At 47.4% G+C, this 71,232-nt stretch overlaps 3 protein-coding genes and 1 long non-coding RNA gene across 6 annotated transcripts; 3 read left to right on the top strand and 1 right to left on the bottom strand.

Annotated features, from left to right (window-relative positions):
- Nucleotides 1-14,824: 14,824 nt before the first annotated feature.
- LOC123098647 (2-hydroxy-6-oxononadienedioate/2-hydroxy-6-oxononatrienedioate hydrolase) lies at nt 14,825-19,886 on the top strand. Its single transcript, XM_044520695.1, has 4 exons — nt 14,825-15,870; nt 19,075-19,170; nt 19,273-19,340; nt 19,457-19,886. The coding sequence occupies exons 1-4, from the start codon at nt 15,112-15,114 to the stop codon at nt 19,596-19,598; spliced, it is 1,065 nt and encodes a 354-aa protein (XP_044376630.1). The 5' UTR covers nt 14,825-15,111; the 3' UTR covers nt 19,599-19,886.
- A 9,737-nt stretch (nt 19,887-29,623) lies between these two features.
- On the top strand, nt 29,624-32,926 carry LOC123098644 (2-hydroxymuconate semialdehyde hydrolase). 2 transcript variants are annotated; one of them, XM_044520694.1, is made up of 5 exons: nt 29,635-29,767; nt 29,861-30,905; nt 32,160-32,252; nt 32,366-32,433; nt 32,540-32,926. In XM_044520694.1, the coding sequence occupies exons 2-5, from the start codon at nt 30,234-30,236 to the stop codon at nt 32,691-32,693; spliced, it is 987 nt and encodes a 328-aa protein (XP_044376629.1). In that variant the 5' UTR covers nt 29,635-29,767; nt 29,861-30,233; the 3' UTR covers nt 32,694-32,926. The 2 variants fall into 2 exon arrangements, with proteins under 2 accessions (XP_044376628.1, XP_044376629.1); XM_044520693.1 differs by having other exon boundaries at nt 29,624-30,905.
- Nucleotides 32,927-37,007: 4,081 nt separating this feature from the next.
- LOC123098645 (uncharacterized) lies at nt 37,008-38,315 on the bottom strand. The gene is made up of 2 exons (XR_006447927.1): nt 38,036-38,315; nt 37,008-37,660 (listed from the first exon to the last, which is right to left on the bottom strand). It is a non-coding gene; the product is annotated as an uncharacterized lncRNA (long non-coding RNA).
- Nucleotides 38,316-41,813: 3,498 nt separating this feature from the next.
- LOC123098643 (4,5:9,10-diseco-3-hydroxy-5,9,17-trioxoandrosta-1(10),2-diene-4-oate hydrolase) lies at nt 41,814-43,649 on the top strand. 2 transcript variants are annotated; one of them, XM_044520692.1, is made up of 5 exons: nt 41,814-42,596; nt 42,687-42,779; nt 42,901-42,968; nt 43,156-43,305; nt 43,427-43,494. In XM_044520692.1, exons 1-4 carry the CDS (start codon nt 41,931-41,933, stop codon nt 43,295-43,297), a joined length of 969 nt encoding a protein of 322 aa, XP_044376627.1. In that variant the 5' UTR covers nt 41,814-41,930; the 3' UTR covers nt 43,298-43,305; nt 43,427-43,494. The 2 variants fall into 2 exon arrangements, with proteins under 2 accessions (XP_044376627.1, XP_044376626.1); XM_044520691.1 differs by having other exon boundaries at nt 41,821-42,596; nt 43,156-43,649.
- Nucleotides 43,650-71,232: the final 27,583 nt, after the last annotated feature.

Here is a 71,232-nt window from a genome sequence, read left to right as displayed (position 1 = left end):
ACAATTATAGCATGAACAATAGATAATTATCATGAACAAGGGAATATAATAATAACCATTTTAATATTGCCTCTAGGGCATATTTCCAACAGTCTCCCACTTGCACTAGAGTCAATAATCTAGTTACATTGTGATGAAGCGTACACCCATAGAGTTCTGGTGTTGATCATGTTTCGCCCGTGGAAGAGGTTTAGTCAACGGATCTGCGACATTCAAATCCATATGCACTTACAAATATCTATGTATCCATTTTGAACATTTTCACGAATGGAGTTGAAGCGACGCTTGATGTGCCTGGTCTTCTTGTGAAACCTGGGCTCCTTGGCAAGGGCAATAGCTCCAGTGTTGTCACAGAAGAGAGTCATCGGCCCCGATGCATTGGGAATAACTCCTAGGTCGGCAATGAACTCCTTCATCCAGATTGCTTCATGTGCTGCCTCCGAGGCTGCCATGTACTCCGCTTCACATGTAGATCCTGCCACGACGCTTTGCTTGCAACTGCACCAGCTGACTGCCCCACCATTCAAAATATACACGTATCCGGTTTGTGACTTAGAGTCATCCAGATCTGTGTCGAAGCTAGCATCGACGTAACCCTTTACGACGAGCTCTTCGTCACCTCCATAAACGAGAAACATATCCTTAGTCCTTTTCAGGTACTTCAGGATGGTCTTGACCGCTGTCCAGTGTTCCATGCTAGGATTACTTTGGTACCTTCCTACCAAACTTACGGCAAGGTTTACATCAGGTCTGGTACACAGCATGGCATACATAATAGACCCTATGGCCGAGGCATAGGGGACGACACTCATATTTTCTCTATCTTCTGCCGTGGTCGGGCATTGAGCCGTGCTCAATTTCACACCTTGCAATACAGGCAAGAACCCCTTCTTGGACTGATCCATATTTAACTTCTTCAATATCTTGTCAAGGTATGTGCTTTGTGAAAGACCTATGAGGCGTCTCGATCTATCTCTATAGATCTTGATGCCTAATATGTAAGCAACTTCTCCAAGGTCCTTCATTGAAAAACACTTATTCAAGTAGGCCTTTATGCTTTCCAAGAATTCTATATCATTTCCCATCAATAGTATGTCATCCACATATAATATGAGAAATGCTACAGAGCTCCCACTCACTTTCTTGTAAACACAGGCTTCTCCATAAGTCTGTGTAAACCCAAACACTTTGATCATCTCATCAAAGCGAATGTTCCAACTCCGAGATGCCTGCACCAGCCCATAGATTCAGCACTGGAGCTTGCATACTTTGTCAGCATTCTTAGGATCGACAAAACCTTCCGGCTGCATCATATACAATTCTTCCTTAAGGAAGCCGTTAAGGAATGCTGTTTTGACGTCCATTGCCATATTTCATAATCGTAGAATGCGGCAATTGCTAACATGATTCGGACGGACTTCAGCTTCGCTACGGGTGAGAAGGTCTCATCGTAGTCAACTCCTTGAACTTGTCGATAACCCTTAGGGACAAGTCGAGCTTTATAGATGGTAACATTTCCATCCGCGTCCATCTTCTTCTTAAAGATCCATTTATTTTCTATCGCTCGCCGGTCATCGGGCAAGTCTGTCAAAGTCCATACTTTGTTTTCATACATGGATCCTATCTCGGATTGCATGGCTTCAAGCCATTTGTTGGAATCTGGGCCCACCATTGCTTCTTCATAGTTCGAAGGTTCATCGTTGTCCAACAACATGATTTCCAGGACAGGGTTGCCGTACCACTCTGGTGTGGAACGTGTCCTTGTGGACCTACGAAGTTCAGTGGTAACTTGATCATGATCGTCATCATTAACTTCCTCTCTAGTCGGTGCAGGCACCACAGAAACATTTTCTTGTGCCGCGCTACTTTCTAGTTCGAGAGGGGTCATCTCATCAAGTTCCACTTTCCTCCCACTTACTTCTTTCGAGAGAAACCCTTTCTCCAGAAAGGACCCGTTCTTGGCAACGAAGATCTTGCCTTCGGATCTGAGGTAGAAGGTATACCCAATGGTTTCCTTAGGGTATCCTATGAAGACGCATTTTTCTGACCTGGGTTCGAGCTTTTCAGGTTGAAGTTTCTTGACATAAGCATCGCATCCCCAAACTTTAAGAAAAAACAGCTTAGGTTTCTTTCCAAACCATAATTCATACGGTGTCGTCTCAACGGATTTCGACGGAGCCCTATTTAAAGTGAATGCGGCAGTCTCTAAAGCATAACCCCAGAATGATAGCGGTAGATCGGTAAGAGACATCATAGATCGCACCATATCCAATAGAGTGCGATTACGACGTTCGGACACACCATTACGCTGAGGTGTTCTAGGCGGCGTGAGTTATGAAACAATTCCACATTTCCTTAAGTGTGTGCCAAATTCGTGACTCAAATATTCCCCTTCACGATCTGATCATAAGAACTTTATTTTCCTGTCACGTTGATTCTCAACCTCACTCTGAAATTCCTTGAACTTTTCAAAGGTCTCAGACTTGTGTTTCATTAAGTAGACATACCCATATCTACTCAAGTCATCAGTGAGGGTGAGAACATAACGATAGCCACCGCGAGCCTCAACGCTCATTGGACCGCACACATCAGTATGTATGATTTCCAATAAGTTGGTTGCTCGCTCCATTGTTCCGGAGAACAGAGTCTTGGTCATTTTGCCCATGAGGCATGGTTCGCATGTGTCAAATGATTCATAATCAAGAGACTCCAAAAGTCCATCTGCATGGAGTTTCTTCATTCGTTTGACACCAATGTGACCAAGGCGGCAGTGCCACAAGTATGTGGGACTATCATTATCAACCTTACATTTCTTGGCATTCACACTATGAATATGTGTAACATCACGTTCGAGATTCATTAAGAATAAACCATTGACCAGCGGGGCATGACCATAAATCATATCTCTCATATAAATAGAACAACCATTATTCTCTGATTTAGATGAGTAGCCATCTCGCATCAAACGAGATCCAGATACAATGTTCATGCTCAAAGCTGGCACTAAATAACAATTATTGAGGTTTAAAACTAATCCCGTAGGTAAATGTAGAGGTAGCGTGCCAACGGCAATCACATCGACCTTGGAACCATTCCCGACGCGCATCGTCACCTCGTCCTTCGCCAGTCTCCACTTATTCCGCAGCTCCTGCTTTGAGTTACAAATATGAGCAACCGCACCGGTATCAAATACCCAGGAGCTACTACGAGCGCTGGTTAGGTACACATCAATAACATGTATATCACATATACCTTTGGTATTGCCGGCCTTCTTATCCGCTAAGTACTTGGGGCAGTTCTGCTTCCAGTGACCGTTTCCCTTGCAATGAAAGCACTCAGTCTCAGGCTTGGGTCCATTCATTGTCTTCTTCCCGGCAGCTTGCTTACCGGGCGCGGCAACTCCCTTGCCGTCTTTCTTGAAGTTCTTCTTACCCTTGCCTTTCTTGAACTTAGTGGTTTTATTCACCATCAACACTTGATGTTCCTTTTTGATCTCCACCTCCGCTGATTTCAGCATTGAATATACCTCAGGAATGGTCTTTTCCATCCCCTGCATATTGAAGTTCATCACAAAGCTCTTGTAGCTAGGTGGGAGCGACTGAAGGATTCTGTCAACGACCGCGTCATCCGGGAGGTTAACTCCCAGCTGAGACAAGCGGTTGTGCAACCCAGACATTTTGAGTATGTGTTCGCTGACGGAACTATTCTCCTCCATCTTACAACTGTAGAACTTGTCGGAGACTTCATATCTCTCGACCCGGGCATGAGCTTGGAAAACCATTTTCAGCTCTTGGAACATCTCATATGCTCCGTGCTGCTCGAAACGCTTTTGGAGCCCCGGTTCTAAGCTGTAAAGCATGCCGCACTGAACCAGGGAGTAATCATCAACACGTGTTTGCCAGGCGTTCATAACGTCTTGGTTTGCTGGGACGGGTGCTTCACCTAGCGGTGCTTCAAGGACATATGCTTTCTTGGCAGCTATGAGGATGATCCTCAAGTTCCGGACCCAGTCCGTATAGTTGCTACCATCGTCTTTCAGCTTGGTTTTCTCTAGGAACGCGTTGAAGTTGAGGTTGACATTAGCGTGGGCCATTTGATCTACAAGACATATTGTAAAGATTTTAGACTAAGTTCATGATAATTAAGTTCATCTAATCAAATTATTAATGAACTCCCACTCAGACAGACATCCCTCTAGTCATCTAAGTGATACATGATCCGAGTCAACTAGGCCGTGTCCGATCATCACGTGAGACGGACTAGTCATCATCGGTGAACATCTTCATGTTGATCGTATCTGCTATACGACTCATGTTCGACCTTTCGGTCTCTTGTGTTCCGAGGCCATGTCTGTACATGCTAGGCTCGTCAAGTCAACCTAAGTGTATTGCGTGTGTAAATCTGGCTTACACCCATTGTATGCGAACGTTAGAACCTATCACACCCGATCATCACGTGGTGCTTCGGAACAACGAACCTTCGCAACGGTGCACGGTTAGGGGGAACACTTTCTTGAAATTTTAGCGAGGGATCATCTTATTTATGCTACCGTCGTTCTAAGCAAATAAGATGTAAAACATGATAAACATCACATGCAATCAAATAGTGACATGATATGGCCAATATCATTTTGCTCCTTTTGATCTCCATCTTCGGGGCGCCATGTTCATCATTGTCACCGGCATGACACCATGATCTCCATCATCGTGTCTTCATGAAGTTGTCTCGCCAACTATTACTTCTACTACTATGGCTAATGGTTAGCAATAAAGTAAAGTAATTACATGACGTTTCAGTTGGCACGCAGGTCATAAATAAATTAAGACAACTCCTATGGCTCCTGCCGGTTGTCATACTCATCGACATGCAAGTCGCGATTCCTGTTACAAGAACATGATCAATCTCATACATCACATATATCATTCATCACATTCTTCTGGCCATATCACATCATATGACACATGCTGCAAAAACAAGTTAGACGTCCTCTAATTGTTGTTGCAAATTTTTTACGTGGCTGTTATAGGATTCTAGCAAGAACGTTTCTTACCTACGCCAAAACCACAACGTGATATGCCAATTTCTATTTACCCTTCATAAGGACCCTTTTCATCGAATCCGATCCGACTAAAGTGGGAGAGACAAACACCCGCTAGCCACCTTATGCAACTAGTGCATGTCAGTCGGTGGAACCTGTCTCACGTAAGCGTACGTGTAAGGTCGGTCCGGGCCGCTTCATCCCACGATGCTGCCGAATCAAGATAAGACTAGTAACGGTAAGTAAATTGACAAAATCTACGCCCACAACAACTTGTGTTCTACTCGTGCATAGAAACTACGCATAGACCTAGCTCATGATGCCACTGTTGGGGATCGTAACAGAAATTTAAAATTTTCTACGCATCACCAAGATCAATCTATGGAGTCATCTAGCAACGAGATAGAGAGAGGAGTGCATCTACATACCCTTGTAGATCGCGAGCGGAAGCGTTCAAGAGAACGGGGTTGATGGAGTCGTACTCGTCGTGATCCAAATCACCGATGATCCTAGCGCCGAACGGACGGCACCTCCGCGTTCAACACACGTACGGAGCGGAGACGTCTCCTCCTTCTTGATCCAGCAAGGGGGAAGGAGAAGTTGATGGAGATCCAGCAGCACGACGGCGTGGTGGTGGAAGTAGCGGGATTCCTGCAGGGCTTCGCCCAGCGCTACTGGAGGAGGAAGAGGTGTCACGGGAGGGAGAGGGAGGCGCTAGGGCTTAGGGTGTGGCTGCCCTCCCTCCCCTCCACTATATATAGGGACTAGGGGGGCGCATGCCCCCCTTGGAGATCCCATCTAGAGGGGGCGGCGGCCCCTCGGGGGGCAACGACCCCCTTAGGGTTTCCAACCAGGGGGGCGCATGCCCCCTCGGGGGGTAACGGCCCCCTAGGGTTTCCAACCATAGGCGCCTTGGGCCCTTGGGTGGGGTGCACCAGCCCACCAGGGGCTGGTTCCCATGCCACTTCAGCCCATGGGGCCCTCCGGGATAGGTGGCCCCACCCGGTGGACCCCCGGGACCCTTCCGGTGGTCCCGGTACAATACCGATGACCCCCGAAACTCTCCCGGTGGCCGAAACTGGACTTCCTATATATAAATCTTTACCTCCGGACCATTCCGGAACTCCTCGTGATGTCTAGGATCTCATCCGGGACTCTGAACAACTTTCGATTAACCGCATACTAATGTCTCTACAACTCTAGCGTCACCGAACCTTAAGTGTGTAGACCCTACGGGTTCGGGAGACACGTAGACATGACCGAGACAACTCTCCGGTCAATAACCAACAGCGGGATCTGGATACCCATGTTGGCTCCCACATGCTCCACGATAATCTCATCGGATGAACCACGATGTCGAGGATTCAATCAATCCCGTATACAGTTCCCTTTGTCAATCGGTACGTTACTTGCCCGAGATTCGATCGTCGATATCCCAATACCTCGTTCAATCTTGTTACCGGCAAGTCACTTTACTCGTTCCGTAATGCATGATCCCGTGACTAACTACTTAGTCACATTGAGCTCATTATGATGATGCATTACCAAGTGGGCCCAGAGATACCTCTCTGTCATACGGAGTGACAAATCCCAGTCTCGATCCGTGCCAACCCAACAGACACTTTCGGAGATACCTGTAGTGCACCTTTATAGTCACCCAGTTACATTGTGACGTTTGGTACACCCAAAGCATCCTTACGGTATCCGGGAGTTGCACGATCTCATGGTCTAAGGAAATGATACTTGACATTAGAAAAGCTTTAGCAAACGAACTACACGATCTAGAGCCATGCTTAGGATTGGGTCTTGTCCATCACATCATTCTCCTAATGATGTGATCCCGTTATCAATGACATCCAATGTCCATGGTCAGGAAACCGTAACCATCTATTGATCAACGAGCTAGTCAACTAGAGGCTCACTAGGGACATGTTATGGTCTATGTGTTCACACATGTATTACGATTTCCGGATAACACAATTATAGCATGAACTATAGATAATTATCATGAACAAGGAAATATAATAATAACCATTTTATTATTGCCTCTAGGGCATATTTCCAACAATGAGAATATCTAGGCATGATCATGTATATAGGCATCACGTCCGTGACAAGTAGACCGAAACGATTCTGCATCTACTACTATTACTCCACACATCGACCGCTATCCAGCATGCATCTAGAGTATTAAGTTCATAAGAACGGAGTAACGCATTAGGCAAGATGACATGATGTAGAGGGATAAACTCAAGCAATATGATATAAACCCCATCTTTTTATCCTCGATGGCAACAATACAATGCGTGCCATGCTGCCCCTGCTATCACTGGGAAAGGACACCGCAAGATTGAACCCAAAGCTAAGCACTTCTCCCATTGCAAGAAAGATCAATCTAGTAGGCCAAACCAAACTGATAATTCGAAGAGACTTGCAAAGATAACAAATCATACATAAAAGAATTCAGAGGAGATTCAAATATTGTTCATAGATAATCTTGATCATAAACCCACAATTCATTGGATCTCGACAAACACACCGCAAAAAGAATTACATCGAATAGATCTCCAAGAAGATCTAGGAGAACTTTGTATTGAGATCCAAAGAGAGAGAAGAAGCCATCTAGCTAATAACTATGGACCCGAAGGTCTGTGATAAACTACTCACACATCATCGGAGAGGCTATGGTGTTGATGTAGAAGCCCTCCGTGATCGATTCCCCCTCCGGCGGAGCACCGGAAAAGGCCCCAAGATGGGATCTCACGGGTACAGAAGGTTGCGGCGGTGGAAATAGGGTTTCATGGTGCTCTCGGATGTTTTCGGGGTATATGAGTATATATAGGCGAAAGAAGTCGGTTGGGGGAGCCACGAGGGTGGGGGCGCGCCTCCCTACCTCATGGCCGCCTTGTTGCTTCCTTGACGTCCACTTCAAGTCTCCTGGATTGCATTTGTTCCAAAAATCACTCTCCCGAAGGTTTCATTCTGTTTGGATTCCGTTTGATATTCCTTTTCTAGGAAACACTGAAATAGGCAAAAAAATAGCAATTTGGACTGGGCCTCCGGTTAGTAGGTTAGTCCCAAAAATAATATAAAAGTGTATAATAAAGCCCATTAAACATCCAAAACAGATAATACAAAATCATGGAACAATCAAAAATTGTAGATACGTTGGAGACGTATCAGCATCACGTCGATTTTAGAGTGGACCTCTAGGTCTTTCCAATAGGGTAGGTCTCAGAATATAGATTTCCTCTTTCACATGGGTGCGCGTCCGTTAGTGTCATTCGGAACAGATTGTCCGCCAGGACCCTTTCCAAAGATTACCTTCAAATCCTTGACCATATCATGTACATCATCACCAGTACGGTGGCGAGGCTTCGTCCGGTGATCTGCCTCACCTTTGAGATGCTTGCCTTTCTTTCTTACGGGATGCCTGCTCGGAAGAAATCGACGATGTCCCAGGTACACATTCTTCTTACAATTATTCAAATATATACTGTCGGTATCATCCAAACAGTGCGTGCATGTGCGGTATCCCTTGTTTGTTTGTCCTGAAAGGTTACTGAGAGTAGGCCAATCATTGATGGTCACAAACAGCAACGCATGTAGGTCAAATTCCTCCTGTCTGTGCTCAACCCACGCACGTACACCTTTTCCATTCCACAGCTGTAAGAGTTCTTCAACTAATGGACTTAGGTACATATCAATGTCGTTGTCGGGTTGCTTAGGGCCTTGGATGAGCACTGGCATCATAATGAACTTCTGCTTCATGCACAACCAAGGAGGAAGGTTATACATACATAGAGTCATACGCTAGGTGCTATGATTGCTGCTCTGCTCCCCAAAAGGATTAATGCCATCTGCGCTTAGACCAAACCATACGTTCCTTGCGTCACCTGCAAAGTCCTCCCAGTACTTTCTCTTGATTTTTCTCCACTGCGACCCGTCAGCGGGTACTCTCAACTTCCCGTCTTTCTTACGGTCTTCTCTGTGCCATCGTATCAACTTGGCATGCTCTTTGTTTTGGAACAAACATTTCAACCGTGGTATTATAGGAGCATACCACATCACCTTGGCAAGAATCTTCTTCCTGGGGCGCTCGCCCTCGACATCACCAGGGTCATCGCGGCTAATCTTATAGTGCAATGCATAGCATACCGGGCACACATTTAAATCCTCGTACTCACCGCAGTAGAGGATGCAGTCATTAGGGCATGCATGTATCTTCTGCACCTCTAATCCTAGAGGGCAGACAGCCTTCTTTGCTTCGTACGTACTCTCGGGCAATTCGTTGTCCTTTGGAAGCATCTTCTTTAACATTATCAGCAAGTTTTCAAATCCCTTGTTAGATACACCATTCTTTGCCTTCCATTGCAGCAATTCCAGTGTGGTGCCCAACTTTTTCTTGTCAGCTTCGCAATTTGGGTACAACAATTTCTTGTGATCCTCTAACATGCGCTGCAACTTCAGCCTCTCCTTTTCAATTGCGCACTTTCTCTTTGCATCGGCAATGGCCCGACCTAGATCATCAGTGGGCTCATCTGATGCCTCTTCTTCAGCTTCTTCCCGCATTGCCGGCTCAGCTTCTTCCCCCATTGTTGTACCATCGTATTCAGGGAACCCATGGCCAGGATAGCTGTCGTCATCCTCTTCTTGTTCATTGTCTTCCATCATAACCCCTCTTTCTCCGTGCTTGGTCCGAACATTATAGTGGGGCATGAAACCGGACTCAAACAGGTGGACGTGAATGGTTCTTGACTTAGAGTAATTCCAATCATTCTTACAACCAGCACATGGACAAGACATAAAACCATCCGCCCGCTTGTTTGCCTCAGTCGCAAGCATAAAAGTACGCACGCCATTAACGAACTGGGGAGAGCATCGGTCATCGTACATCCATTGCCGGCTCATCTTCATTACACAGCACCGAAAAGACCAAATTAATACAAGTTCATACATAAAGTTCATACATAAAGTTCATACACACTTATTCTCATAAAACAACATACAAACTCTCTAGCTAAAGCATTTAAATGCAACAACAAATACGATCAAGATCGCAACTAAGGTAACAATTGATCCAACAGCATAATGACACCAAGCCTCACTATCAATGGCATATTTTCTAATCTTTTAATCTTCAAGCACATTTTCTCCATCTTGATCTTGTGATCATCGACGACATCGGCAACATGCAACTCCAATTCCATCTTCTCCTCCTCATTTATTTTCAATTTTTCTTTCAAATACTTGTTTTCATTTTCAACTAAATTTAACCTCTCGACAATAGGGTCGGTTGGAATTTTCAGTTCACATACCTCCTAGATAGAAATATCTGTCAACTTGATGGGCATAATTTTTTATAGACACGAAATGCAACAAATAGTTATAAAAGAGAATATACCACATCCGAATCATAAACCGGACGAGGGCCGATGGGGACGGATATCAAAACCATGGCACTATGTATAACAAACAACGTACGGGTAAGATAATTATACAAGTAACTATATATCTAAATCACACAAACATTATTTTTTTATATAAAAAAGATAAGAACAAGAGGCTCACCACAAGGTGGTGCGGGCGATCGACGATGGTTAGGATGGAGACGGGAAGGCACTAAGTAAACCACACCTACATATGCAAACTAAGAGTTATTTTGAGCTCAAATTGAATATAAATCAAATAAACTACCACATATAATTCCCCCCAAACTAAAATCCACAAATCACTATACTTATAGAGCATTGCAAGAGCTAATCTAGCAATGAGAGATGAAAGGACAAAGTTGCTAACCTTTGTGATCACTTGGATGGATGGGGTGCCTTCAAATCTTGACAAATTTTGTCAAAAATGGAGGATGAGCTCGAGAGGAGAGGAAGAAAACAGAGAGGAGAGGAAAGGGGAAGAACAGAGAGCTCGGGGTCGACGAAGGGTTTATATAGGATGATCTTTAGTCCCGGTTGGTTATATAAACCGGGACTAAAGGTGCATATATAGTCCCGGTTCGTGCCACGAATCGGGACTAAAGGTGTTGGTGGGGCCGCAGCCTGACACCAGCCTGCCACCACCTCTTTAGTCCCGGTTCGTGGCACGAACCGGTACTAAAGGTTTGACACGAACCGGGACTAATGAGCACCGCCCGCCTAGCCGTTGTAACCGGCACTAATGGTCACATTAGTGCCGGTTCATTTACAAACCGGGACTAATGAGCTGAACATTAGGCCCTTTTTCTACTAGTGTTTGATGAGGTGTCATAGAATTAAATGAAAAAAGAGAGGGTTGAGTATTATATGAGGCTAGTCATAGTGGGTAGTAACTTATAGTAGTGTCATGCATATGACATTAGTCTATGTTACTACATTCATAGTGGGGAGTAACATAGAGGTAGTGTCATAGATGATTGTATTTATTAGCTTGTAGACTCACTTTGTCTTGGGAAGTGTTATGTGATGGTAACAAATTATGTTACTCTAAACACCTCTCTCTTCATTAATTACATGCCACATAAGCAAATGTTTCTTGAGGTGTGTTATGTTACTACCTAAGTTACTCCATTATGAGCAGCCTTATGGTATTGTATCATAATAAATGCTATGTTGTTATGTGTCATGCATGGCAATAAATAAAGTATGCATGATACTAATATATGATACTATGTATTAAGGAGGCAGTATCATACACTAGTATCATATGCATGATACTAGTATATGGTACTCCCCATTACAACCAGCCTTACACACACATCAAATTCCATAAGCACTATAGAAAACTACTCCCTCTGTCCATAATTAGTTGGCGGTCACACGAATGTAGTGAGCGTCAACTAATTTTCGACCAAGCAAGTAGATGATACCCAACACATTTTTAGGGGAATGTATTGCAACATATTTTAATATATTTTAATAAGATTTGGTTGTATGAAACATTAATGTTAGAGTATTAATGTGAGAACTAAACTAAAATATATGTGATTTATTACTTTTTATTATTGTATAGTTGCAAAATGTTTAATAATTATAGATAGCATAATGGAGTGGAAACTATCATGCATTTCTGCATGTTGAGTTGGGTTTTTCCTATGCATAGTTTGCATATTGAGGTGAGTATTTTCTCATGTTGGCATGCTAAGATAGCGAGCTTGCATATTGAGAAATTTGTTAGTAGGGGCTAGCTATTAGATATAGAAGAGTAGACGCCGCATTCCGAGAACGAGATATGAAAACCAGGACTCACATGCACATGCCATTGGAGAAAGAAGTTAGAGGCGAATTAAAGGTTGTAGATCAGTGCTTGCTTGCTACCATTTCGAGCGATGTCATTGCCACTTAGCCCTCTGTGACCTACTTGCCCTTGGAGGCTTGAGGCGGCCGCCCTCTAACACCTGCTTGCCCTTGAGTAGTTGTCATCACTAACATTAGCAATATAACCAGCTTCCCAGCAGAGAACTGTAATGAAGAACTAAGCATGATCAATGGGATGTATATGTAGCATGGACTGGTATCGACCATATATCGACATGGAAACAGACAAAAATCTGGCCCTATATCGACATGGCAACTGACCAAAATCTGACCAAAACCTGACCCTATATCGACATGACAACTGACCAAAATCAGACCCCTATATTGACTACATATGTACTCGCTCTCTAAACTAATATAAGACTTTTCAGATCACCATTTAATGATCTAAGAAGTCTTATATTAGTTTACAAAGGTAGTACATGGTAACTAAACAAAATCTAACCATATATAGACACCAATATGTGACCGGAGTTCGACACTGAAATTGAGCCGTATGAATGGCCAAATCAAGCCTTTGGCCGATGGATACCATTATGGACGGCCAAATCAAGCTCGTAATAAACACCCTAAATCGAAGCCTAAATCAAACCCTAAACCAAGCTTAAACCAGGCACCAACTTGAACCCTAAATCTAGCCGTATTAAACCCTTAGTCTGTCCCTAGATCGAGTCGTCGAAGTATATATCCATGCCTGAATCGATGGCTACATCGATCCCTAAATCAGGAAGACAAGGAATTACCATCATTGAAGAAGAGGTGGCGAAGGGGTGATGAAGCGGTGATCAAGTTCGTGGTCACCGTTGGTGCTCACCGTTCGGATCTTGCTGCCATCGATGCTCACCACCAAGAGGGGAGAGTGGGCGGTGAGGCCAACTCCACCGCGCGATCCCAAACAGACGTCCGCTTTGTCCGGATTTTGTTCGTTTGGGATGGCAATGGGTAGCAAAACGGATATGCGTGTCCGGCTTCTGTTGGAGGCGCCCAGCGCAGTCGACTACCCCAAAATGTCCGCCCATGAGTTTGCCCCTGCGGTCTCCCTGCAGCGGCATCAGCTCGCACCCTCCGCCACGCCAGCCACGCTCGCTGTCTAGCCCGTCGCGCCGTGCCACAGCTCGCTAGCTAGCACACCCGCCGCCCCGTGCCGTAGCTAGCTAGCTAGCTCTCCCGCAAAGCCGCTTGCCATAGCTAGCTAGCTAGCTATCCCGCACAGCCGCTCGCGCACACGCCGCCGTCGCCCGCGCGCTCGCGCTGCAGCCGCACGCCGCGCCAGCCGCGCAGCCGCTCGCGTGCTCTCCCGCGTCGCCGCTCGCGCGCATGCCCCGTCGCCCGCGCGCTCGCGCCGCGGCTGCACGCCGCGCCGACCTCGCCACGCCCGCGCGCGCCCGCCTGGCCGCGCTCGCCGCTCGGCAGCCCCGCGCTCGCGCCGCTCGCGCGCGCCGCCTTGCCGCGCTTGCGCCATCCGCCCCCGCGCGCCCGCCTGGCCGCGCTCGCCTCGCTCCGTTGCCGTTCTCCCGCTTGCCCGCCGTCCTCTCGTGCTGGCTGCCGCGCTCGTCGCCTGCCGTGTCACTCGTCCGCAGCCCGCGCGTACTCGCCGCTTAACTGCTCCGCGCGGCGTCCCGCTCCGGCCGTCACCCGTGCCCGCGCCACGCTCCGGCCGCCGGCCGCGCCCCCGCCTGCTGCCTGCCGCCGCGCGCGCCAGCCACGCGCCCGCAGCTGTCGTCGGCGCTCGCCCCGCGTGCCCGCAGCGCCGGCCCGCCCCACTCAGCCACGCGCCAGCCTGCCACGGCCCGCTCGCGCCCTCACCTCGCCCTGCTCGCGCCCCCGCCTCGCCCCGCCCCCGCCGGCCGCCGCGCGCGCTCACCACACTCACCCGCAGCCGCCGGCCCGCCCCGCCTCGATGCCTACCGCCCACCAGCGCCGGCGCGCGCTCGCCGGGTGCGGCCTGCGCCAGCTACTCCTTCCTTGCCGGAGCTCGTCGTGGAGGCAAGCGGCAGCACGAAGCGGGCATCCATGGCCGTGGAAAAGGAGAAAAAGGAGGAGAGAGGGGACGTGTGGGCAGATGGGCCCTTTTTATTTGTATGACAGGCAGGCCACACTGCACATGCAAGCGGACCGAGGCGGACGAGGAGTGGCCAGAGAGTGTCCGTCTGTGTCCGCTTCGGCCTCAAAACGAGACCAACTTTGGTCCAGAGATGGGGTGAAACGGACATGAAACGAACGAAAAAGAAAAATGGGGTCTGTCGCTGGGTCGTCTGGTATGTCCGTTTTACTTCAAACGGACGCACCCGGACAAAATGAGGTCGTGCGGTGGAGTTGGCCTGAGAGAGACATAGTGGAGAGAGAGAGGGGAAAGTGAGCGATGAGGAGATTTATGGCGACTTGAAGGGACAACGCGACGTCTCCCGCTCGTGCCTGCGCGTGCAGACGCATCTGTGTGCCGTCCTTGCGCTCGGTCGGGCCTGTCTCGCTGAAAAGGGTCAATTCGATCGTTCCTTAGGGCTAAGCTCTGGCAGCTTTGAGTTTCTTGCTATACCACGGGTCACGCCGCGCTGCTTGATTTTGAACCCGTATCCGACTCGAGCTCAGCACGAGCAGTAGTAGTACTAGTATACAACCAGAAAGAGCAAGAGCCGCACATATAAACAGTAGACACACAACTACACGCGAGACACGTCGCGACTCCTCCGGATCCGTCGGGGCCGCGCCGAGAAAGAAGCTGTGCGCTACAGCCCGCCCACCCAGCCAGCCCGCTCCCGCGTCGTCATGCAAGCTCGCGCCGGATCGGCGGCGGCGGCGGCGGCCGGCGCCACCGCGCTCGCCGCCACGAAGCAGCACCCGGCGGCCACCTCGTCCCTATTCGCGCTCCTCTCCCTCTCGCTGCTCCTCCTCCGGCTGCTCCTCCGCCTCCGCCTCGCCGCCTTCCGCGACGCCGCGCTCACGCTCCACCTCCTCGCGCGCCTCCGCATCCGCCCGGTCACCCTCCGCCTCCCCGGCCCGCACGCCACCACGCTCCGCGTCTGGTGCCCCGCCTCGCCGTCCGGCAAGCCGCCGCTGCTCCTCCTCCACGGCTTCGGCGGCGACGCCAAGTGGACGTGGGCGCGCAACCTCGCCGCGCTCTCCCGCAGCTTCCACCTCTACGTGCCCGACCTGGTCTTCTTCGGCTCCCACTCCCGCTCGTCCTCGCCGCTCCGCTCCGTGGCCTTCCAGGCCCGCTGCGCCGCGGACGCCATGCGGCTCCTCGGCGTGAGCCGGTACGACGTCGCCGGGATCAGCTACGGGGGCTTCGTGGCGTACCGGATGGCGGCCGTGGAGGCCCGGGACAGCGTGGCCAGGGTCGTCATCATGACCAGCGGCGTCGCGGCCACGGTGCAGGAGATGGGCGAGCTGGCCGCGCGGGAGGAGATGGCCGTCGAGGACGCGCTGCTGCCGGACAGCGCCGCGGGGCTGCGCCGGCTCGTGCACCGGTCCATGCACCGCCCCCCGCCCTGGCTGCCGGACTTCGTGCTCCACGATTTCATCCAGGTCAGTACGCACTCCCTACGTGTTTGTCTAATCTTTTTTACTTTGATATAAAAGTTACTGTATCTCTATATTGTGTTTTCCTCGACGTGTCACAAACCCTTTGTCTCTTTTGAGAGGCGATCGACGTCAGACGTGTCACAGACTTACCACGACGGTTAACTTGTCTCTGACGATGCCAGTAGCTAACTGGAGTATTATAAATCGCGTGGTTTGGTTGCGTGTCGCGCGCGCGCTTGGTTTTGCCAAGGATCGCCACGCCAGCACAGCACTGGGCGTCCGGCCGATCCATGCAAGGCACACGCAGCAGGCAACATCATTTGCAGCTTGCAAGCATGCACTAGCGTACCGAGCGCGTGCGTGCACGTTTTAGCCGTACACGCAAGTGCTAGAGCAAGTAGCAGGTACCACCTCTGTTGCCCCACTTGAGCCGGTCAACGTGTGCCAACTGCCAAGACCAAGACGGAGCTCAAGTCAGGCCTGCGGATTGTAAACAACAGTAATTAGTCGATCACTCAATCAGTACGCTGGGAGCACTCCGGAAGCCAGGGGAAGCGCTCATCAGTAACTATACCGTAGTAGATCTGGACGGACGTGTCGACCTCGTCCGTTTCCTTGTTGGGTCTCACTCTCACCCGGCTGGGCCCGTGCGTGCGCGCGTACGTGGCCCACGTGCCGTACGTCGCCAGTGCCTGCACCGTTGTGTGGCTGATCGATCCGTCCAAATCCAAAACGCTAGGGGACAGCGCTACCGGCCACCGCCGCAGATCAAATCTGTGCTAGGAAAATGCCCCATCGTCCATCAATGTGGGTCGCCGAGCGTGGCTGACAGTCCCGCCAATAATGTACTATTGTCCGACATTTTAGGCCCTTTGATATTTTTTTAACACGGTACAGAACTAACATATCATCTTGAAAATTTTACGAAAGTCGACGGAAACGTCTCCTTTCACTGAAGGTGCGTCGTCAAAACTCCTGAAATAAATCTAGAATAAATACGAGCACCAGCACTTGAACCCTGATGGGTTGGGAATACCGCTGTCCTCCAAACCATCCAACCACAGATTGACGCGTGAATGCCCCCTTTGATCCTGTTGTACGTGGGGGTTAGGTTTGTATCAATCGACCCGGAGCCGGAGTAAAACCAACGCTATGTTCATCACACGCGATGCTCTGTGTTCGGTGGAGAAGACCGGTTAGCGTCTGAGCTGCATGGCAACGAGTAGCCAAGTTGGTACTCACGTCAGTGAATTGCTATCATATAACGAGCCAGGAATCCTTAATTCATGATGTTGAGGAGTGCCCAATATAGAAAATCTAAAGGAATTGTTACTGTTCACACTCCAAATAGTTGATGAGCACTGTAGTTGATGAGCTTCACTATCTAAGTGGCCAGAGTGGGGTATAATAACTATAAGCAACGACAAATTTAAACATTATTTTATTCAAATGCAACTTTTTTAAAGTGAATGTTTTTTAACATGAACATTTTTCAAATTCGTAACAAAAAATTAAAAAACCAACATTTTTGTGAAAACGAGAATATCTTTTGGGAATCTTGAATATTTTTCAAAAACATGAACATTCTTTGAAACTCTGAATAATTTTTTATAAGGAAACAGTTTTTGCATCCGTGAACAATTTTTGTCAACAGGAACATTTTTTGAAACTCCAAACAAAATTTGAAAAAAGGAACACTTTTGTTCACAAATATGAAAAATCATTAAATTCTGAACATTTTTCCAAAACTCGAACATTTTTTGGAAAAACGAGCAATTTCTGAAATTTAGATGAATTTTGAAATTCTGAATATTTTGAATTGACGAAGAAGAACAAAAAGAAACTATTGAAGGGGGGGGGGGAGCCGGGAAAAAGAAAAACCGTACCAAAACCTTCTAGAAGGGTCCCAAAACCGATTAGGAACCTTCTGAAAGCTTCCCAAAACTGGGATCCCTCTTCCACGTATTCTAGTTAATGGCACAATTATCCGAGAAATTGTTGGAGGGGCTCAAGATTTCACTAGTTGTAATTTAATTTTCAAAAGTAGAGATATGAACAAAAGAGGCTCACAATTTAGTTAAGTTTTCTAGTTCTTTAGAGGCGGGTCGCCACTTGTGGCTGCGAGTACCCCATTACCCTATTGTCTGTAAACCTCGTACTTGATTAATAAAGAAGGTTTACCACTAAAAAAAGTGGTTTTAGGAAGGCGGTTTAGCTTTTTACAATCATTTTTTCTAAGTATAATAGTTTATTCATGATTTTTTTAAATAGACGTTAATTTTTTAATTATACGTTAAACTTTTTTAACACATATGGAACAATTTTAAATATATGCTGAACATTTTATTACTCATTAATTTTTAAAAATTCATGAACAATTTTAAATCCGCGAACACCTTTAGAGCTTCATGAACATTTTTTATTTCCTGATTTTTTTACGATTCCTGAAGATTTTTTAAAATCCAAGGACATTTTTGGGAATTAATCTTTTTGAATCATAAATTTTTAAAATTGATTGACATTTTTAAGGAATCGTGATTTTGATATAGACGTTGTACATTGTTAAGGAACCGTGACATTTGCAAAGATTTGTACGGCCTGGACCTTCCATAGCCTGAAGGTTGTTTGGTTGATGCCCTGAATAAGCCTGGCGTGGAGCATTTTATGGTCATTAGCCTGGCTGAAGCACTGGGCATGTTTGTTTGCCTGGCCCAGGCGCTCAAATTCGGTCATCTGGCACTAGCTTGGGATGCTAACATCATTTTCCACTGGCCATTGTCCGATCAAGTCATATGCCAATAATTTTGCATGGGGCTTCCTTCATTTAATTAGCCATAGACTGTAATTTGTGTTTTTGCCTAGATACGTGGCCCTAGCATTATTTCTTTCTAGGGTCATCAAACTCCTCCCTCTCTTCTCTTAATTACCCTGCGACATCAGATTTTCGGCCTATTTGGTTGCCCCTGTATAAGATACGTGCTCGTAAACAAGTCGGCGAGCAGACTTCAGAAATGTTCTGAGTTTAGTTCTCTTAAAGCATGCTCGTAATTTTCAGTACAGACTCCAACCTTGCATGGAAATGTAGAAAAGAGATGACTAATAACAGAGCATCATGTCCCCGCCAAAAAAAAAAGAACACATCATCATGTATATTAAATTGGTGAACTTTACACCATTTCTGAAGTCTATGCCCTGTGTTTGCTGCAGCTGATGTTCGTGGACCAGAGAAAGGAGAGAACAGAGCTGCTGCGAGAACTACTCAGGAGCGGAGCCGGCATCGACCCCCTCCCGGCTCTCACTCAGGTCAGCCAGCTGCACATTCCAAGCAACATTGATCCATCATCACTTTCGTTTGGATATTTTTTTCTGAGAAATAACATGGTTGATTTGATTTGTGCTCTGCAGAAAACGCTAGTCCTGTGGGGAGACAAGGACCAGGTGTTCCCCGTCGATCTTGGCTACAAACTGCACAGGTATAGAAAAAGAACAGGACGGTACTCTAGCTTCCATGAATTCTCTATACTGACGACATTGCTTTTCCATTTGAAGATGTATAACAATCGCCATGTTTTTCTGTTGGTGAGTCCAGGCATCTAGGCAAGAAATCCAGGCTAGAGATCATCAAGGACGCAGGGCACGCGTTGCAGTTGGAGGGGGCTGACAAGGTCAACAGTTTCATCAAGTCGTTCTTCCTAGATGAACGGAATGAGCCAGGATTCGGCACAACCTGAAACTGAAGCCTGCTCATGGCATCGGTACTCGCTGGAAAACATACAGGGAGTTGTCCCAGAGGCCCAAATGGTGTACTACATTATAATCTTTTTAGGTATGTATAATCATGTAATGTTATGTGTAAAAAAGGAAAGAGCTACTATGGTCTAAATGTCTGCTCAAAAGATTAAAACAAAGAAGAGAGATAGGGTGTGATCTGAATGCTTCCGGCCATTCAAAATGGGGTGGAATGGTGGCTCTGAACTTTGTGTTATATTCTTGTTAACAAGTGCGAGTTTACACGTCTACGTCATATGTTTACCGCATTACCGTGTTTCTGCTGCATTGTATGTCGTCCTGTGGGGAGATAATTACACGATAGTACCATATTTGGGGCGGCGGTGGCGTATTGATACCAAGTTTGGTAACTTTTACGTGTCAGTACCAAGTTTGGGGCGAACCGTTGCAAATCGGGCTAAACTTCATATTTCTACGTATTGACGCTGGAACTGACCGCCCGAGCCCGCGCGTCAGCTGCCACGCCGGCGAATCGGCACCCGCCCGCTCGCTCGATAGGTGCGGTCCGGCTCGAAGCGGACCGGCCCGTGCTCTGTCTCCTCTCCTTCTCCTCTCTTCCTCTGTTCGTCGATGAACGACGAACCCTAGCTCCCCCGCACGTCTCTATGGCGATGGCGGCGGCAACCACGGGCGGTGGTGGCGGCAGCGGCGGCGACGGCTATGACGACGGCGCAAACATTCCCCTCTTCGGCAGCGGCGCGACAGGAGAAATCGAGGGCGGCGACGGCTACTCGAGCTCTGAGTATTTGAGCGATGACTACGAGTTCATGGAGCCAGCACTGTCCATGGAGCAGCAGGTATGGCTGGCACAACTTTGGGTGGCGAACCCTAGCAATAGCCACGAGCTGACCCACGGGCTCGGCGGCGTCCTGTAAGTTTCTGTCTTTTTTCTTCTCTTTTATTTTCTAATTAGGGTTATAGTGTACTGATTAGGTAAATTACATGTGAATTGTAGTTTATATGAAGACATATGGAATGGCAGGATCCATTTTGACAATAACGATCTGTTAGAGAGGAAGCTAAGCGGTTCAGATGTGACATATCTGAATATGGTTGCATTGATGGAAACACAAGGCTTTAATATTGATGATTCACTAATGTTTTACATGAAGACCCCAAGAGAGCAGGACTTGGAATTGGTTGATAGTAATGTTAAACTACAGTTGATCAAGAGGCAGAATGAGGAGAGTTTGGTGCTTAATTTTCTATTTAGGGCTTGTCCACCAGCTGTCACTGTAGCACAGAAGGGTTTTGTAGAGAAGCAAAATTTAGATCCAATTATTTATTCTGAGCCTGTTGTTTATGATCTGGCTGATCCTCTTGTTTATGTTGTTGATCAGCAAGGTGTTGCTTATGAAGGTCAGAGTAGCTGCTCTATTGCAGCTGTAGGTCCTGCTGTTTTAACACAAGAGAGCAGGAGTGTTCTAAATCCAAAGTTAAAAGAAGTTGTGGAAGAAGAACAAGATGGCTATGATGGCAGCTATGCATCTTCATCTGAAGGGCAATATGATAGTGTCAATAACCCTTATTATGTGGGGGATTTAAGGCCTAACTACAATGAGGAAATGAGTGATGCTGAAGACATGGAGATGGAAGAGGGAAACAGACAGAGAGAGGAAGAAGTACAATAACTAGATGAGGAAGAATCAGAAGAAGAAACAGAGGAGGAAGAACAAGTGCATTATGAGGGTGACACGGAGGTAGAGGAATTATTTGATTTGGAGGATGATGACCCTGTTGTTCTAGAAGAGGAAGAAAAAAATATTTGTGCCAGCAAAAAAGAAGCAGAAGCTGCAAGTAAGGAGGGGACCAACAACAAGGTCACATTCCAGTGTTTTAGAAGAAGTGCAACCTGATGGGAAACCATCATCAGATGAAGAAGATAATAGTTTACTGTAGGACAGTGAAGATGATGGGTTTCAGCCACTAGCATTTGTGCTACCTCAAAGAAGGAAGAGCAGGGCAAAGAAGAGGCCACCTAGAGTATGTTACAATGAGGATTTGGAGCAACCACACCAACAACTACAACTGCATATGTGTTTCAGAGATGCTTTGTTGAGCTTGCACATCACTCAGTGCAGAGACTTCAAGTATCACATGAACTCAGATCAGAGGATCATTGTGCATTGCAAGAATTCACAATGTAAGTTCTGCATTGTGGCAGCTGTTATAAAGGAGGAAAACACTTTTGCAATTAATAAGATGAGAATACAACACACTTGCCTTAGTTCTACTAAAACAACCAGGGTAAGTGCCAAGTGGCTTGCAAAGCAATATGAGCCACTATTCAGATCTGATGTCACTACTAGCATACATACATTTATTGATGCCTGCATGGAAAACTGGGGCAAGTGTGGAAGTGCTGCTGGTAGAGGTGGTGGAAGTGGTGCTGGTAGAGGTGGTGGAAGAAGGGCTGGTGGTGGAAGAGGAACTGGAAGAGCATCTTCTAGTGCTCAATCTTCTGCTAGGAGAGGTGCTCAATCTTCTGCTGGGAGAGGTGCTCATTCTTCAAGGCCATTCTCTGCCCCAAGGCAGTATGGTGCCTCAACTTCTAGTGCTCCTCCACCAACTGATGGTACACACACTGGATGGATGGCCTGGTTCAATGCTAGTAGAGGTGGCAGAAGGTCATGATGTGCCATGCAAACTTCTTCTGCTGAGGCTTTAGGGTTTATGGTGGCTAGGGGTCGACGGAACCACCTAAACCTAGGCTTTAGGGTTTACGGTGGCTAGGGGTCGACGGAACCACCTAAACCTAACCATTAGGGTTTACGGTGCCTCGGGGTCGACGGAACCACCTAAACATAGGCTTCCAATGCATGATATAACATAACCATCTAATATTCCAGTGCTAACATAACCATCAAATAGTCTTCAAATGCTAACATAATCATCTAATATAAAACCTAGTGCATGAGAAATCATAACTTTAAGTCTACCATTCATGGCACAGAATATTGAGTCACTATATAACATAATAATCTAAGCATCTACTATATCTGATCCATCTTCCAATGCATGATATATCATCATTTTTAGTCTAGCAAACATAACACACAATACTTACTGGAGTTCAACATATTATAGGGTACACACCCATTGTTCACAATACATAGTGGAGTTCAGATGCATAGTTCATCCTTTTCTCACAAAAGGATGAAAAACATATCTACTACATACATACACAGCCATAGTTCACAATTAGTAGAGCCATACACTACACAACCATCATTCCCAAAAGGTCAGCATTGCCCACTAATCTCATTTTCATCTTCTTCATTTCTCTAAGATGGCCTAGATCCCCTTGATCTTCTCCTTCAGCTTCTCCTCTGCCTTCATCAGCTCAGCAATCTGAAGCTCTAGTTGCCCCTTGTCTTTACCATGCTTTTCCTTTCCCTTAAGCAAATCAGCAACCTGAAACTTCAACTCTAGCTTATCTTGGGTGAGCTTCTCCTCAGACTTTGTGAGCTCTGCATTCTTCAACTCCAAGTTCATCTTAGCTTCACTAAGCAATTGCTTGTCTGTCATATTCTTCAACTTCAAGTTCTGGATGACTGTTGCTTGGGCTCTTTTCAGGTTCACCAGCAGTTCATACTTCTGATTAAGCTTCTCAGACTCTGCATCTTTCTTTGCCATCTATGCCTTCATATCAGCCACCAGTTCACTTCTGCATTGCTGCTGATATGTAATGTTGGACTGCAGATATCTGAAATCCACCACCCTCTCCTCCTGGATGCTCATAAGCTCATGCACATCTTGGACTAACTTGTCATAGTTGGCCTCCAGCTTGTTCTTCTCTTCTGTCAGATGGTGAATAGTTAAACACTTTCAAGATTATCATTCACCCTAGCACTCTTGCTATCTTCAACCATTGCCCACAGCTTCAACAATGCATTCTGCATTGTTGGGGGCCACTGGTGATCAACCCATTCAACAAACCCACAATTCTCCCCTTCCTGCAAAAAGAGCAAAAAGAGAAAAAAAACAAGTTAGTTCATACCACAGGTAAATAAAGAAGAAGAGCAATAGCATTGTTTTTCCTTTCTACATTGGTAATAACAAATGCATCACTTATTCCAAATTACAACACCACTCAGCTACACTAGTAATTGTACCTACCCACTAAATAACAGCATGAGCATCCATAAATTACAGCACCACTTAGCTACAGATTTGAACTAGATTTTGGTAATCAGCTACAAAACAAAAGCAAGCTCAAACTGCAAACTTGGTGAACTGCCAAAGCATATGCAATACATACTATCCATTCAACTGAATATTTGTAGCATTTAGATACATAACAGCAGGTGCATCCCAACATAAAAGTAACAGTTCACTCAATATTTAGTACCAAACAGGAGCAAAAGTAACAGCAACATAATTAACAGTAGCACTGTCATTCAACTACATAAAATGCCACAACAGCAACATAAAACCTGTAGAAGTCCCAAACTGAATATTTCACATGATAGCAAGAACAATGCCGCTGCAAAATAACAGTACCACTGTCATTAAACTACACAAGCTACTGCTGTTGCAAAAGTGAATAATCAGCCCTAACAAAATGATAGTAAAGATTCCACTACCAACCTAAATATGCCATAATAATCAGCCCTTGTACTGATGTTCAATATGCCACTTTCAAACCAACAATAATATGACACTATCAACCTAAATATAATATCCCACTATCAGCCTACAATTCATACCGGCTCTGTACATGCTAAGAACCTTCTTCCTGTGTCTATTCCTTCAAATGCGACAAGCCTCTCAAATGCCTTGCCGTGCTTCTCACATGGGGACATCATATCCAGCTCAAGCCCCTGGTAATCTGGATCTTCAATGCTGAAAGGGACCTGCAGAAGCTCGTACAAACAAAATGCCCAAATCAAAACCCAGCGAAATCAACCAAATCAAAAAGCCCCAAATCTGAAACCGTAACCCTAACCCTAGCTCAAGGAAACTCACCTGGTTAAGCCCGTCCGTGGATGAGGTCGAGTGCATGTACGGCAGGCTGGACGTGTCCTCACTGCTTTCGTCTTCGAAAACCATGGCGGGCGGGCAGCGGTCCGGTCCGGCAAAGCTGCGGGCGGCGACGAGGGCGGCGAGAGAGGAGAGAGGAGGGAGGCACGAGCGAGGAGGGAGAGAGTGGAGCACGGGCCGGTCCGGTTCGAGCCGGACCGCACCTATCGAGCGAGTGGGCGGGTGCCGATTCGCTAGCGTGGCAGCTGACGCGCGGGCCTGGGCGGTCAGTTTCGGCGTCAATACGTAGAAATACGAAGTTTAGCCCGATTTGCAACGGTTCGCCCAAACTTGGTACTGACACGTAAAAATTATCAAACTTGGTACCAATTTATCACCATCGCCCCAAATATGGTACTATCGTGTAATTATCTCTCCTGCAGGAGTGTTTACTCGAAGAGGGTGTTCAGTCAAAAATATAATACTCCCTCCAATCCATATTAATTGACGCTGGTTTAGCTTGAAATCAATATTGATGCTCGGCTCGAACTTGGGTGGGTTTGCATGCAACAACAACTTTGCAAGGTTGTTCAGGAGTGCGTCTACCACTACAACACGGTTATTAATCGGAGGCGTTTTTTTAAGGGCGTTTCTATAAATGCCTCCAAACTGTATATAAGAAGGCGTTTTTCCGGTTCGCCTCAAATCACTGTATATAAGAAGGCGTTTTGAGAAAGTGCCTCGGATTGGAAGAGCTTTCAGGGCATTTTTTCAGAGCGCCAAAAAAGGATACAAATCAGAGGCGTTTCTGAGAAAAGCCTAGAATTGCTAGACATTTTGAGGCGTTTTTCCAAATCGCCTCAACGGTGGCCGTGCTTAGAGGGTCGGCGTGGAAGATTGGGCGTGTTTTGTGATCGATCCGAGCTTCTGCAGCGCGTTTGCTCAGATTCTCATAAGCTCGTCGTTTTGGTTTTGCGGTTGGCTGCAGGGCCATTGCAGCGGTGACGACGCACGACAGGACTGAGACGGCGGCGCCGCATGCAGGACGGTCGCTCAGGCAACGAGCAGGTGCAAAGTTATGGCCCGTACTGCGACTGGTGCTGTGACAAGGTTCGCCGGTGACCGAGCTGTTGTGGCCATGCATGAGAGACAGAGAGAGGCAGTGATGCGTGGCTCAAACTAGTAGGCCCTGCAACATAGTCTTCCGGTTGACTCTGTTCCATTCCTGTGCGCATGGGCGCAAGCTCGGAATACAATCACTTTAGTCCCATACCGCTTTCTGAGTAAGAGTTTGATCTACTTAAAAGGGGAAACATCAGCTCTGGTTCAAGGACGATAACCACCTGACAATGGGTAATGGCATTAGAAGTTAATTTGCTGGCTAAGAGCATCTCCAGCCGTTGAGCCCCCTAGGAAGCATTTTTTCGCCTCTTGAGGGGCTGCCGGCGAAACATTTAGCGTGGGGGTGGAAATATATCCAATCGTTGACCCCCTAGGCACGTACCCCCGCCACCACCACAACGCGAACCGCCCAAGTGCGCGTGCCTTGACCATGACCGCGGCAGCGAGCGCGCGAGACATGGCGGGAAGGAAAGGGAAGGGAAGGAGACGGGGCCGTGCCCACGTCGTCCCCTTCTCCGGCACAAGATCGAAGTGCCGGAACTCGAGGCCGCACAAGGCCGCGTGCGCCTCGTACGTTGGGTACCCCGGCCGCGGCAGCAGCACGTTGGCGCCAGGCGAGGCCAGCACGGCCATCATGATCTCGATGGCGTGGTTGCAGCCGGCCGTGAGGACGACGTCGCCTGCGGCAAGCTCGTTCTAAAACTTTGACTGAAACTTTGACTGAAACAGAGAAGGCAGCAGCAGCGCACCTGCGCGCGTCGGCCACGCCGGCGGCAGGGGAGTAGTGGTTGTGCTTGCCTGACACCCCTGGTGAGCAGTTGCTCCTCGCAGCCCTCTCTCCCTGCTCCGTTCCATGCATTGTCGACGCCGTCCCTCGCGGGCAGCAGCTCCGGCCACCATGTTCGCCATGGCCACGAGCAGCAGCTCGACCTACACACATGCGAACAAGGCTGCATCCTGCAGCAGCTCCTTTGTTCAAACCTGCACCCTGCAGCAGCTCCGCGGCCCCTAGCATCGCCTCGTTTGCTCACTGGCAAAGCACCCGAACGCCGAGGGGTCGTCGTGGCCGAACGGCGCGACGGGCCGCGAGTCGCTCGTGTCCACGCAGCCATACACGCGGCGCACGAGGGAGCGGAGAGCCAGACGGTCTGGAGCGCGGGCAAAGGTTGGGGTACTGGTGGCGGACGGGGAAGGACGGCGGGGGCTGGGCGTGGTCGTCGGCCTCGGCCTTCGTTGGCGGCGAGGGAGCGGGCGATGTTGGCGATGGTGGCCTTGCGGGGCGGGCGCATGCAGGGCGGGACGACCTTGCAGATGCAGCGCAGCCATGGCTCCCCATCTGGCACGCGTCCAGTTGCTGCCTGTACGCCCGGCGAGGGCGCCGTGGAGTGCGCGGGCGGAGACAGCCACTGCAAGGACGAAGAAGACGAGCCCCTTCCCGCCCTGGCCAAGCGCGCTCCGCTCCGCGAGCCCCTCCCCGGCCATGCTCCGCTCCGGCCGCGCGAGCGCGAGCCCCGCCCCCGCCATGCTCCGCTCCGGCCGCTCGAGCCTCGCTCCGGCTGTGTGTGGTAGGTGGTGCCGTGGTGGAAGGAAAAGGAGAGGAGAGAGGAGACAGAAAAGAGAGAAAGGAGAGGAGAGATGAGAGAGAGGGTATGGCAAGTGGGCCCATGCATGTGAAAAAGAAATGTCGGCGTCCCCAGCTGCCTCCGAGGGGCTGGGTTTGGGGTGGGCATACCGGCCGTAACTTTTGCCAAATCCGGCGCAAAACAGGTTTCTGGGGCCCTGAGTGGGGCGTTTTTTGCCCTCCAGCGTCCAAAAAGGCGCCTGGGGGCTTCTTGGGGGCCTTAGTGAAGATTCTCTAAGTGTGTGGCCAACGTTGTTGCGCTCAGAACCATCTATAACTGAGAGAATAGTCTCTGATGGACTCAGACGCATATAAAAATTGAGTGTTGCCAAAAAAACGCCTTCGAATACCACCATTTTGAGGCGTTATTGAGAAACGCCTTCGTTAATCTTTGCCTTCGCTGCCATCTCTAGCGTTTTAGGAAAGTGCCGCAAAAGGCATGTAAAGGCATTTTGATGTATTTCGGAGGCGTTTTTTAAGGACGCCGATAACTGCCACACGTGTGGTGTATCGGGTGGTTGTGCCGCACGCCCTGTGTGGCACGGAGACGACCCCGCCCGCACGACCGTGTACGTGCACGCGCAGCCACAGCCGGCACGTCCGGTGCAGCGCGATTGCCCCCGCACGAGCACGTCCGGACGAGCGAGCGCGCGGCCCGCATGACCCGTCTCGGCCGTCGCCCCTCCCCGCCTGCGAGCCACACGCCCCGCGTGTCAGTAACCACGCGTCCTGCCGCGATTGCCATGGTCCCGACCTCTTCGGTTGCCATGTTGCCATGTTGCTGAACTGCAGTTGCCATGTTGCTGAACTACAGTTGCCATGGTTGCTCAACTGCAGTTGCCATCTTAGGTCAAAGTGTCGGATGCCATTTTTGGGCAACTGCAGCTGTTGCCATGTATGGTCTGGTCTACTACAGATACCATGATTTAAAAAACTTTAGGAGTTGCCACCTACTAACACTGGACAGTTGCCATGTAGCACTAAAAAACATGACAAAAAACATGTTTCGGTAAAAAGAGAGTTGCCATCTGCTTACAAGCGCGCTAGGGCAGTTGCCATGTACCCTGCAAAACACATGGCAACTGATAGCTTTTGATGTGTGGGAGAGGAGACGGGCATGTGGGCGATGGTGGTATCTTTAGGAGTTGCCACCTACTAACACTAGACAGTTGCCATGTAGCGCTACAAAACATACGTGGCAACAATAACATGTTCAGGGTAAAAAGAGAGTTGCCATCCGCTCATGCTCACAAATAGGGCAGTTGCCATGTACCCTGCAAAACACATGGCAACTGATAGCTTTTGGTGTGTGGGAGAGGAGACGGGCATGTGGGCGATGGTGGTATCTTTAGGAGTTGCCACCTACTAACACTAGACAGTTGCCATGTAGCGCTAGAAAACATACGTGGCAATAATAACATGTTCGGGGTAAAAAGAGAGTTGCCATCTGCTCATGCTCACAAATAGGGCAGTTGCCATGTACCCTGCAAAACACATGGCAACCGATAGCTTTTGGTGCGTGGGAGAGGAGACGGGCATGTGGGCGATGGTGGTATCTTTAGGAGTTGCCACCTACTAACACTACACAGTTGCCATGTAGCGCTACAAAACAGACGTGGCAACAATAACATGTTCAGGGTAAAAAGAGAGTTGCCATCTATTCATGCTCACAAATAGGGCAGTTGCCATGTACCATTCCAAAACATGGCAAATGACAGTTTGGGTGTGGGAGAGTGGGAGAATGGGTAGTCGTAGGAGATGGTGCGCGGCGTGCGGGCGCGACAGCAGTTTCATCGCACGCCCCGACTGGCGAAACGTTGACCGCGGAGAGAAACCGGCATGCGGGCGAACTCCCTCACACCCACACACACGAGTTGTCCTACGTGACACACAAAATCAGCCTTTTCATGCCGAGATTCGTGCAAAGGGCACTGGACGATGATGAAGGCGTGCGGGTGAGTTGTCTAACACCCAAGTGTTTTCGTTTTTTAATGCCTCGTGACAGACGGCGTGTTGTAGTGTACGCCACGCCATACAAGAGTTCTTCTAGAAAGCAATGTCCTAGCTGGAACAATAGTACTCCGTACTACGTAAAGTTGTTTGTTTCAATGTGGTTGCCTGCCGCCCTGTCTCACAGACTGTTTCTGTTCTTTCCCGTGGCTGCAAGTGCACGTCGCGTCAAGGCTTCGGACTGCATCTTCTTAATCGTTGGGTGGTTCTTGCCTACACCAAATATACTTTGATGCTGATTTTGGGGTTATTTTGTTGCAATCTGCCCACTTGATCCATACATAACCTCACATTTTGTACCGCACGCGAGCAACTCATTCGTCGGTCCTCCCGTTGTTCTTCTTCTTCTTTTGCTGAACGAGCGCAGTAGTCCTTCCTTTTTCCCATTCTAATCTAGTAAAAGAAACTATGCTGGAATCTTGCACTTGACGGCCACACTTCTCGTCTGCATCACTGCCTAATCTAGCTCAACTTGTATCTGTTTAACAGGGACATAGAGCATGGCGACTTGGCGAGCCTAGATGCTGCTGAGTGCTGAGATGTCATCGAGGCCCAATTGAAAGCGCCACCATAGCCGACTTTTCGGATGGTAGTATACTCAAGGTCCACTCAACCACCGGCCTTCTTCCCTTGCAATCCCGGGATGCTGTGAACCCTCCGTTTCTCCCACCAGAACAATCGCCTACCTTTAAGCTAAGGGAAGCTCCACCAGCACATCGCTATACATCAGTGGTGTTCTCACTCTCCTTCCATGCACAGCTGCACACCAAGAACTTGACGCGGCATCAGCGGCCGTGCTGGTTGCTGCTGCTCTGGTTGATCGATCAGGGGGCTGGGCGCCGCCGGCTAGCAGCTTAGAGCCATGGGGGCCAGCCTCAGCCTCGTGCCGCTCATCGACTACTTCGCCCGCCGGGAGTTCCTCGCCGCCGGCCTCCGCCCCCACTCGGTCACGCTCCCCTACCCCGACGGCGGGTCTACGGGCACATGCACCGTGCACTACTGGGCGCCGGCGGGGGAGCCGCGGCTGCCGCCACTGCTGCTCATCCACGGCTTCGGCCCTCGGGCCACCTGGCAGTGGCGCTGCCAGGTGGGGCCGCTGTCCCGCCAGTTCCACGTCATCGTCCCGGACCTGCTCGGCTTCGGCGGCAGCTCCTGGGACTCGCCCTCGGCGCCGCCGCCGTCCGAGGCCACGCAGGCCGCGGCGCTCGCGGCGCTGCTGGACTCGGTGGAGGGGCTCAAGGGCAAGCGGGTGGCCGTGGCGGGCACGAGCTACGGCGGGTTCGTGGCGTACTGGCTGGCGCGCGCGGCGGGGCCCCGGAGGGTCGGCCCCGTGGTGATCGCGAGCTCCGACCTGCTCAAGACGGCGGCCGACGACCGCGCGTTCCTGAAGAGGGCCGGCGAAGGGTGGAGCGGCGCGCACGAGCTGCTCCTGCCGGCCGAACCCGCCGCCATGAGGAGGCTGATGGAGATGGCCGTGCACCGCCCCCCGCCGGCCATGATGACGCCGGACTTCGTCCTCCGGGACTTCATCCAGGTGCGTGCGTGTACTGATGCCACTTGTGCTCTGGTTAGCCGCCATCTTTTATTTGTCAAAACGTGACCAACGGGCAAAATCGACAAATTTGACCTATGGATGAAATCAAATCACAGAATGAACTGTCCATAAAAATTATTTCACGCGGCTGACCTTTTTGTGTGACGTCAAGAAAACAGAATATTCTGTCTCATAGTTCTGAAATAGAGTTCTTTGTTATACATTTTTTATGGTACATCTTATGTTACCTACATACACTAAAGTGGCGCTACACGCCTGGCCAGCGTCGCACCCGTGTGATCCGAAAATTACTAAGTCAGTGTGTAGCGCCTGAGAGTTAGGTGCCACACTATACAGTGTTGCACTAGTGGTTGCTTCATTTTGTAGTGCAACCACTGGTGCAGCGCCTAGAAGCTAGGCGCTACACTGTATAGTGTGGCGCCTAGCTCTTAGGCTCTGCACAATGACTTAGCAATTTTTAGGCAGTCTGGGGTGCAACGCTGGCCAGGCGTGTAGCGCCTATCTGTGAGGCGTTGCACAGTGTAGTGTGGCGCCTTCGTGTCGGGCGTCACATAAAAAGGTCAACCGCGTGAAATAGTTTCACGAGCAGTTCATTCTGTGATTTGATTTCGTCCACAGCTCAAATTTGTCAAATTTGCCTGACCAACGGCTAGCGTGCAAGTTTGTCTTCCTCCCTGCCTGATATTCTTTGCATTCTGCATTTGGAAGACTTTTTTTAGGAGAGTGATAATTCAACATTTCAACTTTTTCCCCTATGAGGACAACTCAAGTTATTACCGAAGATGAGCATGTTGATCTAAAAATCTTCCAAAACGAAAAAGAATAGTTTCGAGCCCATTTTTTTTGCGAATAAATAGTTCGAGCCTTGGACTGACAGCAGAACTTCCAAGCGCAACGCTGAAGCTGACACCTCCCGCCCAACAATCAAATCTAGTAGTGTACGTAACATTTACATCCTCCATGCCAGATTTCGAAAGCATTTATAGTTCCCATCTACTCCTACAGCACTGAATCAGTAGCGCCGATGCAACCGTGCTCGTGCTCTTATTTTTCTCCCCCCTGAAAAATATGGGATCCTCCAAGCTCCAGCACAGCAACTTCACCTATATTTCAGCTGTGTAACTGTGTTTTTGGTCTTAAAGATGGCAGTAGAGCCGGTAGATGTAAACAACAGTAGGGCTGTCCCTTCGGAAGAACAGCACTGAATCGGATGATCTTGTTGCCTCCTGTCAGAAACTGTTCATGGACAACAGGGAGCAGCTCACCCATCTTTTCAAGGGGATCACGGTGGGCACCGACAAGTTCCAAGTCACACCATTGTCCCAGGTATGTCTCGACGTCTCTGCGTATGTTCACCTAATGCCTGGACCAACGCATCTACTGAAACTCTCGATCTCAGCTAACCTTTTTTTTACCACGTTGCATGCATTTGTATGCAGGAAGTGTTGATTGTCTGGGGAGAGCACGACCAGTTGTTCCCAGTAGACAAGGCCTACTCAATTCAGAGGTACTCGTATAAATGTGTAAATCATTTACTACACGGACCATTTTTTTACCGTGTGTGGTATGCTAAGTTTGTATTGGTCACGCACTGATCTGCACTTTGGTTTCAGGTCATTGGATGGGAACGCTAGAGTGGAGATCATCAAGAAGACGGGCCATGCTCCACAGCTCGAGGACCCGGCCCGGTTCAACAACATCATGCTGGACTTCTTGACACCAATGGCAGCTCGCTATGAGATGCATAGCCACTACCTACACCATTGATTGCAATAAGATTGCTTAGCCATTTGGGCCCATGCATTCAGAGCTATCATGTACTACTGATGTGTACATCAATCAGGGTCTATTTGATTTGCATGATTCTGGGATGCAGGATTAGAGTGTCACATCATCTTCGATATTTGATTTTATGTACAAAGCAAAGCATCGGTTTTGTTTCTTTCTTCCAAAGAATTACGACGGATGAAAAGGTTTCTATGAAATCCAGTGTAACTAAATACCAAAGGAAAAATGGCATGGTCTTTCTTTTTTAGAAAGGAAGGTTATACCTCCCGACCTCTGCATCATAGGATGCACAAAACCATCATTTTACTGAATATGGGTAAGGCAACAAGGCCAAAACACCTTAGGGCATGTCCAATGCTTGGCGCTAGGCTAAAAATCCTACCCGATTAGCAGTAAGGCTTATGCCATTAGTTCGAAATATAAATAGTTCAAATGGCTTTATTACAGAGGGTCCTTTTTGGAAAATATTGTGATTACATAATTCTTGATGTCCTATATGGATATCTTGGGCAGAGTTGGCTTGAGGTTTCACCGTCGTGGCCCCTTTGGGTTTTATGCACACACAAAAAATGTTACACCACAATGTAACAAACAACTCAACAAGCAACCTAACAATCAATCAATTAGACTCTAGAGTCAACATCGGTCCATTCAAACCCAAGATGTTTTCATTATCTACATAACCAAAGTTATTTTTGAATTAACCATGTTTTCCATGAAATGATGACCAAATCATGATAAAAATGGTAGCCCATGACAAGGCTCAACCCAGCTAGCAGACAACAGTACCATCACTACAGGAGACACAAGTAGATGTGGGGTGTCGTCTGAGAGTATCACAATACCAAGACTTTGTGAGTTGCTGAGAGCACCCGCGTGCATCCCGATACCCACGGCGCGATACAGGAGCATCCACCGTCGATGAGTGTCATAGCATGACCACATGCTCTGCCAGAAGGGGCAAGGTATTGGATCAATGCAAAACAAAAGAGCGTTGGATAACACAAACCTTGACCGGGAGCTCTGCCACAGGAAATCAGAACGATTAACATGAACCTTGCGCCAAATTTGATATCAAGTGAACTGATATGTTCCTCCCTTCTTTATGTTCTTCTTTTACTAGATGAGTAGTGCTTCCTTATAGTTACGAGGAAAGGAAACGATGTGATAATCTTCCACTTGATGGGTACTCATCTCCCTGCATGACCATCACTATTTGGTCTAACCTATGACATTTGGGAAACAATTTTGACAGTTTACTCCTCTCTCACCCCCATTTCTCTCCCATAACTTGTGCTTGCATGGCACCATGATAGCAAGATTGTTTTAGGATTCTATTTAGTTGAATTTCTTGACTCCACGGTGCTTTTATTTCTTTTGTTTAGGATTGGTAAGATGGTTGCCTCGGCTTCAAAGCTGTTAGAGAATGCACTCTTATCACTACACCGACGAGAGAGAAATTCCTCGAAGGTAGTATTAAAGGAATGGGGGCATTACCGGTATTAGTGATGAAGGGATTGTTTGCAAGAGAAGGTTGCCTTGTTAAGATACGAGCAAGGGGACTCTTACCCGCTCTGACTTATAAAATAGGAGAGGTTTGCACGAATGGTTCATGCATTTGGACTAAGATAGGAGTTGAGCAAAACCAAGCTTTAGCATAATATTTGTGAGAAAATTCCATTCAACTTGATTGTCAAATTCACGATGAAGCCAAGGTGGTGCAACCCGCCTATGGAATCTATTGGCTCGGCTGAACCGACATGAAATGAATCAGAGGAAGGCAGAAGCTATTGGCAAATAGAAGAGGGATTTTCCCCGTGTCTTTTAGCCCTCACTAGATGACAACTTGCTTACTTTTCACTTATTCTTAATCTTGGCAGACTAGTTCCTGCTACTTGTGAGCTGTGTTGGGATTTCCCCCGAAGAGAATAGGAGATGAAATACAGTAGAGATAAGTATTTCCCTCAGTGAGAACCAAGGTTTATCGAACCAAAAGGAGAATCACGCAAAGCCTCGTGAACAGCACCTGCACACGCAAAAGCAAATACTTCCATCCAACGCGAACAAGAGGGTTGTCAATCCTCCTGGCGGTTACTTGCAAGGATTAAATTTTGTAGTGGTAGATAGATAAACTGTAAAGATAAAATAAAAAAAGTAAAAATTGCAACAAATACATGGTAAAGGTAGATCCGAGGGCCATAGTTTTCACTAGAGGCTTCTCTCTCAAACACATAGCATACGGTGGGTAAACAAATTACTGTTGGGCAATTGATAGAAAAGCGCATAGTTATGACGATATTCAAGGCAATGATCATGTATATAGGCATCACGTCCGAGACAAGTAGACCGACTCCTGCCTGCATCTACTACTATTACTCCACCCATCGACCACTATTCTACATGCATCTAGGGTATTAAGTTAATAAAAACATAGTAATGCTTTAAGCAAGATGACATGATGTAGACAAAGTAAACTCAACTAATATGAATAAACCCCATCATTTTATCCTTAATGACAACAATACAAATACGTGTCTTGTCCCTTTCTGTCATTGGGATAGAGCACCGCAAGATTGAACCCATCACAAAGCACCTCTCCCATCTAAGATAAATCAATCTAATTGGCCAAACCAAACAGATAGATCAGAGAGAAATACAAAGCTATAAAAATCATGCATATATAAATTTCAGAGAAGTCTCAATGAATATTCATGAATATTCAGATCATAAACACACAATTAATTGGATCCCAACAAATACACCGCAAAATCAGATTATATCGGATAGAACTCCAAAAACATCGAGGAGAATATGGTATTGAAGATCAAAGAGAAAGAAGAAGACATTTAGCTACTAGCTATGGACATGTAGGTCTATGGTAAAGTACTCATGCATCATCGGTAGGGCAACAAGGTTGATGTAGAAACCCTCCGTGATCGATTCCCCCTCCGGCAGAGTACCGAAGAAGGCCTCCAGATGGGATCGCGGAAGAACAGAGGCTTGCGGCGGCGAAAAAAGTGTTTCGGGCGGCTCTCTATTGGTTTGGGAATATTTGTGAATCATAGAGGCGGAATTAGGCCAAGAGTTGCCATGAGGGACCCACAAGCTCAGGGAGCGCTCCCCTAGGGCTTCTCCCGAACCTTCTTGGGTCCCTTCTGGTCCAGAAAAAATAATCCAAAGATTTTTTTTCCGTTTGGACTTCGTTTGATAATGATTTTCTAAAAAGTCAAAAATAAGCAAAAAAAAACAGCAACTGGCACTAGGCACTGAATTAATAGGTTAGTCCAAAAAATGATAAAAAAATGCATATAGAACATTCAAGATTGATACTATAATAGCATGGAATAATAAAAAATTATAGATACGTTGGAGACGTATCAGTTCCTGACTGACTTGATAGTGCGATGACATGGATGATAAAATGCTTGGAAACTAGTTCAAATCAAACTCAAAAGCAATGGCAAGATATCGATGGAGATGTCATGGTATCCCCATTGAAAGCACCACCATAGCCAACATATCTGATCTTATAATTAATGGGTTTGATAAACATCAAACACCTGGAATCTTCGCAAGAGTCTGTCAATTCCGCCGAGGCTAAAGATGGGGGCGATGTGAGGAGTGCAACAACGAGTGTCGACCCAGCGAGGCCAAGCCAGGACCACATCAAGGACGAAGACGACGTTTGTGTGCGGTAGGGAGCTGCGGCGTGCCTGGGGGCGAGGAAGCAGGTTGACAGGTGCGGGAGTTGTCGGCACCGAAACATGAGGTCAGGGAGGGGGCTCAGAGGGATGGCCTTGGACGGCGGGAAGCAGGGCTATGGGGGAGGGGTCGAGGAAGGGCGAGGCAACGCCCACCGGCCATGGGGGTGGAGGCCCGTGAATGGGGTTAGGCTGGGAGGCGGAGCAAGAGGAGTAAAATCATGCGCGAAGGAAGAAAAGAATGTTGAAGAAGAACATTTGCCACGCGACCTCGATCGTTGGATGGAGATCTAACAGCCTAAAAATTTGGTTGGCGCTAAGATTTTTCAGGTACCTAATGAATAGTCGAGCCCTGTAATTAAGGTATTTATATCCACGACATGTTGGTCCACTCAACCACCCTTCTCCCCTTGCAATCCAGAATGATGTGTGAACCCTCCAGAATCAGCTGTGTACATAATCAACCATCTAGTTCTTTTCAAAGATTCTAAGATTGTGGTATGAGTTGTGTGTTGAAATGTCTGTAATCCCCTACACTGAAGTTGTATGTTGCCAACACCTAGTAGTTTCAAACTTTTTTTAACCTCAAATATGAGCAGCAAAGCGATGTTCGAATCAAATAAGATAGTTCACAGCAGTACAAGTTAAAAGCAAATAGTTTTGTTCAAACTTCAAAGCATTTAAAACATAGAGATTCTACTTATTGTTGAGCTCCCACATCCTCCTTATCCATGCAAGCCTCTCACTAGGTTTGTGACCCTTAAACGAGGTAAAAACATCACGATTCTTCTTTTCCAACAAAAGATGTGAAGCATAGAAATGCTCATCACTCCCAGGTTTGGCTCCGTCTGCAATCACCATGGCCATCACGTCTTGAATCTCCTGTCTTGTTGGATCCACAATCTCTTTTGCACTTTGATTTGTCACTCTCTTTTCCCTCGCCTCAAAAATTTCCACCAAACGCACAAGTGCCTTGTTTTTAGCAATCTCACTTGCCACCATACGCGAATAAGGACATGCCCTCTTCTTCCTACTCTTTACACGATTCGGGAGAGGTGTAACTTGGACGTGCTCACATTCACAGCCAGAATCATCTTCCGAATCGACTTGAGCCGGGCCACCTTGATATGTGGGAGTTGGAACCCTTGCATGCTCATTTGTGACACAACCAACATCAAACACCTCTGTCATTTTCTCCTCCTCTGCCATTGCAGCAAACCGAAACTTAGCAGCTTGAGGATGTACCTGCAATCAAATAGCACAACTACACGTTAAATGCAACGATACGAGCAAAGGTGCACACTATTTTTAACAAACTGACACTAGCAGATTTATCAACAAATTGCCACTAGCAGCATCATTGATCTTGATCCATCATCTCCATCAGCACTAGCACATGGCCGTACTGCACTATGCCACGCTAAAACCATAATAGTGCTGTATTATGCCACGCGCTAGGCCAGGTTAATGAATGAATGGCCCATGGACGTACTGTACTAATTTAGCTGCTAGAGTACGGCGTGCGATGTGATGGCTCGAAGAGGAACCGGGGAGGTCAACACTGATGTGTACATGGATGGGGAGATGAGGAGCAGAGAGGAGACAGATAGATGAGCTCACCGGCGCCGCCTCGCGGCGAGGATGCGGCAGAGTCGGGCGCAGGACGGGAGGGACGGGACGGCGGCAAGGGACGTGGAGGTCCGGCGTCCAGGGGCGCGGCGGAGTCGGAGCAGATAGCCGGCGGCGCCCTTCGGTGAGGTGGGGGAAAACCTAACAGGGAGGGGCCAACACGGGCGGGCAGAGATGATAATGCGAGTTGGGGTTCGGTGGGGATTCTGGCGAATTCTGGGGTAAGCTGAACGGCGAGTTCTTTTCAGCTTCAGCTTCTCCAGACCGTAATTCTGCAGAATGGCCCGAAAAGAACTGAAACCAGCGAAGAGCCCACTCTCTTTCCATGCATGCTCGGACATAGCAACTTCAAACTACTGTGACTATTTTCCTTAGGCCAGGGCATCATCCAGGTATGTACTATCTCTAAAATGGCCTACCAAAACGTCTTATATTTTGAGACGAAGGCAGTAGTACGTACACATGACCAGCCAAGTTGTGCAACCATGTCAATTCAGAAACGATGTGCAACCTCAACAGGTTCAGTTACAGAGTTGCGACCGCAACCAGCATTCCGTCTTTTGTCCAACCAGTCCACAAAACAGCTCTTTGCGACAACATCCAGCAAGTTTATCTTCATCCTTTACACCGACGAGGGATACTGTCGGTGTACACAAATAAGGGTGTTTGTTCCCTCTCTGACTTGTGCATAGACCAGTACAGTCACCGGGGGCAGACAAATTTTGTCGGGCGTCCCAAGCTCAAGGCCAAGTTGAGAAGACCAAGCCAACCAGAGGGTTCTCAGGAAGGCCTCCCTTGTCGGGCCAGCAGGGCCGGCGGGGTCGAGGCTGCGCCTGGGACCAAGACCAGGCCACCCCGGCAGGGTTTCCGGGGCCGCCAGGGCCAAGACTGGATCTCAGGCCAGAAGACCCGGCATGCTCCGCGCCGGCAAATCTCCACCGCTCCACCTCATCAGACCACCAATCATTAATCAGTGCGGTGTCAAGCTCTCCAGCAGCTAGGTGGATCCTGTTGTGCGCATGGCAGCCTGCTGAAGAATAGATTACCTTTAATGACAGTCGTCCCAAAGGGGTGTCACACGAATAAGAGGTAGCTAGGCAAGCGGTGGAGAAACGGCTACCTCTCCACATGACACCTTGCAGGTGCATTTAATGTACTTTGTCCTAACTGCCAGAGTTAGATATGATAACACTGTTAGCTATCTAATCATATTATAATGACTGTTTTGCCACTGTGATCACCCCTTAAGCTATAAAAGGAGGCCCGAGGCAACCTAGCTAGGGGTTCAAGCTTTTAATCCCTCAACACTTGTACGCATGTAGCTGCTGTCCTCGAGGCATCCTTGCCGGACTTGAGCGCTCCGTGTCTTCGTGTTCCTCCAGATCAATCCACCAAGACAGGAGTAGGGTGTTACGCTACCAAGCGACCCGAACCTGGGTAAAAGAGAGTTGCCCTCGCCGCGCTACCCTGTTGCTCTTTGTACAATGTGATTGTCCCCCGCCGAACCACTAGGGGCCTCTTGGTCTCATATGTGATCGTGATCCACCACGATAGATACACCGAGTTTTTTTTTCTTTTTTCTAGGAGCACCCATTTCAGTTACTGAAAGATGAACACCTTTTTTTGTGCAATATATTGAAGGATGAACTGGTTGCGGTTCAAAAAATAATATTGAAAGATGAACTTGTTGAGCTATAGTAGAGCTTCGACTGAGAGGAAAAATTCGTCCGCGACTCTGTATTCTGTAGCCGACGCCTCCTGCCTAACAAATCTAATATTGTACTCTCTATGTAAACTAATATAAGATTTTTTTAGATCACAAACACTTATTTCCTCTCCTTTTCAGATTAGCAGACAATGCAGCTGCAGCAGTGCCGAGCCACTTACCTTGACTTAGAAAGATTTGTCCCTTCGTGATTGTTTTTTCTTGGCAAAGCTGGTACTGATGGAGATTGGATGGCGTATTCTTGTTTTCGGGGCACAGAGTAATTTCAGCTGTGTTTTCGACCATAAAGATTAAAGATAGCTCATGGGCATGGCAGTAGAGGTAGAACAGATGTAGACCACTGCGATTCTGAATAAGATGGTCTTGTTGTCTCCTCTCCTGTCACGAACAAGTTCCAAGTAACACCGTTATCTCCGGTACGCGTGCTCCCCTTGCAGCTCAACATTTAGTCTACTGAAAACGCTCTGTCGCGGCTAATCTTTTTGTGCACGGTGTATCCTTGTGTAGCAAGTGTTGATCGTCTGGGGAGAGCATGACCAGCTGTTCCCGGTAGAGAAAGCTGTTGCAATTCAGAGGTACGTATAATAATCACTTTACAAAGACTTGTGTGCTATAGTTTATCGAGCAGAATTTTCTAGTACACCCATTGTCGAACTATTTTTGAGGGGTTGTCCAACTCGAACAGATGGCCTCCATTAGTGTTGTCTTGCCCGCTTTGTTTGCAGGTCTTTGGATGGGAAAGCGAGAGTGGAGGACCCAGCCCGGTTCAACGAGATCATGCTGGACTTCCTGAAAGCTGTTGACAAGCCTGCAGATCCTGCTTGCATCAATGGCAGCTCGCTGTGAGATGCATAGCCACTAGCTACTCCACTGTTTGGAAATAAGATTGCTTAAGGACCTCGGCCCATGCATTCAGAGGTCAGAGCTACTGTCCACACCAAATTACTGTATTTGACAGCTTTGATCAATATAAACACATGCACATTGTTTGTTTCCCATTTTAGCCTTGTAACAGAAATCTCGTTTATATTCTTTTTTTCACGGTAATATACGTCTCATTAATATCATAAAGATTAAAGTACAAGTTACGTAAAGACCGACATGGCAAAACTGAAAAGACAACAGAACGTCTTTGAGCTTGACACCAACGCCAGTCACCTACCTCCGGCACCACCATAGCAGCCACCTAAAGAAAAAAAATGACGGATCACCTTCTCACCCGAGCTCGACGTGGCTCCATCAATGATATGCAGCTTTGCGGACCTCCAAGATGGCTCGCCAAAGACGAAAACGAATCAGACCGGGGCAACACCCCGGACACGCCATCGAACTCCAGATCTGACACCTCCACATGACTAAGACGTCGGAGGAGGAAACCATACCTGTCATCCACGAACCACGAGCCGAGCAAATGTTTCGTCTTCCAAATGTCGTCGATGCAGACCACAATCTGCATCCGTTCCTATACTACCTCCCAAGCCCCGCGACGTTGGAGCAGACGCCGTCGCAACGGCGGAGCCTGAGAACACATGTCCACCACAAGGATGCCCCCGCCGGCACAACATCACCGCTTGAACAAGCTGGTTCCCAAATCCTTCGCCGACAATAGAGACGATAGCCTCACCGAAGAAGAATCCGAAACTTCTTTATTCAGCATCGCTATTGCTGCCGCCGAAGCCAAGGCGTCGAACGATCCGAAACCCTAAACTTGTTGGGCCCTAAAACCTAAAGTTAAAACGATCCACACGGGATTCAACGACCCTCCTCACCACCGATGACCAAAAGGTCGCCGGCGGAGAAGAGCCGCCGGAAGATGGCATGGGAAGGAGCGGCTCTCCTGGTGCGGCGGCTAGGGTTCGCTACAGGAAGAAAAACGATCGCAGAACAGTATCGTCGTTTATATTCTGGAGCACGCCCTAGCCATACTTGTACTCGTATACATATACGTATGCCATAGCCATACTTGTACCCATACATACGTATGCCATAGCCGACAGAATTTGCTTTTGACGCGTCGGTGCACCCGCGAGCGGCCACCGTTCTATACGGCTATTTATCACCCATCAAATTCGCCCGCTTTCTCAAAAAAAATAAAAAATCGCCCGCTTCAGTTCTCGTCGCTCAAGCTGCACTGGTGCACGTGCTCGGCGCCGCGCCACCATGGGCTTCAGCTTCCTCCCCGTGATGGAGTACCTCTCGCGCCGCGCCTTCCACGCCGCCGGCCTCTGCCCCCACACCGTCACCCTCCCCCGCGACCCCGGCGAGGGCAGCGGGGCTACAACGATCCACTACTGGGCGCCGCCTGGGGAGCCGCGCCTCCCGCCGCTCCTCCTCATCCACGGCTTCGGCCCCATGGCGACCTGGCAGTGGCGCCTCCAGGTGGGCCCCTTCTCCCGCCGCTTCCACGTCGTCGTCCCGGACCTGCTCTGCTTCGGCGGCTCCTCCCCCTGCCCCTCCTCGCCGCCGCCCTCCGAGTCGGCGCAGGCCGCCGCGCTCGCCGCGCTGCTCGACGCGCTCCCGGGCCTCCCGGCGACGGCGCGCGTCGCCGTGGTCGGCACGAGCTACGGCGGGTTCGTGGCCTACTCCCTGGCGCGCGCGGCCGGGCCCGCGAGGGTCGGCCCCGTGGTGATATCCAACTCCGACCTGCTCATGACGGCGGAGGACGACAGGGCGTTCCTCGAGCGCGCCGGCGGCGAGTGGGCGAGCGCGGCGGACTTGCTCATGCCGCTCGACGCGCGGACAGCGCGGCGGCTCATGGAGCTCTCGTTCTACCGGAAGCAGGTCACCTCCATGCTGCCGGACTTCCTGATCAGAGAGGGCGTGCAGGTGGCGCATCCATTCTTGCCTCTACACTACACTAATAATTGATCAATAAATGCCAGTACAGTACTGAGCAGTGATCCTGTCAATTTGCAGAACCTTTTCAGTGATAAGAGGGAGGAGAAGATCGAGCTCATGAAGGCCATAACTGTAGGGACGGATGGGTTCCAACTTACGCCCTTGGAGCAGGTAAAACTCGGAACAAACTGAAGAAACGCAGACACACTGTATTCTTTCTCTGAGCCTGTAATATTTTTCAGAGCCGCAGCAAAACATCTATTAAGTTTGTATTCGATCTTATGAATGGCAGGATGTTTTGCTCGTCTGGGGAGACCATGACCAGATATTCCCTTTGGACAAGGCATTTGCTGTCAAGAGGTAATCCATAGCCATCCAAGTGCAAGAACTGACAGTGACTTGAATGGTCGATCCTATTTTTGCTCCATTGGTTACCATGGTCCATATATACTGTAAAATACTAAAATTGCCACACTGTAATGCAAATTTTGAAATTGCAGCATAACCCCCTGTCTGCTTACTGCTAGTGTGCTTATGATGGCTTCAGGTGCTTAGGAGAGAATGTGAGGGTGGAAGTCTTCAAGGAAACTGCACATGTGCCTCAGATGGAGGACCCGAATCGGTTCAACGAGGTCATCTTGGACTTCTTGCTTGCCTCTCAGAAGTCCTCAAACCAGTATGATCAGTAGCTCAAATGGTTAGCGCAGTCCTGAATCCAGAGTACCACAGAGCATTCCTGACCTTGAATGTCCCCATACAAAGTTTGCAGAAATTTCGCCATACATATGACAATGCTCAAAGTTCCTGACCTTGGGCAGGAGCACTTTTGCTCACCGGTGGAGCGATTCCGCCAGGGAAACTTCCCTCGGGAAGGGGGAAATCGAAGCCATTGTCATCCTCTCATCGTGGGAGAACCAATCTTCATCAACATCTTCACCAGCACCATCTCATCTCAAACCCTAGTTCATCTTTTGTATTCAATCTTTGTCTCAAAACCTCATATTGGTATCTGTGGGTTGGTAGTAGTGTTGATTAAATCTTGTAGTTGATGTTAATTGGTTTATTTGGTGAAAGATTCTTAATGATATTCAATACCTCTATGACCTTCAACATGAATATGATTTGTGAATAGTTACTTTTGTTCTTGAGGACATGGTAGAAGTCCGGTTATAAGTAATCATGTGAATTTGGTATTCGTTTGATATTTTGATGATATGTAAGTTATTGTGGTGTCGTGTGAACGTCGACTACATGACACTTCACCATACTTGGGCCTATGGGAAGACATTGTGGAGTAGTAATTAGATGATGGGTTGCCAGAGTGACAGAAGTTTTATGTAAGGGGCTGATTTGGATCCATTGTTTCATGCTATGGTTAGTTTATCTTAATTCTTCTTTCGTAGTTTGCGGATGCTTGCGAGAGGGGGTAATCATAAGTGGAAGGCTTGTTCAAGTAAGAATAGCACCCAAACACCGGTCTATCCACATTTCAAATTATCGAAGTAACGAACGCGAATCAAACAAACATGATGAAAGTGACTAGATGAAATTCCCATGTGTCCTTAATAACGCTTTGCTTGCTATAAGAGAAAGTTACGGCATGTCCTTTACTATAAAGAGGATGTTGGCAAACGTAGCATGCAATTTCAAAAAAAATCCTACGCTCATGCAAGATCTATCTAGGAGATGCATAGCAACGAGAGGGGGAGAGTGTCTCCACGTACCCACGTAGACCGAAAGCGGAAGCGTCTGACAACGCGGTTGATGTAGTCGAACTTCTTCTCGTTCCGACCGATCAAGCACCGAACGTACGGCACCTCCGAGTTCTGCACACGTTCAGCTCGATGACGTCCCTCGAACTCTTGATCTAGCAAATTATCGAGGGAGAGTTCCGTCAGCATGACGGCGTGGTGACGGTGATGGTGAAGTGATCCACTCAGGGTTTCGCATAAGCACTAAGAAGATATGACCGGAGGCGTAAACTGTGGAGAAGGCCGCCGCACACGGCTAACAATTATTGGTGTGTGTTCTAGCGGTGCCCCCCCACACACACATATATATATATATATATATATATATATATATATATATATATATATATATATATATATATATATATATATATATATATATAGGTTGGAGGGGAGAAGAGATAGCCAAGGGGGCGCCCCAAGTAGGAGGAATCCTACTTGGGGTCCTCCCAATTCGGCCTCCCCCTTTCCTATTCCTATTCGGAGTAGGAAGGGAAGAGGGGGAAGGGGGAATCATATTCCCTTTTTCCTTTCCTCCTTCCCCTTTCCTTCTCCAATTTGGCCAGCCCATATGGGGGTGGGTGCACCAGCCCCTTTGTGTTTGATGCATTTCCCCTCTTGGCCCATAAGACCCATATCTTTTATCGGGGGTGCCCGGAACCCCTTTCGGTGACCCGATATGTACCCGGTACACTCCGGAACACTTCCGGTGTCCGAATACTATCATCCTATATATCAATCTTTACCTCTCGACCATTTCGAGACTCCTCGTCATGTCCGTGATCTCATCCGGGGCTCCGAACAACATTCGGTCACGAAATCACATAACTCATATAATACAATATCGTCATCGAACGTTAGGCGCGCGGACCCTATGGGTTCGAGAACTATGTAGACATGACCGAGAACCTCTCCGGTCAATAACCAATAGCGGAACCTGGATGCTCATATTGGCTCCTACATATTCTACGAAGATCTTTATCGGTCGAACCGTTATGACAACATACATTATTCCTTTTGTCATCGGTATGTTACTTGCCGAGATTCGATCGTCGGTGTCTTCATACCTAGTTCAATCTCGTTACCGGCAAGTCTCTTTACTCGTTCTGTAATACATCATCCTGCAACTAACTTATTAGTCACTTTGCTTGCAAGGCTTCTTATGATGTGTATTACCGAGAGGGCCCAGAGATACCTCTCCGATACTCGGAGTGACAAATCCTAATCTCGATCTATGCCAACCCAACAAACACCTTTGGAGATACCTGTAGAGCATCTTTATAATCACCCAGTTACGTTGTGACGTTTGATAGCACACAAGGCATTCCTCCGGTATCCGGGAGTTGCATAATCTCATAGTCGGAAGAATACATGAAGAAAGCAATAGCAATAAAACTGAACGATCATTATGCTAAGCTAACGAATGGGTCTTGCCCATCACATCATTCTCCTAATGATGTGATCCCGTTCATCAAATGTCAACACATGTCTATGGTTAGGAAACTTAACCATCTTTGATTAACGAGCTAGTCTAGTAGAGGCTTACAAGGGACACGGTGTTTTGTCTATGTATCCACACATGTATCAAGTTTCCGGTTAATACAATTCTAGCATGAATAATAAACATTTATCACGATATAAGGAAATCTAAAATACCAACTTTATTATTGCCTCTAGGGCATATTTCCTTCTGTCTCCCACTTGCACTAGAGTCAATAATCTAGTTCACATCGACATGTGATTTAACACCAATAGTTCACATCTTTATGTGATTAACACCCATAGTTCACATCACCATGTGACCAACACCCAAAGGGTTTACTAGAGTCAATAATCTAGTTCACATCACTATGTGATTAACACCCAAAGAGTACTAAGGTGTGATCATGTTTTGGTTGTGAGAGAAGTTTAGTCAACGGGTCTGCCACATTCAGATCCGTATGTATTTTGCAAATTTCTATTTCTACAATACTCTGCATGGAGCTACTCTAGCTAATTGCTCCCACTTTCAATATGTATCCAGATTGAGACTCTGAGTCATCTAGATCAGTGTTTAAAGCTTGCAACAACGTAACCCTTTACGACGAACTCTTTATCACCTCCATAACTGAGAAACATTTCCTTAGTCCTCTTAGGTAACTAAGGATAACTTTGACTGCTGTCCAATCATCCACTCCTAGATCACTATCGTACCCCCTTGCCAAACTCATGGAAAGGTACACAATAGGTCTGGTCCACAGCATGGCATACTTTATAGAACCTATGGCTGAGGCATAGGGAATGACTTTCATTCTCTCTCTATCTTCTGCCGTGGTCGGGTTTTGAGTCTTACTCAACTTCATACCTTACAACTCAGGCAAGAACTCCTTCTTTGACTAATCCATTTTGAACTCCTTCAAAATCTTGTCAAGGTATGTACTCATTGAAAATCTTATCAAGCATCCTGATCTATCTCTATAGATCTTGATGCCCAACATGTAAGCAGCTTCACCGAGGTCTTTCATTCAAAAAAATTCAAATATCCTTTTATGCTATCCAGAAATTCTACATCATTTCTAATCAACAATATGTCATCCACATATAATATCAGAAATGCTATAGAGCTCCCACTCACTTTCTTGTAAATACAGGCCTCACCATAAGTCTATATAAAACCATATGCTTTGATCACCTTATCAAAGCGTATATTCCAACTCCGAGATGCTTGCACCAGTCCATAGATGGATCGCTGGAGTTTGCACACTTCGTTAGCACCTTTAGGATCGACAAAACCTTTTGGTTGCATCATATACAACTCTTCTTTAAGAAATCCATTAAGGAATGCAGTTTTGACATCCATTTGCTAGATTTCATAAAATGCGGCAATTGCTAACATGATTCGGACAGACTTAAGCATCGTTACGACTGAGAAAATCTCATTGTAGTCAACATCTTGAGCTTGTCGAAAACCTTTTGCGACAAGTCGAGCTTTGTAGATAGTAACACTACCATCAGTGTTCGTCTTCCTCTTGAAGATCCATTTTTCTCAATGGCTTGTCGATCATCGGGCAAGTCCACCAAAGTACACACTTTGTTCTCATACATGGATCCTATCTCAGATTTCATGGCCTCAAGCCATCTATCGGAATCTGGGCTCATCATAGCTTCTTCATAGTTCGTAGGTTCGTCATGGTCTAGTAACATGACCTCCAGAACAGGATTACCGTACCACTCTGGTGCGGAACGTGCTCTAGTTGACCTACGAGGTTCGGTAGTAACTTGATCTGAAGTTTCATGATCATTATCATTAGCTTCCTCTCTAGTTGGTGTAGGCATCACGGGAACAGTTTTCTGTGATGAGCTACTTTCCAATTCGAGAGAAGGTATGATTACCTCATCAAGTTCTACTTTCCTCCCACTCACTTCTTTCGAGAGAAACTCCTTCTCTAGAAAGGATCCATTCTTAGCAACAAAGATCTTGCCTTCGGATCTGTGGTAGAAGGTGTACCTAACATTTTCTTTTGGGTATCCTATGAAGACGCACTTCTCCGATTTGGGTTCGAGCTTATCAAGCTGAAGCTTTTTCACATAAGCATCGCAACCCCAAACTTTAAGAAACGACAGCTTAGGTTTCTTGCCAAACCAGAGTTCATACGGTGTCGTCTCAATGGATTTAGATGGTGCCCTATTTAACGTGAATGCAGCTGTCTCTAATGCATAACCCTAAAACGATAGTGGTAAATCGGTAAGAGATATCATAGATCACACCATATCTAATAAAGTACGGTTACGACGTTCAGACACACCATTACGCTGTGGTTTTCCAGGTGGCGTGAGTTGTGAAACTATTCCACATTGTTTTAAATGAAGGCCAAACTCGTAACTCAAATATTCACCTCTGCGATCAGATCGTAGAAACTTTATTTTCTTGTTACGATGATTCTCCACTTCACTCTGAAATTTCTTGAACTTTTCAAATGTTTCAGATTTGTGTTTCATTAAGTAGATATACCCATATCTGCTCAAATCATTTGTGAAGGTCAGAAAATAATGATACCCGCCGAGGGAGTCCTGGATTATGGGGTCCTCGGGTGTCCGGGCTGTGTGATATGGGCCGGACTGATGGGCCGTCAAGATACAAGGAAGAAGTCCTTCCCCCGTGTCCGGATAGGACTCTCCTTTGCGTGGATGGCAAGTTTGGCGTCCGGATGTATAGTTTCCTTCCTCTGTAAACCGACTTTGTACAACCCTAGGCCCCTCTGGTGTCTATATAAACCAGAGGGTTTAGTCCGTAGAGGCTATTAGAATTCATATAGGCTAGACATCTAGGGTTTAGCCTTGACGATCTTGAGGTAGATCAACTCTTGTAACCCCTATACTCATCAAAGTCAATCAAGCAGGAAGTAGGGTTTTACCTCCATTAAGAGGGGCCAAACTTGAGTAAACATCGTGTCCCCTTTGTGTCCTGTTAACTTCGATCCTCAAACGCACAGTTCGGGACCCCCTACCCGAGATCGGTTGGTTTGGACACCGACATTGGTTCTTTCATTGAGAGTTCCACTATGTCGTCGGCAGAAGGTTCGATGGCTTGTCCGATCATCAGCAACGACGCCGTTTCCGGGGAGACCTTCCTTCCCGGTTGTTGGGGATATAGTTATTAGTATGACCCGCCCAGGAGAGGCCGGGTTATACTTATGACGACTCATGAAGCCCACGACGACTCCCGGAGATGGCGGGTTAGCTAAGGGCCCAAGGCCCAAAGGGTGATTTAAGGCCCGTAGAGATAAACCGCCATATGTGTGTAACTTGTGTTATAAGGCAAGAATAACTAGTCACCGAGCCGGTCACTGTTTATAAGCCGGCCGGGACTCTGTAAGCCGCAGGGCGTCAACCCGTGTATATAAGGGGATGACCCAGTGGCGGCTTAGGGCAAGTAACATCAAATGAGAGCTAGGTCAAGCGGATTCGCTCCCTGGTTATCGAGACATAAGCAATCCCACTCAAAACTGGATCGTAGGCTTTTACCTTCACCGTAAGGGGCCGAACCAGTATAAACCTCGTGTCCTTTGTCCCGACTAACCCCTTCTTGCTTCCTAGTTGCGATGGCTCCACGACTAAGTCCTTTCGCTAGGACATCTACCGTGACAATTCCACGACAGTTGGCGCCCACCGTGGGGCCAGCGCACGGTGGATTTGAGTTCTTCAAGGGAAGCTTCGAAGGGCTCAAGGGATACGCTGTGGGTCGGATGACCAAGAGTCGTCGCGGCAAGCTCTACATCGACGACGCAGGCTGGGGCCCCGACGCCGGCTCAATTGAGTACGGGTACCGGGTCCCCTTCGGCGGAATTCACGTCTTCATCGGCCGGATCGGCGAGCCGGGACCTGAGCCGGACATCTGCACCGACATCATCAAGATGGCTCAGCGTGCGAGACCCGCCCAGGCTCCGCCCGCCGTGAAGCGTGCCTTCGTGGGATGCATCCATGGAGGAGAACTTTCTGAAGGATCCGTGTCTGGCGGTGAGACGGCCATCTATTCTGACGATGAGTCATCCATGGGTTAGACGGATTCGTTGTATCAACTACAAGACGGTGGGCTTGGGGGCTGTTCCGATGGCAGCAGTATTCCGGACCCCTTTGAGCCGCCAAGCAGAGTAGGGATCTTCATGGCTGGCACTCAACCCGGTCAAAACTCTACAGCGGCGGCGGCAATAACCTCCGGGTCAGCGGCAGCCGGGGCAGGAGGCCCTGTGCACCCGCCGGCTCAGGTACTGATAGATCTCACGGATAGGCTGACAACCCTGTTAACTGCTGCGGTTAATCCGGCAGATCAAGCTGAGCATGATACAGAGGTGGCACGGTTGCGTGAGGAGATAGCACAAGCCAAGGAAAACCTAGCAGCTGAGGACACCAGACTGGCCACAGAACGGGCGGTTTTGGATGCTCGAGCTCATCAGCTTCAATCAGAAGCGTTCCATCTTACGATGGATTTAAATGCATCAAACGAGGTCATGAGGAGAAGGCACCAGAAGTCCCAATCCCGTCTGCCTTCAATTTATGATCCTAGAAACCTCTTCCGCACACCCGGTGCAGGCCCCAGTAACCCGCCGGAGGTAAACCCGGCTGCGACTCCGGTTCAACCACGGGTGATGGAACCTACTCGAGTGAACACAGCTCCGCCTCAATATGTACCAACACCGCCGGGTCATTATTCTAACCCGTTGGAGAACATGATCGCTGCGGCGGCACGATTGGCGGCTCTCCCGGCGGAGGGCGACTCTCCGACGGCGATCGAAACACGAAGGGTTAAAGAACTTCTTCAGACGGCTTTGGCACAGCAGGAGGCATATTCTTACAGTCGAGACAGGATTCATTCGACCCCTCGCGCAAGCCGGAGCCCGAGTTATAGCAGGCATATGGACTTGGCGGCGGTTTCAAGCAACGTCCGGCGCCGTGACCAACCGTGCGGGCGTGACCCGGCACATGATGGAGCCCCTAACTTGGTTGATCAGGACAGGATACGCCAAGAGGCAGAGCGGGCGGTTCAGCGGGCGGCTGAGCGGGCGGCTTATCAATCTTTTCTGGTCCATCCGGCGACTTCTATTGAAGCAGGTGCAACCACGAGAACCGAAGGTGTCCCTTACTTAGTGCCAGCACTGCATAATGAGCGTTTGCCCAAGGATTTTAAGGGGCCTCGAAAGGTGCCTAACTACACGGCTGATTTACAGCCCGGGGCGTGGATTGAAAGTTATGAGATGGCCATGGAGTTGCTGGAGGTCAGCGACGCGGCAATGGCCAAGTACTTCACTATGATGCTGGATGGAACGGCCCGCACTTGGTTAAAGGGACTGCCACCTAATTCCATTGGTTCCTGGGCCGAGTTAAAGGCCCGATTTATTCAGAACTTCAAGGACACATGCAAGCAGCCCATGTCGATTGTGGACTTGACTAATTGCAAGCAAGAGGAAGGTGAGTCCACGACTCATTGGGTGCGCCGGGTGAAGGAAATAATACATTCATCTGATAAGATGGATGCCGGCTCTGCAGTCTTAATGTTGGAGAAAAATTGTCGTTTTGAACCTCTGAAGGAGAAGCTGGGGCGGCTCAAATGCGATTGCAATGACATGGGCCAGCTGATGGCGGCTCTAGTCAAATATGCCGACTCTGATAGTACCAAGGATCCTGCGTCTGACGAAGAGAAGACAGGGAAGGGAAAGAAGAACGGCAACGCTAAGGGTCTTCAGCATAACCCGGCGAATCAAGGAGGTAATAATAAACGTAAGGCTGACGGTAGCTCGGAGTTTGTGGCTAATGCACAGGATAATAATCAACGACGTAAGGGAAGGCCACCTCCTCGGTCTGGCGGGTCAGGTCCCACCCTTGAGCAGTTGCTAAATGAGCCCTGTCCAAGACACGACACCCGGGAGAAGCCATCCACTCACCTGTGGAAAGACTGTACGATCATGAAGGCTTTCAAGAATTCTAACACGTTTGACGGCCATCACGGACCTGGGGGCGGTTCAGGTGGCGGCGGTTTTCATGGCCCGGGGGGCGGTTCAAATTCCAACTTTCAGGGCCCTCAGGGTAACCAAGGTGGTTATCATCAGCAATCTGGCCAAGGAGGTCAGCAGCAGCAGCAATCCGGGTATCAGAGTAACCCAAAGCAGCTGAATAGCGGACAATATCATGTGTTCACCACCAGTTTGTGCAAAAGGGACCAGAAACTTCATAAGAGGGCCGTGAACGCTATTGAGCCGGCGGTCCCTCGTTATCTGAGATGGTCTGAGCAGCCCATTATATGGAGTAGGGAGGATCACCCTCCCCGGGTTGACAATCCGGGTCACTTGGCCTTAGTGGTGGCACCTCAAGTTGGTGGATACAAATTCACAAAAGTGCTCATGGATGGAGGCAGCAGCATCAACATCCTCTATTATGAGACCTTTCGTCGCATGGGATTGACTGATAAAAATCTCAAGACGTCCAACACTGTTTTTCATGGAGTAGTGCCCGGTAAGTTGGCGTACCCAGTGGGTAAGATTGAACTGGAAGTAGCCTTTGGGGATGAGCATGATTCCAGGGTTGAGAAATTAACCTTTGAGGTGGTCAAAATTCGGAGCCCATATCACGCACTGTTTGGGCGGCCGGCTTATGCAAAGTTCATGGCACGGCCGTGCTACGTTTACCTGCAGCTCAAGATGCCGGGTCACAAGGGCACCATCACAGTGCATGGGAGTCGGAAGATAGGTTTGGAATGCGAGGAAGGTGACGCTGCCTACGCTGAATCTGTTTGTGCAGCAGAGGAGTTGAAGTTCTATAAGGACAATGTTGACCCGGCAGACATGACGTCTTTGAAGAAGCCAACCACGGAACACGAGTCGGTAATGAAATTTAAGTCGGCCGATGACACCAAGCTTGTTGATTTTGTTCCAGGCGACTCATCTAAACAGTTTAGTATCAGTGCCAATTTGGATCCCAAATAGGAAAGCGCGCTCATCGAGTTCATCTGTGAGAACCGGGACATCTTTGCATGGAAACCTTCTGACATGCCGGGTGTACTGAGAGAACTCGCTGAGCACACTCTTAATATTGATCCAAAATTTAAGCCGGTCAGGTAGTTTCTTCGGCGGTTTAATGAGGAGAGGCGTAAAGCTATTGGTGAGGAGGTGGCCCGGCTCTTGGCGGCCGGGTTTATTGTTGAAGTTTTTCACCCAGAGTGGTTGGCTAACCCGGTGCTTGTACTCAAGAAGAACGGCACCTAGCGTATGTGTGTGGATTACACGGACTTAAACAAGGCTTGTCCGGCTGATCCTTTTTCTCTTCCTCGCATTGATCAAATCATTGATGCTACGGTGGGTTGTGAGCGTTTGAGCTTTCTGGATGCTTATTCTGGATATCATCAGATCAAAATGGCAGTTAAGGACCAGGAGAAGACGGCTTTCATCACTCCGTTTGGAGCCTTCTGTTATGTGTCTATGCCTTTTGGGCTTAAAAGTGCCCAGGCGACTTATCAGCGATGTGTGCAGAATTGTCTCCACAGTCAGATTGGGCGCAATGTTCATGCTTATGTAGATGACATTGTCGTGAAGTCCAGAGAGAAGGAGACCTTGATAGATGATCTGAAGGAAACCTTTGATAATCTCCGGGTCTACAAGATGATGCTTAACCCGACCAAGTGCATTTTTGGAGTGCCAGCTGGCAAGCTTTTGGGTTTTCTGGTCTCTAACAGAGGCATTGAGGCTAACCCGGAGAAGATCAAGGCAATCACCTCTGTGGCTAAACCGGCGTGTATCAATGATGTTCAGCGTCTGGCGGGTCGTATTGCCGCCTTAAGCCGGTTCATAAGCCGGTTAGGTGACAAGGCCATACCGCTGTATCAGATGATGAAGAAGACGGACGACTTTGTCTGGAGTGATGCTGCTAATGCTGCCTTTGAAGATTTGAAGAGACAGTTATCTGAGCCGCCGGTCCTTGCTGCTCCTATTGATAAGGAGCCTTTATTGCTGTATGTGGCTGCTAACACACGGGCCGTCAGTGTGGCCATTGTGGTGGAGTGCAAGGAGGCTGGCAAGGAACATCCGGTTTAACGGCCGGTTTACTACATCAGTGAGGTGCTTATTGAGTCCAAGCAAAGATATCCACATTGGCAGAAACTTGTTTATGGGGTGTTCATGGCAAGCCGGAAGCTTAAGCAATACTTCCAAGATCACCCCATTACTGTGGTCAGTTCTGCTCCTTTGGGAGATATCATTCAAAATAGAGAAGCCACTGGACGAGTCGCCAAGTGGGCCATTGAACTTGGACCTCGTGGTTTAAAGTATGTGCCACGCACTGCTATTAAGTCTCAAGCACTGGTGGACTTCATCAACGATTGGACGGAGCTGCAGATGCCTGAAGAAAAGCCGGACAACACATATTGGACTATTCATTTTGATGGGTCCAGGCAATTGGAAGGCTCGGGGGCTGGAGTTGTCTTAGCTTCCCCTCGAGGTGAAAAATTTTGTTATGTACTCTAGTTGATGTTTCCCTGTACTAAAAATGCAGCTGAGTATGAGGCCTTGCTCCATGGTCTTCGGATGGCTAAGGAGATGAACTTAAGCCGGGTAAGGTGCTTTGGCGATTTAGATTTGGTGGCTCAACAAGTATCAGGCAAGTGGGATTCTAAGGATCCTCTTATGGCGGCTTATCACCGTGAAGTTGACGCCATTGCTGGACACTTCAAAGGTTACCAGGTGGAGCACATTGATCGCAGAAAGAACGAGGCGGCCGATGCTTTAAGCCGGTTGGGGTCTCAGTGTAAGCCGGTGCCACCTAACACTTTTTTGGATGTTCTGCATACTCCTTCTGTCAAATTGCCTACAGAGGAAGACTTGGCTGTTCCTGACCCGGAAGCACAATTGGTGGCGGCTCTTCACATCATCCCAGATTGGATAGTGCCATATTTGGCTTACATGACCCAGGGCGAGTTGCTTGAGGACAAAACCTTGGCTAGGCAGATAACCCGGCGGTGTAAGTCAATGACGATTGCTAATGGGGAGTTACATCATCAAAGTGTCATTGGGGCATTTCAACATTGTGTCTCTCCTGAGGAGGGTCAAGAAATTCTTCGTGAGATTCATGAAGGAGATTGTGGCCATCATGCCGGTTCAAAATCCCTTGTGGCCAAGGCTTTTCATCATGGATTTTATTGGCTGACGACTCATGCTGACGCGGAAGATCTGGTCAGTAAATGTGACGGTTGTCAGAAATTCTCACGACGGGTTCATGTACCGGCTCAAGAATTGTGACACCCAAAATTTTTAATTGGATTTTTTCAAACTTTTATTTTTATTTGAGGAGGGTATTTAAAATTTTCTTTTAAAGAACCCACCCTCTCAAAAACTTTCTTTTATGGCAAGTGTTTTATTTGGATTCACCCAAGGCTTGATCTTGGTCTTGGAGGTTTTTCCTTTTTATTTGGACTCAAACCAAATGCCTTTTCACTTTGGTCATTTTTCTTTTGAAATCTTTTAAATAGCCCTAGGGCATTTTGAGTGATCTTCTCCCCTATTCAAAAATTCCTCTTGCCATGACCCAAGTGGAAATCCACTGCCATAACCCTTTCCCCATCTTTGGATCATGATACACATCAAATCCAGCAGTTTGAACCTCCCCAAAATTTCTTTTCCATTTAGCTCTCATAAAAAACAATTTCTGCCTTCTATCTTGATCCTTGGAGGTTTTCAAAGGAGCTACCCTTTCTGCTTTGAATTTTGCCTCCAAACCAATTCCCCTAGCTAGTCCTTTGAACCCTCAACCAAGATCCATGAAGATCCATTGGTCTTCAGTTCAAATTTTTCAAACTATACTTGCTGCAAGTTTGGACCAGATTTGCCAAATTTGATGAAATTCATTCAAATTCTTCTCCTAAAAATCTGAGGAAAATCAGGCAGCCTCTGGGTGCATTGAGAGGTCACCTCACCAAGCCCCAGCTCCAGAAATTTTTTTCTGCTTACCAAATCATTTCATCGAGCACTTGCTGGACACTGTTTCTATAATGTTCAGTCAAATTCAGTTAACAGTGTCTGAAACTATTGTCGTTTCTTCAGTGTCCGTTGTCGATCTCGCCAGTGCACCGGCGTCGCCGTGCTTCCTGTCCCCCCTGTCCTCTGCACCGCACGAGCGCCTGGAAGGTTGCGGGCGTCGGCGACGAGCTGGAGGAGGTGCGCCGCCCCGTGACCGACGGCAGCGGCGGCTTTGCGGCCGCCAGAGAGAGGCGCAGCGCAGACGGCGCCGTCCAGCGCCGCCCAAGCCACCGGAGGCCGCCGCGTGGCCTTCCACTCCCCAGTGCGCGCTGCCACCCTCGTCGTGAACCTGGGCGCGGAGCGCGCTCTCTGCCGCCGCCGTGCCCGTACGGCCACCCCGTCGAGGACTGGCGCCATTACGCCAAGACCGACCAAGATTAGCGGGGCAACGGCACCAGTACACCTCACTGATGCTGCTTGGCCACTTAAACTCCCTGCCAAGCCATTGCCTCGCCGTAATTGCTCGCGGGAGCGACCCCGTTCACGGCCACTCCCTCGATCCGCCTATAAATAGAGGCCCCGAGCTCCAACTCGTACCCACACCACCTCTGCACTCCACCTAGACCACGCCTAGCCACTGGTAGAGCCACGGGAGAGCTTTCTTCCCCAACTCCGGCCGCCGCGACCCGCCACGGGATCCAGCTCGATTTGCTCCCGTGCGTGCACCTCCACCCTTCAACTCTTGCCAGTAGCTTCCCTATGCATCTGCTCTCCTGACCCGCGCTTCAATTCGGAGTTTGCAGCACCCGCCGGAGTTCTCCACCAACGCCCGAGCCGCCGTCCGCCGGAGAAAGTGTCGCCGTCGACGTGGTGCTCTCCGTCGGTTGAGTCCACCACCCACCGACGCGGAAGGACACGCTGAAGCTCTTGGTACACTCCGATCTCCCTGCCTCGCCGTGGTTCGACGCCGGCGACCACCGCAGTCTTCGGGCACCGGCGAACTTTTTAAACCTGACATGTGGGACCCCCATGTCAGCCTCTCTTCTTTCTCTCCCCCGAAGCATTTTCCGTTGGCGCCTTCGGGCAAGTACGTTTTCTCTGTGGGCTGGCGCGTTTCTCTTCGAACCGTTTTCTGTTTTCTCAGTTAAGTCCCTGGTTCTTTTCTGTTTCATCACAGATTAGTCCCTGGACAAAAACCCTTATAACTTTTTAATAAAAAGTGATTTTTGAGTGATTCTTTTTCGGCCAGTCTTATATTTTTGTCTAGTTTTTTATAGTATTTATTTAAAAAAATTGGGACAACTTTTATGCACGCGTTGATTTTCACGTTAGTATACGGTTTCGCTATACCGTAGGTTCCGGAAGAGGTGACGGAGCCGCAAACTTCGCCGAGCTAGACTCCGACTTCTCCGAACCAGGCAAGCATGTTTGAACCTTTGATATGACGGGTGTTTTGCATTTTTGCTTGAATGGTTTGTGCATGGCATATGAGTATCGGTGAGCATCTCGTTGCATGTAAGGCAACTATCCATGTGCTCCAAAGTTACTGTGATCTCTGATGAGAGATGGCCTAGTCATGTGGTGACATGAAAGGCAGTAAGGTGGTATTGTTGTAGCATGCCAGCCTTACGATATCTGATAAACTCCGACGTTAACATGGACTGAGTCATGTTATCGTTCTTCCCCTTTCCGTGCCGCCACATGTTTTCTGCCAAGAATACGGTTTAGTAAGTTGGTAACCTCTTTCTGTGTACACACCAAATAGAGGGGCCGGGATGAGGGTTCCATGGCCCTGGATTAAAGCCAGTCATCCGGTCAGGGGGCATGGGTGTTTCCGGTTGGGACCGAGAGGGGGGCACCCCTTAGAGCGCGCGTATATAAATTTGATCCCATGCTACGCGAGGTTGTAGCCTCCCCATCTCAAAGTTTATCTTGAACGTTGCCGAGGGTGATTCCTGGCTTCGGAATGTTGAATGGGTGTGTACTGGTTAGATGTGTTTCTTCCAAAACACCGTAAACGGAACTAGTCCCCGTGACTACTGAAATCCGTTGGCTGTGGTTAAAGTACAAACTCTGTAGAGTCAAATCCTTCCAAGTCACCGTATCTATGGTCAAGGACCATGGCCAGTATATCCTTATCTATGTCAATCCTCGTGGTAAATCCCTGGTGAACAAGCTTGAGTGGTAAACCCAGTTTAATTGTTATTCCTGTGGATGGACTAACCTTTTATTTACCTCGTACTTGTAGATTTATATTCTTGGGTTACTGAATTATTGAGTTAAGATATAAGCCCTTTATGTGATGTCGCTTCAGACGTCCGACTGTGGCACTCGTGTTATTTACTTTTGATATAAGCCCTTTATGTGATGTCGCTTCAGACGTACGACTGTGGCACTCTTGTTATTTACTTTTGATATAAGCCCTTTATGTGATGTCGCTCAGACGTCCGACTGTGGCATGCACTGTTGTTTATCCTTTCAATATAAGCCCTTTATGTGATGTCGCTCAGACGTCCGACTGTGGCACGCACTGCCTTTTATATTTTATTATAAGCCCTTTATGTGGTGTCGCCTTGACGCCCGACTGAGGCATTGTTATTCTTGTATTTTCCTCTCGAGGAGTCATTCAAACACTCGTTTGGCCCTCAGCATTTATTTTGGGATTTCGGGAGGACTACCGCCCGACTTCTCTTTTATTTTCCCACGCATTATTGTCCCTTCGTCTGAGTGCACTTGATAATCTGTTCGCATGCATCATGTTTACATTTGTTATATCTTATGTCCGAACTGTCTTGCGAGTACTTTCATAGTACTCACCTGGCTTGTTGATTTGGCCAGATGTTGACGAAGGCGATCTCATGGATGAAGAGTTTGATAGTGAGTCCGACGCCTAGAGGAATCCCAGTCAGTCCCGTGCGATCCTGGATATTGGTCACTTGTATCATATATGCTTCCGCCACCCGCAATAAGTCCCCTCGAGCCTCACTCCGACACTCGAAGAGCTGTTAGTTTCCAGGAGTCATATCACCCACTTCGCTGTGATATTTCCACCACCGCTTTTATCGTGAGTTAGTAGTTATGCCACCCTATCCGCCTTTATGTTTTAATGGCGTGCTTGTAATAAATTGTTGAGCAGTCTCCGCTCAACTTTGTATTATATTCAGTACTCCTGGTATTTTTCTTTTGTGATCAAGATTTTGTCTACCAGTAAGAAGGAATTCTTCCTTACTGGTCCGTAAAAGGGATCGGTCTCTCAATAAATATTTTTATTGGAAAACCGGTCGTGACAAGAATTGAGGATGATTCCAATTACTTGGCCGTTTGCAGTCTGGGGACTCGACATGGTTGGGCCTTTCAAAAGGTCCAAAGATAAAAACACCCACCTCTTGGTGGCGGTTGACAAATTCACAAAGTGGGTTGAGGCAGAGCCAGTCAGTAAGTGTGATGCAGCCACGACGGTTCAATTCATGAAAAAGGTGATCTTTCGCTTTGGTTTTTCACACAGTATTATAACTGACAATGGTACTAATCTGTCCAAGGGTGCCATGGAGGAGTTCTGTCAACGTGAGCATATCCGGCTTGATGTTTCATCAGTAGCTCACCCCCAATCCAATGGGCAGGCTGAAAGAGCCAATCAGGAAATCTTGAAAGGCATCAGGCCCCGGCTTATGGTTCCTTTGCAGCGGACGCCGGGTTGTTGGGTAGAAGAGTTACTTTCTATGATATGGAGCATCAATACTACCCCCAACAGGTCTACGGGTTACACGCCTTTCTTCATGGTTTATGGTGCAGAGGCGGTTCTACCTAGTGACATCCGTCATGACTCGCCCCGCGTGGCGGCTTACGTTGAAGCTAATAATGAACAAGCCCATCAGGATGCACTTGACCTGTTAGATGAGAAGCGCGACTTAGCAGCAGCCCGCTCAGCGATTTACCAACAAGATCTGCGCCGTTATCACAGCCGCCGGGTTAAGTCCAGAACCTTTCAGGAAGGTGACTTGGTGCTCCGGCTCATCCAGGATCAGTCTGATGCGCACAAGCTATCCCCACCTTGGGAAGGACCCTTTGTGGTCAGCAAGAACCTGAACAACGGGTCATACTACCTTATCAATGTTCGAGAGCACAAAGACTCACGTAAATCGGAGGAGGAGACCCGCCGGCCGTGGAACATTGCTCATCTTCGGCCTTACTACACTTGAGCCACCGGCTCTCATGATGTACATATTTTGACGATGTATATATTATGATAAGTAATAAAGCAGGACCTCTGTCCTTTTCATCCTCAATAATCATATCTCTTTATCATTCTAAAACGACCAATTGGGGGCTGATCGTATTCGAATTTAGCTTAACCCTCTTGGTCCGGCTCATGATCGTATTCCAATCTAGCCATTAAAATTCATGGTTACTAGGGGGCTTCCTGTTAAACATAGGTCGTATTCGAACCAAAGAGAACATAGCTGTCGGTACCCTTTTGATCGGCACACTGCCAAACTCACTAGGGGGCTTCTTGATCGTATCCGAATCACAGCTCAACCCCTTTGGGTCCGACGTTGGTCGTATTCGAATTAGCGTCGTTAAAAAACTCTCAAGGTCATTAGGGGGCTTCCTGTTCAAACATAGGTCGTATTCGAACCAAAGAGAACATAGCTGTTGGTACCCTTTTGACCGGCGCAACGCCAAAGCCACTGGGGGCTACATGATCGTATTCGAATCCTAGCCTAACCCCTTTGGAACGGTTTACTGATCGTATTCGAATCAGAAGCCTGGAAATTCTTCTTGTTTGCCTTAAGATTTTTTTGAACACACTCTTTGATTTTGTCTTGAGATTTTTTCTTGATTCAGACCGAAGTATAAGTGTGGTGTAAATCTAACTCAGCTTGGGTTTTGGGACGATAAGTCGCTAGCAGACAACAAGCATCATGTATTTAGAAGTGAGCAACTTCTAAAGATTGGGTTACCACCTTTCCTGTTCGGGTCACATAAACCGGCAGCACAAGTCAAAGGATCACAGGTATGATATTATAGTTGTATTTTAAAAGCTGTAATTCATCACAGGCTTATCTACGACTATTTTTCATATTCCGAATTTTATGTAAGATATATGACCCGCCTTGCGACAAACCGAGAAGGGTCTCGTGATTTATTTCTGTATGCAGGACAGTTCAATTTTTTTCTTAAGCATAAGGAAAACATATGATAAGTATAATACGGGTGAATATAACATGGCGGCTTAAACAGTGTTGAGCGCCAAACACGTGCACGATGGCACGACAAAACCAAGTTTCTTTCTACCCTATTACATGACTCCCTGAGTCCAAATGATTAACATTGTTTTTCAGCAAAACATAAATATGAGCCGCCCGACGAATCAATTGTGTTGTTGGCCTGAAGCTTCCGGATCATCCCTTTCCGCTCCTCCATCTTGTTCCCTGTCCTGGAAGGTTGATGATGACCAGTCAATGCCACTCAAAGCTTCAAATTCAGCTTCATCATCAATTAATCCGGTCGGATCAACTTCAGGGGCGAAGGTATGCTTACGAATTGGAGGGATCAGGCTAGTCCCTGCATAATGTGGCGTTGGAATTCTCTGATTTTCTGCGTCATAACCCAGTTGGTACTTAGTAAGATCCGTGTCATTACCAATCAGAGTGGCCACGGGGCGTATTTCCTTCACACAAGTGGTGAAGTCCTTCTGTTCAAATGATGAGCCATCCTCCTTCAGGCTTGGATATCCAATGGCGATGTCGGCCGGGTCTAGCTCCGGTAGCCATGCCTTGGCCCGGCTTAATGCAGCTACGGCTCCGGCTCTCGCAGAAGATCGCCTTAACTCATTGAGATCGCTGGGGCAGCACAGCAAGCCGTTTCACTACATCCTCCATGAGTGTGGGGACTTCGTTTGACAGGGCAACTGCAGCCAAGGCACGTCGAGATCCGGTGTAGAGTTGTTCCACCAGCGTATAAACCGCCTTCAGCTTTATCAGCATGCTTTGGTTAAGATTGGAGCTCCTGGGGCCTGTATTACAATGTCAGGTGAGTTCATGACAATATTATGCTTATTAGAAAGATTCAAATATTTAACACTTGCAAGGAGACTTACCAAAGATTGCGGAGACCATCTGAGATACACAGTGTTTTAAGCCGGATAATTCAGTGGTTACCTCTTCAAGGGCTTTCTCTGCTGCTTCGGCTTGTTGGGTTAAAGCAATCTTTTCATCAGCCCAGGCTTTCTTCTCCACTTCAAAGCCTTTTTTCAGTTTTTCTTGTTCAGATACGTTGAACTCGAATTTGGAGTTGGCTTTTTGGGTCTCAATCTCCTATGCTTCCAGGCGATTCTTCAAGTCAGATATTTCTGATTCAAATTGACTATTGGTGTCCTGTACAAATACCAGGTCAAAACAGGATTACCATGATGCATTATTAAGTCCCAAGCATTTTGCAAGCAAAGATACTTGACACTTGGGGGCTAATGTATACTGAAGAATTTTGCTTACAGTGGCGGTTTATGACAGTAAGTCCCAAGCACTTTGCAAGCAAAGATACTTGGCACTTGGGAGCTAATGCATATTGCTGTTACAAGTAATTTTTCGATTCAAACATGATAAGGACCGGTTCAAACATGCTGCTTAAGCCAGCCCTTGGGGGCTACAAGATAAGCCGAATTTCTTACATATATTACTAAGCTGGTTTTTAAGTCTACAACATATTTCATCATAAGCAATAGGCTTGGGGGCTGGTATAGTAAGGATAATTAAGTACAGAGAAAGGATTATACCTCAAACTTCCGGTGCATCTGTTTCACCATGTCAATTTCTATGTCACGGCTGCTGTGCACTTGGCTCATATAGCCAGAAAAGATTTCTCCGATACTCATGTGAGTATAATCAGCAACATCAAGTCTAGTTCTGCGACGTTCCAGAAGTTCCTCCTTGGCAGAACACTTGGCCAGCACGGTTGGCCTCCCCGGCTCAACAAAGCCGGTCTTGGTGATTTCGACATCAAGATCTTGAGAATCATCCGTCTTGGCAGGGCTAGGGAATTCCGGGTTTTCAGAACCATCGACGGCCTGTTTGACAGGCGGGTCAGCAGTGGGCGTTGGTATATCCTGGGCTGGCTCAGGCGGCGGCTCATGAGTGGAGGCTTCAGGTGCGGCCGTTCCAAATGGCGGCTCATTTAAGATCGGCTCTTCGGCCGGCTTGTTCTTCTTCGCCCTTTTGCTGGGCTTTGCTTGTCCGCTGCGTAAGATTAAAAGGTCAGTACAAATACAACAAATTGAAATGAACACAGGTTCAGCAGGTTATCATTACCTTGGAGCGGTTTTAAAAGCCGACAAATTGGACTGCATTGACTCGCCGGAGGAAGGTGAAGTTTCCTGATAATTTGAGTCAGAAGAATTGAGTGGTTGACGAGTGAGACCCGCCAAAGGATAAGAGGGATATAAATCGAAGGTGACCTCGTTCCGACGCTTTTTTGGTGCATTGGGTAAGCCGGAGGAGAGTTCCGCATATTTGCTGGTCCAGGTCTGCCTCCGGCTCTCCTGCATCTGTTGCTTCAAAAGAAATTGAGGATCTTGGTAAGCTAAAGGATGTGCAAATCTTACTTTCCGGGTTACTCTTCGGACTTTCTGTCTTGGCAAAGGCTCGGAGTCGGAGGAAATAACAGTTACCTCTTCAACCACTGCATGACTCGCTCCTGTATCCTCCTGATAATAATCAGTGTCAATAAGATAGTTAAAAAAGGAGCCTAGAGAATCAAGAGCTACCTCTGACTCAGAGGTGTCTTCTAGTCGAAGCATGTCTGAGGTGCTGGGTTTATTTCCTTTCTTCTTGGCGGAGGCTTTCCTGGCGGCTTTCTTAGCTTTTCTGGCCTTCTTTGCAGCTTCATGATCATATTTGGCCTTCCAAAATTCATCAGTGGCCTGTGAATTTCAACAAGAGTTTTGAGTAAAGGTAAAACCTCAAAGATGAGAGTAAAAATGCTTGAATTACTAGCTTACCGCTGGAGCCAGGTTAGCTTTGTAGAAAGGACTCAAACCTACTTTGCCACAGTCTGCCAGGCTCTCATTCAGGAGTGACTTTGTCATATCATCAATGATGTCGTCAGGTAAATCGTCAGGGCTGTGCCGTAGAGGATCATTCTTCTGGCCTATGTAGTCGCACATCAAACCAGGGCGGCGGCTCAATGGAATAACCCGCCAGGCAAGCCAAACCCGGACCAAATCGATGCCATTTAAGCCATTCCCCAAAAGAGCCTTGACTTTACTCATGGTGGGGGCAAGTTTCTGGCGTTCAGCAGGAGACAGATTATCTGGTAGAGGATGAGTGGACTCGAGGCGCAGGGCGCGAAAGCCGGGCAGAGGGTTCTCACCAGCCGGAGAAGTATCTTGACAATAGAACCATGTCTGGTTCCAGTCTTTGGGGTGACTCGGTGGATCGGCATACAGAAAAATACAGTCTCTCCGTCGCTGGATTGAGATCCCACCAAGTTCCAAGCTAGGCCCGTTGGCACGTTCATTCTGGCGGTTCAAATAAAATAATTATCTGAAGAGCAGCAAGTTGGGTTCTTCTCCAAGGTACACCTCACAGAACACTTGGAAATTGCAAATATTAGATACAGAGTTGGGCCCGATATCTTGAGGTCGGAGGTCAAAAGAGTGCAGGACGTCTCTGAAAAACTTTGAGCCGGGTGGAGAAAAGCCCCGGTTCATGTGATCAGTAAAGACGATGACTTCCCCTTCTTTGGGTTGAGGCTTTTCCTCTGTTGGATCAGGAGCACAGTAGGACATGACTTCCTTCTTTGGCAGATAGTCAGTCTTCACATAATTACGCACTCAAAATACCCCGGGCAACGACGGAGGCACACTTCGGACAAGGTCTATAGTGTGGCTTGTCCCTATTTGACCTTACCCTTTTTTCTTTGACCTTTTTTCTCATGTTACAGGTTCATTAAAACCTAACAACTTCACGGTTGTGCAAGGGCCCTTTCCCAAGCCCCTTTTTATAAACGACCGTCGATCGCTCCTTTCAAAGGATCTTGCACGAAGGCGAAAGCGGCGCAGACGTGTGGCAGGATGTCCATGGGATCTTCAAGATTACCTTTTCTTTTCGACCCTGTATACAGCTTCCCCTTGTTAACAAATTCTCGGCATGTAAAATAGCCTTGATGTTTATGGCATTATCTGTAATAGCACGTTTTGACGTATCAATCAGATTATAATGGGAACAGTGTTTTACCAACCCTTGTTCGGTGTTGGTTCATTTCATAATCCGTATTCCCTCTTTGCGTCAAATTGCCATATATACTTTGGTACGGCCTACATACCAGGGGCTCTATTCGGCCCCATATATTCTCAAAAAGTCTGAACACTTCTAGAGTACACTTCGGCGTCCCGAATATTGCATTATATGCATCAACTCTGAATCATGACTTTGGTCAATAGTTGGGTTGCCCGGCTCCTATGATTACTACCTTACGTTCCGCTTACTAGGGTAGTAAAGGGAGAACCACTGCGATTGTGTTTCTGGTTCGTTCGGTCAAACGCCTCAGTAGAGAAAGCCGAAAACTGACTGTCATGATACGACGAGAGCTGGTCGGCGATTCGGCGACTTGCTATAAATCTTTTGCGATTTCTTCCGTATTATATGAAGGACTGGCCTCGTCCAGTCACGTGCCTAAGGCATCCCAGTTCGGATAGCCGCATACGCACCAGGGGCTAGTCCTTAGCCCCACCGTCAAACTCCTATGGCTAAGTGAAAGTAATAAAGCCGCATAGTCTGATTGCCTGGTTCGCTGCGCAGACACCTCCTTCACGGACCAACACGTTGGGACAAGTGTGATCGTGCGCTACTCCGAACACCCCCGTAGCATCTACGTGGGGGCTGAAGCCGGCGACTGGCAAACTCTCAATATTAATAAAATGACTGCACGGGAGGAAAGTAATTTCAGATAAAGGCATAAATATATTACAAAGCCTTGGTTCATGAAACCACGTCTGGACAGCCCGGATACATTCACTCAAACATGATATCTCATGACCCACAAGTATAGGGGATCTATCGTAGTCCTTTAGATAAGTAAGAGTGTCGAACCCAACGAGGAGAAGAAGGAAATGACAAGCGGTTTTCAGTAAGGTATTCTCTACAAGCACTGAATTATTGGTTACAGATAGTTTTGTGATAAGCTAATTTGTAACGGGTAACAAGTAACAAAAGTAAACAAGGTGCAGCAAGGTGGCCCAATCCTTTTTGTAGCAAAGGACAAGCCTGCACAAACTCTTATATAAAGGAAAACGCTCCCGAGGACACATGGGAATTATCGTCAAGCTAGTTTTCATCACGCTCATATGATTCACATTCGTAACTTTGACAATTTGATATGTGGGTGGACCGGTGCTTGGGTATTGCCCTTCCTTGGACAAGCATCCCACTTATGATGAACCCCTCTTCCAAGCATCTACAACTACAAAAGAAGTATTAAGGTAAACCTAACCATAGCATGAAACATGTGGATCCAAATCAGCCCCTTACGAAGCAACACATAAACTAGGGTTTAAGCTTCTGTCACTCTAGGAACCCATCATCTACTTATTACTTCCCAATGTCTTCCTCTAGGCCCAAATAATGGTGAAGTGTCATGTAGTCGACGTTCACATAACACCACTAGAGGAAAGACAACATACATCTCATCAAAATATCGAACGAATACCAAATTCACATGAGTACTTATAGCAAGACTTCTCCCATGTCCTCAGGAACAAACATGACTACTCACAAATCATATTCATGTTCATAATCAAAGGGGTAATAATATGCATAAAGGATCTGAACATATGATCTTCCACCGTATAAACCAACTAGCATCAACTACAAGGAGTAATCAACACTACTAGCAACCCACAGGTACCAATCTGAGGTTTTGAGACAAAGATTGGATACAAGAGATGAACTAGGGTTTGAGATGAGATGGTGCTGGTGAAGATGTTGATGGAGATTGACCCCCTCCTGATGAGAGGATCGATGGTGATGACGATGGTGATGATTTCCCCCTCCCGGAGGGATGTTTCCCCGGTAGAACAGCTTCGCCGGAGCCCTAGATTGGTTCCGCCAAGGTTCCGCCTCGAGACGGCGGCGCTTCGTCCCGAAAGCTTCCTTCTGATTTTTTTCAGGGCAAAAGACTACATATAGACAAAGATGGGCACCGGAGGCCTGCCAGGGGGCCCACGAGGCAGGGGGCGCACCCAGGGGGTAGGGCGCGCCCCCACCCTCGTGGATGGTGGGTGGCCCCCCTCTGGTGCTTTCTTCGCCCAATATTTTTAATATATTCCAAAACTGACTTTCGTGGAGTTTCAGGACTTTTGGAGTTGTGCAGAATAGGTCTCTAATATTTGCTCATTTTCCAGCCCAGAATTCCAGCTGCCGGCATTCTCCCTCTTCGTGCAAACCTTGTAAAATAAGAGAGAATAGGTATAAGTATTGTGACATAATATGTAATAACAGCCCATAATGCAATAAATATAGATATAAAAGCATGATGCAAAATGGACGTATCAACTCCCCCCAGCTTAGACCTCGCTTGTCCTCAAGCGGAAGCCGATAACGAAAAATATGTCCACATGTTTAGAGATAGAGGAGTCGATAAAATAAAATATGGACATGAGGGCATCATGATCATTCTTATAACATCAACATATATATTTTCATATGATTTCTTATGCTAAAGTAACAATCTATTCACAATGTCAAGTATGAATCAGAAACTTCATTGAAAACTAACAAACTTTAATCTCGGTCATTGAAGCAATTGCAATTTATCATAACATCAGAAAGAGTCAATATAAGAGCTTTTCAGCAAGTCCACATACTCAACTATCATTTAGTATTTCACAATTGCTAACATTCACGCAATACTTATGGGTATGGAGTTTTAATCAGACACAGAGAAAGATAGGGGCTTATAGTGTTGCCTCCCAACCTTTTACCTCAAGGGTAATGTCAACAATAATAGTTCATGATAACTTACATCCAATTGGGTATATATATCACGATTTTTCCAACACAATGTGCTTGCCAAAGGATAAAGTGTAAAAAGGAAGGGTGAAGATCACCGTGATTCTTGCATAAGACATAAAGCAAAAATAAAAGATAGGCCCTTCGCAGAGGGAAGCAGAGGTTGTCATGTGCTTTTATGGTTAGATGCACGAAATCTTAATGTGAAAGAACGTCACTTTATATTGCCAGTTGTGATAGGGACCTTTATTATGCAGTCCGTCTCTTTTATTGATTCCATATCACAAGATCGTATAAAGCTTATTTTCTCCACACTAATAAATCATACATATTTAGAGAGCAATTTTTATTGCATGCAACAATGACAACTTACTTGAAGGATCTTACTCAATCCATAGGTAGATATGGTGGACTCTCATGGCAAAACTGGGTTTAAGGATATTTGGAAGCACAAGTAGTATCTCTACTTGGTGCAAAGAATTTGGCTAGCATGAGAAGGAAAGGCAAGCTCAACATGTTGGATGATCCATGACAATATACTTTATTTCGGATATAAGAAAACATAACCCATTACGTTGTCTTCCTTGTCCAACATCAACTTTTTAGCATGTCATATTTAAATGAGTGCTCACAATCATAAAATATGTCCAAGATAGTATATTTATATGTGAAAACCTCTCTTTGTTTATTACTTCCTATTAATTGCAACGATGACCAAAACTATGTTTGTCAACTCTCAACAACTTTTATTCATCATACTCTTTATATGCGAAGTCATTACCCTCCATAAGATCAATATGGTCCCTTTAATTCTTTTTACTCTTTCTCTTCTCTTTTATTTATATTCCCTCAAGATCATAGCAAGATAATCAAGCCCTTGACTCAAAACTAATCTTTATTATATATATAGCTCACGGACTCGATTACATAGAAGGATCATAAAGCAAAACTCAAAGCTGGATCATACTAAAACTTTATTCTACTAGATCAAGATATTACCAAAAGGATCAAACTAAGAAAAATGGTAAAGATAGGAGTGTGATGGTGATACGATACCGGGGCACCTCCCCCAAGCTTGGCAGTTGCCAAGGGGAGTGCCCATACCCATGTGATTATGACTCTTTCTTCGGAGGTGGTGATGATGGAGTTGTTGATGATGTAGGCTTGTCGTCCATCTTCCAAGGCATAGGCTCACCATCATAGAAGGATGATCGAGTCTCCGGGATCCTCAAATCTGCAGCCAAACTCATCCTCTTGAATCTATATTCATACTCACAGTTTTGGTTTTGCAGGTCATAGACTGGGCTTGGAGGTGCTTGATTTTCTCGTGAAGCTTGAAGATGGTCTCCCCAATGTTCTTGGCATCTAGCTTGTGATTGTTGGTGAATTCCGTGATCATTATGTGGTTGGCGTCGAGTCCATGTTCCACCATCTCATGGCACTTGAAAACTTGTTGCTCCATTGCTTTGAGTCTTGTCTCCATGCTTCCGGTCCTCCTTGGTCCCTCAACATCGCGGATGTGCAGCAACCCCTCACGCATACCAATGGTTTGAGGGTGTTGCAGCACCTCCGCGAGGTAGGGGTTGATGACATTCTCGAAGAACTTGTCCTTGGGGGCGCTTGGAGATGTCATGGTGATCTAGATCTGTCAGAAAAACAGCTCGAAACAAAAACAGAGGATATTTGCGTGGTACGGTGGTTAAAACCTTCGGGAGATTATATAATGAATTTTTACCGACCGAAAGACGTATCGTGCAAGGAATAAGAGTCCGGAGAGCACACGAGGTGCCCACGAGGCAGGGGGGTGCGCCCAGGGGGGAAGGTCGCGCCCTCCACCCTCGTGGATGCCTCGTGTCCTTTTCGGACTACTTATTATTTTCCTATTTTCTTAAATATTCCAAAATGGAGAAAACTTGCTATTAGAACTGTTTTGGAGTCGGTTTACTTACCGCACCACATACATATTCCTTTTCGGAGTCTGAAACGTTCTGGAAAGTGTCCCTTATGTACTCCGGTGTTACGGTTTCAATCACATTAGTTTCAACATTTATGGGATTACCTGAGATATAATGTTTGATTCTTTGACCATTCACCACCTTCGGATTTGTGCCTTCGAAATTGTTGATTTTTATGGGACCGGAACGATAGACCTCCTTGATAACATAAGGACCTTCCCATTTAGAGAGGACTTTACATGCAAAAAATCTTAAACAACAGTTGTATAGCAAAACATAATCACCTACATTAAACTCACGCTTTTGTATCCTTTTTTCATGCCATCTTTTACCTTTTTCTTTAAACAGCTTGGCATTCTCATAGGCTTGGGTTCTCCACTCATCAAGTGAGCTAATGTCAAATAGTCTCTTCTCACCGGCAAGTTTGAAATCATAATTGAGATCTTTAATGGCCCAATATGCCTTATGTTCTAGTTCGAGAGGTAAATGACATGCTTTTCCATAAGCCATTTTATACGGAGACATACCCATAGGAGTTTTATATGCAGTTCTATAGGCCCATAATGCATCATCGAGTTTCTTGGACCAATTTTTTCTAGATCTATTGACAATCTTTTGCAAAATTAATTTAATCTCCCTATTACTTAGTTCTACTTGACCACTAGATTGTGGGTGGTATGGAGATGCAATTCTATGATTAACATCATACTTAGCAAGCATCTTACGAAAAGCACCATGAATAAAATGTGAATCACCATCAGTCATTAAATATCTAGGGACTCCAAACCTCCGGAAAATAACTTCTTTAAGCATCTTAATAGAGGTGTTATGATCAGCACTACTAGTTGGAATAGCTTCTACCCACTTAGTAACGTAATCAACAACAACTAAAATATGTGTATACCCATTAGAGGAAGGAAACGGTCCCATATAATTAAAGCCCCAAACATCAAATGGTTCAATAACAAGTGAATAGTTCATAGGCATTTCTTGATGTCTACTAATATTACCAATTCTTTGACATTCATCACAAGACAAGACAAACTTACAGGCATCTTTGAAGAGAGTAGGCCAATAAAAACCGGATTGCAATACCTTATGTGCAGTTCTATCTCCAGCGTGGTGTCCTCCATAAGCCTCGGAGTGACAACTTGCGTAGGATCTGTTCCTATTCATGCTCAGTTACACAACATCTAATAACACAATCTACTCATTCTTTATAAAGGTGTGGGTCATCCCAGAAGTAATGTCTTAAATCATAGAAAAACTTTTTCTTTTGCTGGTATGTGAAACTAGGTGGTATAAATTTAGCAACAATGTAATTAGCATAATCAACATACCATGGAGCAGTACGAGAAGCATTTATGACAGCTAATTGTTCATCAGGAAAGCGATCATCAATAGGTAGTGGGTCATCAAGCACATTCTCTAACCTA

Source organism: Triticum aestivum, chromosome 4D (assembly GCF_018294505.1).
Source record: "Triticum aestivum cultivar Chinese Spring chromosome 4D, IWGSC CS RefSeq v2.1, whole genome shotgun sequence".
NCBI classification, from domain to species: domain Eukaryota; kingdom Viridiplantae; phylum Streptophyta; class Magnoliopsida; order Poales; family Poaceae; genus Triticum; species Triticum aestivum.
Note: the sequence above shows the minus strand (reverse complement) of the source record. Positions and strands in the feature narration are given on the sequence as shown.

Excerpts from the sequence above, each read along its gene's own strand:
- LOC123098644 (XM_044520693.1), top strand. The coding sequence starts at position 30,234 with ATGGGGGCCAGCCTCAGCCTCGTGCCGCTCATCGACTACTTCGCCCGC. Across the intron at positions 30,906-32,159 it reads TCCTCCGGGACTTCATCCAG|AAACTGTTCATGGACAACAG; the intron begins GTGCGTGCGTGT and ends GCCTCCTGTCAG. Across the intron at positions 32,434-32,539 it reads AAGGCCTACTCAATTCAGAG|GTCATTGGATGGGAACGCTA; the intron begins GTACTCGTATAA and ends CTTTGGTTTCAG.
- LOC123098643 (XM_044520691.1), top strand. The coding sequence starts at position 41,931 with ATGGGCTTCAGCTTCCTCCCCGTGATGGAGTACCTCTCGCGCCGCGCC. Across the intron at positions 42,597-42,686 it reads TGATCAGAGAGGGCGTGCAG|AACCTTTTCAGTGATAAGAG; the intron begins GTGGCGCATCCA and ends GTCAATTTGCAG. Across the intron at positions 42,780-42,900 it reads AACTTACGCCCTTGGAGCAG|GATGTTTTGCTCGTCTGGGG; the intron begins GTAAAACTCGGA and ends TATGAATGGCAG.
- LOC123098647 (XM_044520695.1), top strand. The coding sequence starts at position 15,112 with ATGCAAGCTCGCGCCGGATCGGCGGCGGCGGCGGCGGCCGGCGCCACC. Across the intron at positions 15,871-19,074 it reads TGCTCCACGATTTCATCCAG|CTGATGTTCGTGGACCAGAG; the intron begins GTCAGTACGCAC and ends TGTTTGCTGCAG. Across the intron at positions 19,341-19,456 it reads CTTGGCTACAAACTGCACAG|GCATCTAGGCAAGAAATCCA; the intron begins GTATAGAAAAAG and ends TGGTGAGTCCAG.